Source organism: Anabrus simplex, chromosome 2 (genome assembly GCF_040414725.1).
Source record: "Anabrus simplex isolate iqAnaSimp1 chromosome 2, ASM4041472v1, whole genome shotgun sequence".
NCBI classification, from domain to species: Eukaryota; Metazoa; Arthropoda; class Insecta; order Orthoptera; family Tettigoniidae; genus Anabrus; species Anabrus simplex.
Genome location: NC_090266.1, coordinates 818,325,691 through 818,397,779, shown reverse-complemented (window position 1 = coordinate 818,397,779; position 72,089 = coordinate 818,325,691).

Sequence of the window (72,089 nt, the reverse complement as noted above, 5' to 3'; positions counted from 1 at the left end):
ATAGAGTATATATTCAAGTGACAGTGGAGATAGTGATTCACTGTGCATAAGCACACGATGATGGCTACTTTCAAATCAGTCAGCCCGCCTATAAATCAAAGAAGGCAGGCGCACAACTTATTTGAAGAACTGAAACACTACCCAGACAGATTCTATTCATACATGAGAATGTCCCTTGAAACATTTCAATACATATACAACAATTTGGAATCAAACATTGATACTGCGAAGTACAATAACTGCCACACGAAAACACACGCGAGCTCTGTGAACACCTGGATCAAGGACACAGTAGAACGGAGAGGATATATGACGTGATCTCTATCCGGACAAGCCAATCAGGAGCAAGCTACATCGATGCCTCCCGTTCTACAGCGATGGGAACACAAATTTTTTTGTCATCGCGCTAGACCTCCTGGTAAATCGCGATGGTGAATGGTAGCGAGCATCTTTGACATGAACTGTTCCATTTAAAACTGTGTGTTTGTGTTACCAGGAGGTGACATCGAGAGATCGACCGCGATGTAAACCGCGACCGCGAGCTGCGATGCATCTTCGGTATGTTCGTACCCGGGTTGGACAACCAACAAGTTAAGACCATCTACCTGTGAATGGGTTATGTCCAAAAGTTAATGCAAATGTTGTGGCATTAAGAGTAGATCCCAGTTAGTCCTTGGATGTTTCTCCATGCAGATATGGATGCCCGGAGAATGAAACGTTTGCTCACATTCAAGGGCAATGTGACCGTAGTTTATTACCCAGAAATGCTCGACACCATCAAGTAAGGACACTAATACCGGTAACAGCAGCATTGAAAGACAAATCATGGGAAGTTGAGGAGGAAGTATCCTGTGTTGCAACAAATGGCTCCACTAGATGAATAGACATCTTGGCTTACTAAGAGGTCACCTGAAATGGATTCATTATAGACCCAACAGATTTGAAACTGGAAGAAATCAGCCATAAGAAGTAAATGCTGATAAGAACAATATATACAAGCCAACAATTGGGTATTTCAAGGAAAAATATCATCTGAAACGTCTTGAAATAATGGGACTTCTAATAGGGTCTCGTGGTGTTAATTCTAAATTACTTTAATCATATCGGAAAAAAATTTGGATTATCTCAATCTTCACGAGACAAAACCATCACAGTGGTGCTGAAGAAATCGTGCCAAATTTTAGTCCATCACATACCTCAACAAAAAAAGAAAATTGTACATCATTCATCGTAAAAAATATTTTGAGAGTGTACTGAGTCTGATGGGACTATCTCCAATAGAAGACTGTTTTCAAAAAAAATAATTAAATAATTGGTATTATGTGTTCAAGATTTGATAGTATTTGGCCATGCCTGAAGCTACTCCTTGTTTATGTTTGGTGCTCTGTCATCCAGCTCTGTCATCAGGTACAGGAACTTGCTAAATATATGTCCATCAGTCTGTCCTGCAAGATACAGTAGTTCCTTTCACTTCAACGTGGCTAGCCCTTGAATGATCAACTCATATTCCATTCTGAATATACTCCATATCCCATGAATACTTCTTGGATATATCTTTAGTGATTAGAAACTCAGCCTTCAAGGTATTTCCTAGATTTTGTCATAGAATCTAGGATACCTCCACATGCATATCCTTACTACATGCATCTTCTCTGTTTTCACCTTCCGCCATAAGACCTATCTGTGTCGGTGCGACGTAAAGCAACTGTTTTCACCTTCTTTAGGTTCCTTCCCCACCTTCCTCTTAGTTTTGCTGTTCTCTCTTATGTCTTCTATTCTCTATTTAATATCCTAACAAGAGTGTAAAGTTCAGGTTCATTTTTGATGTGACCTCTCTCCTTCCCATCTATATATTCCTCTCGGATCTTTCTTGTTTCTGTACAAACTTTTCGTAGGGGTGCCAGTTCCAAATCTTTGTTGTATAGAAATGCATATTTTTTTGGTGGCACTGTTCTTATAGCAGGTGGTTCGCCAGACCCCGTGATTTAGTTTTATGCATCCCGTCGCTTTTACTACAATTCTAAAATCCATCGGTCCTTCTTCCTAAATTGGGGTTATATAATGATACTAGCAAGGTACCCGTGCTTCACTACGGTTTTAAACTGACAGTTATTATTCAACGTTTTACATTTTGGACAGTCCATGAGCCTGTAAAATATGCCCTCAGTTCGTACGTCAAACGGTTCTGGGGGAATGATTATTTATTTTCTGATCTAACACTCATTTGAACCCCAAAGGGAAGAATTTGAATGATTTAAACCAATCACTGATATTTTGATTTTGTATGTCGAACAGTAATGGAGGAATGAATACATTCTTAAGGGATGAATGTTTTTAAATACCGTATTTATAAACATCTAGGATATAGAAGGCCACACTTCATTTTTAAAAAAAGTTCATGCCTGAAATGGTTTTGGAAGAACGGATATTATGTTTTTGAGAGTCAACCAACATCTAAACCCCTTAGGCGAAAAATGTTTTGAAGTATACAATATTTTACACCTAGGATATAGACAGGTACACATTACTGTACTTGCTAAACTCAAGACGAAACTTTTCTTACTGTTTCTATCCTAGGTACAATCCTATCTTAGTAGTCATAAGCAACCTGTTAGGGACCTATGCCTACCCGGTATAGGTATAACCAGTTGATCACATAATAAACACTCACAACAGCTATAAAATAAACACTATATTACGAAAACACAATTTCACACATTACAGTGTCCGCCATACTTGTTTCTTTTTTTTTTTTTCCAAAGATCACCATAACAACAGCCAAACACTCATAGTGTAAACATGACATACTCCCACCTTTTGATACCAATCAAAACACAATGTTTACAGACAGAGGCGAGAAGGTATTTTAACTCTTCTTCCACTCCTGGTGAAGTTGCGGCTGCCGAGACTTAATGTCTCAGGAACCGTATCACTGGGTAAGGCCATCTCCTCACTCCCACCTTCAACCTCCAATGGATAAAGGTGCCTCGTAGGACGGATGAGTTCTCCTGTGGATGTCTTCACCCGAACTACCCTGATCACTTTGTCTTTACCTGGAAATATAGCTGTCACTCTCCCCAGGGGCCAGTCGATTCTTCTCTTGTCATCACTACCAATGATGACCACATCTCCTACCTTCCAATGCCGATCAGGCTCCTTGCCCGATGGACCGCACAGAAGGCTATCCAGATATTCCAGTCGGAATCTTCTCCTCAGTTCATTCCTCAGCTGTTGAAGGTACTGAAATCTTCTTGAGAGACTGACCTGATCTAGTTTGTCTAAATCTGGAGTACCAACCATGGGAATGTCCTGAAGAAACATTGACGGAGTTAGAGGTACCAATTCATCACGACTTTCTGAAATGTAGGTGAGGGGTCTGGAGTTAATTACGGATTCACAATCAGCAATAACAGTCAACAGTTCCTCATATGTCAAGATAGCCTTGCCTAAAACACGCCTTAATAGTTTCTTGACCATTTGCACAATGCGCTCCCAGAATCCACCCCACCATGGAGCTGAAGGAGGACTAAACTTCCACTCTATTCTAGTAACCGATGTTTCCGCACCTATTTTTTTCCAATCAATGTTGCCGAACAATTTGTTAGCCCCAGCAAAGTTTGTCCCATTGTCACTATAAATCACACGAGGCCTGCCTCGTCGGGCTATGAAGCGCCTAAGGGCTAGTAAAAACCCTGCAGTCGACAAAGTCATTACTAGTTCAAAATGGACTGCTCGAACAACTGCACATGTAAATATCACAATCCAAGCCTTGTCTTTGGATTTTAGAAATAGTGGTCCAGCAAGATCGACTCCTACCACTTCAAATACACCTGCATCTCTCACACGATCTTCTGGAAGGGCTGGCGTTTCAGGAACTGATTTTTTCATTTCGAATCTTCTACATTGTATACATTTCCTGATGACTTTGCGAATTGTTCTTCTTCCCTTTGGTATCCAGTAGTGCTCCCGCAGTATGGCGAGTAGAATCTGAACACCAGCATGAGAAGCTCTCAAATGGTGTTCTCTGATTATCACCTCAGTCAGAGGGTGATTTGATGGCAATAAAACAGGTGTACGGAAATCGTATTCATCCTTCCTGTTGGTGATTCTTGTCTTAACCCTGATGAGGCCCAGCTGGTCTTTGAAAAGGCACAATGTTTGTTGGTTGTCCCTTTCAGTAAAGTTCTCTTCTTGAACAATTTTCAACAGTCGTCTCTCCGCCATTGAAATTTCCAAATAATCCAATTCAGAAGCAACATTCTGCTGTACGCCCTTTCTCGCATTGTTGATGAACCGCAGCATCCAGGCCACCATTCTGACGATTCTTGAATACTGAGAAAAGAATCTTAAATACCACTGCTTTCCTTGGGGGACAAGCATAGTAGTCGTAACAAGGCCTTTTTTTCTTTCTGCATTGACCTCTTCTTCATTAATTTCTACAACGCGCGGTGGCCAACTGTTCTCTTCCAACTTTAACCAAGCGGGTCCCTCCCACCAACGAGAAGAAATCAGCTGCGAAGTAGAGCAACCTCTCGAAGGTAGGTCTGCTGGGTTGTCTGTGCCTGGTAGATGAAACCAACACTTAGGATTAGATAATAATCTAATTTCTTTCACTCTGTTAGTGACGAACACTCCCCAAGCTTCCTCTCTTCTTATCCAACATAGCACAGAAGAAGAGTCACTCCAATAGTACTCTGGGATGTCCGTCAGATTCAGACTTTCTTTCACAGAAAAAGCGAGACGTGAGCCTATAGTGCAGGCTAATAACTCCAGTCTCGGTATCGTTATTTTCTTTAAGGGGGCTACCCTTGATTTTGCTGCGACCAGTCGCACTTCAAACTCTTTTCCATTGAAAGATCTTAAAAAAATAACGGCTGCATAAGCCACTTGACTGGCATCACAAAATACATGCATACTCCATGACGATTTGTCCTCACAACTAGAAAATCTTCTAGGCACTTTAATTTCAGCAACAGAGGACAACTCCTTCAACCACTTATTGAATTTGATTTGGGTGTCTTCACTTAACGGACTATCCCAACTTACTTTCTCTCTCCAACTTTCCTGTAGTAAAACCTTAGGTACAATGGAAACCGGACACGTAAAACCAATTGGGTCAAAAATACTTTGAGTCATTGACAAAACTGTCCTCCTTGTGAGAACATCAGAGTCATTCAACTTCACCATTTTACATGACAAAACTTCAGCTACGGGGTCCCACAACAAACCCAAAACAGGTGTCACTTTAGGTACTTCATCCTCCAGAGTCAACCTGGTGTACTCCCACCCTCTTAGGTTAAATTTTCCTTGCAACAGTAGCTCCCTCGACTCATCCACAAATTGTTTAAGTTCTTCTTCTGTGTTCACGGAAGTGACGCAGTTGTCCACATACAGAGATATTCTCAGTTTATCTGCGGTTTCACGGAAGCACGAATTGTTCTTTAAATGAAGATCCAATACCGCTCCAAGTAGAAACGGACTGCAGTTAACTCCAAAAACAACCCGTTTGTGGCGGTATATTTTAAGAGTTCGCTCAGAAAAATTCTCCCACCACATGAATTTCAAAAAGTTTCGATCCCTTTCAGCGACTGCGATTTGAAGAAAGGCCTTCTTTATGTCTGAGATCACGCCAATCCTGTTTAAATGGAACCGGTTCAAAATAAATGGAATTACTTCTAATAGATTAGGTCCTTTCTCCAGACAGTCGTTGAGTGAAAGTCCTCCTTTCGATTTACATGAAGCATCAAACACCGGCCTCACTGCTGTAGTCGATCCTTCCTTAAAAACTCCTCGGTGCGGTAAAAAGTACCCAGCATCCTGAGAGCTTTCTTGGCCAACTTCTTCAATTATCCCTTCATCTTGCCAGTCATGGAGCACCTGCTGGTACTTCTCAAAATTTTCTTCCTTGATTAAGCGGTGTGTTGCAGAAACCAGTCTTTTTTATGCAACATCCTTGTTGTCTGACAATAGCTGCTGATCTTCTTTCCATGGAAGCGCGACTTCATATCGTCCTTCCTCATCTATCTTAACATTTTCTTGGAAATGTTTCAATGTTGCCATTTCAATCTCCTTCTTCGACAACGTCTCGGTCGGATCACAAATTCCTATGCTTTCCAAGTTCCATAGTTCACCCAAAGAAGCCGTTCTCACAAACAGAGAGTTCACCATAGACACTGTGTTAGAGTTCTCAGTTGTCTTCCAGAGCTGTTCCATCACTGTCCAACCAAATGTGGTCCTAACAGCAACCAAACCAGACCTCAACTTGATTGTTTCCCCGGTCAATAAACTTCCCACGATGTCTGCACCAATGAGTAACTCAATCTCCGATGGCTCTGGACCATAATCAGAGAGCCAAATTTTCTTTTCTCTGATCTCATCCATCCAAGGACCCCCTTTTAAACGTGGGATTGTACCACAAATTACCTTTTGTCCCAGCACCTTAATGTTTTGAGAAATTGAATGACGTAGGTTGACAATAGCTATCTCATACAGGTTATGATCATTTGCACCGATTGAAGCACCCCCAAAAAGCTTGTGTTCAATTTTTTCAGTCTTTGATGGAATATACCCCATTTCCACGGCAGTTTTCTCCAATAGATAGGATCTCTGCGAGCCTGTATCCAGCAATGCCCGTACAGTTCATTCTTTCCCTTGATGATTTAACCTAACGGCAAGAGTTTGTAACAGTACTTCCGAAACATCACTGGTTTGGGTGTTAAGGGTTACAGTTGGGTCACCTGACAACTTTGAACCCCATTCTTGGTTCTTCTCATCACCCTTATAACCCCCATTATTTACATCTAATTTGGGACACATAATAGCCTCATGTTTATCACTGCACACGAGACATTTTAGTTTCGTAATGCAATTAGCAGCCCTATGTCCCACCTTCAGACATGAAAAACAAGCTTTATTCTCTGACAACCTTTTATGTTTATCCCTTAAGTTCCATTCTTGAGCCAGATGACACCCTTTGCTGTCATGTGATTTATTACAGAAGACACACTCCAGACTGTTTCCTTTTCCAGCGAAAAGTACACTAGCAGTAGCTAAACCTTGCTCCTCCCGCTCCCGTTCTTTAATCTTAGCACTCCTCGATTTATTAGATAGTCCAAAACCAGCTTGAGCGAATGTAATTCTCTCTTCACTCTCTACTTCACCCTTCAGAAAACCAAGTAACGCGGTCAGTTTATCAGCATGTCCATTATCCTGATCCGTTTTAGTCGTTGATGAACTCCTCATCCAGACACGTAATACTTCCTCAGGCAAGCAAGATTCTACTAACGGAAAGAGCATCGAGCCGTACTTATCTCGAGTAACGCCTATTGATTCTAAAGCTCTCAGCTGTGCTTCTAACTTGTCGTATAAGCTAGCAAGCATAGGCTTCTCCCTTGTCTGAGAAACATTTTTTACTACAAGACTTATGAGCTCCCTGACATAGAATTCTGTCAATAAATCTTCTCTTCCAAACCTACCCTTAAGGGATTCTACAGCCTTAGAGTAATTTTCAGCAGTGGGGGGGAAACTGGTAACTAAATCTCTAGCTCGGCTATCAACCTTCGTGGACTGGATTAGGTATTGAAATTTATCTTCATCCTCAATTTCAGAGTCCTCATGGATGCGCCGAAATTGTCCCCAAAATTCCAACCAATTCCTAACCTCCCCATCGAATTTCACGAGTTCTATCTTTGGTAATTTCAATTGCCTTTTGTTTTTACTCTCAGCTGATACAGTTGATCTACCTGACACTACTTCCAACACATTGGCATTATTAGCTTGTAACCACAGGGCATATTTTTGTCTTGCATCATCTAATTTGTCTCTAAAACTGTCTATAGATTCGTACTCACGGTCATACTCGTCGTCTCCTTCTCTTTCTAGCAACAAATCTAACACTTTTTCGTCCAACGGTGCCAGTTCCTTTCCTAACCTTTCCAATTTATTTATCAAGGATTGCAACGTGTCTTCATGAATGCCGTCTTGTATTTCTTGACTTAAATTTTGCAAGAGCAAATTGTACGTTTTCGTAAAAGTCGCTCTAACCGGCCTCCGAGCTTTCGTTAACTTCTCCATTTCAACACAATCTACAAGTTGTGTAAATTAATACGTATCCTGGCAGGGTCGCCACAATTTGTTAGGGACCTATGCCTACCCGGTATAGGTATAACCAGTTGATCACATAATAAACACTCACAACAGCTATAAAATAAACACTATTTTACGAAAACACAATTTCACACATTACAGTGTCCGCCATACTTGTTTCTTTTTTTTTTTTTTTTCCAAAGATCACCATAACAACAGCCAAACACTCATAGTGTAAACATGACACAACCTCTATCAGTTGGGAACTATAAATCTTCGTGGCAAACTACTGAGATGGGTGTGGCACAGGGTGGAGTTTTGTCCCTGTTTCTGTTCTCATTATACATGACCTACTTATCTGAAATGTTGACCAATTGAAAATATCACGTACATGCAGATGGTATTCAATTATACACTCACACAAAGCCTAATGTCTTAAACAATGCAATCGCGAAGTTAAACAAAGACCTAGCAAACGTTAAGGACTGGACCAGCAGACATGGCTTGAAAGAGAACACATCCAAATCACAGGCGAACATAATTAGTACTTACGAATCACACATTGTAATATAAATAAAATACTCTCCTCACGCTTGAGGGTTAATTGAATTTTTAATATAATTGCATATAATAAACATAAACTAAATGGAATTATGAACTGAGATATCCAGAATTTGGGGGCACTAAAATGTATTCCTCGAATTTTGATAGAGCATGATAATTCTCTTTCCCAGGGTGTGTACATACAGCTGCGTACTGGTACACATGCTTTGGGCCTTACCTAACTCTCTAAATGTTATTAAACAAGTAAGAAGTGCATCTAACTATATGCTGACTTGTATCAGTGCAGGAGCACTTGAACAATACACAAAATATACACACACTCCACACTCAAAACATTAAAACTGCTGAAAGACTCCCTATGAACATTTGGAAATGACAGTGAGGACTGATTTGGCAGAGAGGAGATCTTTTCTACCGGGAAAAAACACTTTGCAGTGCCAAAATAGATTTCAGTTATTGCAACAAGTTCCAGAAGAAGACACACTAAGTTTTCCAAATAATTTTAAATCCAGTGGAGGTAACCTACAGAAGAAGAAAACCAACTGAAAGTCAAGATCACCAAAAATTCATCTCTACACAGACAGTCAATGGCGGAGTATGGCAGAAGGCATCAAGGATGAGCTGCAGAATCCAGAAACTGAGGTTTTAGGACTAATAAAACCAGGTGCCAAAACTGAAGACGTCCTTTCAAGTTGTGATCCTGTGTTAGAGAAGGACATTTATGTGGTGATTGTGAGTGGTACAAATGACATTGCTGCAAATGAAGGTGAGGAACTAATTTATTATGACCCTCAGAGGTAAGGTTTCCAAACTACCTGACTCAAAAGTACGGTAATTGTAGTTAATGTGCCACCCAGGTATGACCTTACAGAGGACTCATGTGTGAACAAAGCTGTACATGATGTAAATATAAAAATCAAGAGATTATGTAAGAGTTTTAGAAATGTCTATGTAGTAGATACTTTAGGTCTTGGCAGGCAAATGTTCACTAGGCATGGGTTACATCTGAATGGTAATGGAAAAGCAACTCTCTGTAGACAAATTGCTACAATTATCAACAGAGATTTGCAAACTAATCTGTACTTCAGAAAACCCACACCACCAAACTGGCACATACAGGGAAACTTGCCAGAAAACCCAGATCCTTAAATCAAAATCTTAGTACGAGGATCTGGGCTCCAGGGAAGTTCTCAAATCATGAGTCAAACATTACCCAATTGCAACAGTCAAGTTTCAGGGAGGAAGGGGGCCTGAGATTGCTCTTGATAAACTGTCAGAGTGTAGTAAATAAACAATCAAAATTCGGTACATTGATGGAATCTTATGAGACTGATGTGGTGATAGGAGTGAAATCGTGGTTGAGAGAAGGGGTAGGTAATACAGAAGTATTTCCAGAAGGGTATACAGTCTATCGTAGAGACCGAGGAGATAAAATGGGAGGGGGGTTGTTTATTCTGGTGAAGGAAACTTATTATTCACATGAATGGTTTACTGATGAAAGGGGTGAAATATTAGGGATAAAATTAGTTTGTGATAATATGAAGGAGGTGGGAATTATAGGAACATATAGGCCTGGAAGAGAGGAAAGAGACATGGAAATATTTGAGAAAATAATAGATTATAGTCATAAAAACAATAATAATGATATGGTAATAATTGGGGGAGATCTAAACTTGCCTGAAGTTGAATGGAATGGAACTACAAGTGAAGCCCATGAACAGAAACTGGCAAATAAGTTAATTTGGGAGGGAGGATTTACACAAGTAGTACAAGAACCGACTCATCTCAATAACTTGCTAGATGTATTCTTGATTAAACCATGGGAAATTACTGATAAAACTGAGCTAATTGAAGGAATAGGTGACCATATGGCTGTAATAATGGATGTAGGACTCGTACCAAAAATGCTTAATAAGAGGGTCACACAAGACAAGAATTATACAGAAAAACTAAAGTTGATGAATTTGGGACTTTCCTTAAATCACAATTCAGTTGTTGGATAAGTGAAGGGAATAATGTGGATACACATTGGGCTAAATTTAAAGGAATCATTTGGGAAGGAGAGAAGAGATTTGTACCTGTTAAGAAGGGTAAAATGACCTCAGATCCTGTTTATTATACAAGGGAAATAAGAAACTTAAAAAGAAAATGTAGAATAGTAAACAGGAAAATCAAAGAGGGTAGCTAGAAAACAGCTAATGAGGGAACTGAATAGAGTGAAAAAGGAAGCAAAAGAGAATTATATGAATGGCATACTTCAAGGGGGTAATGACCACAAAGGGAAATGGAAAAAGCTGTATTCATATATTAGGAATCAAAAAGGAAAAGGAATTCAAATTCCTACAATGGTGGGAGAAGGGGGTGAACACTGTTTAACAGATACTGAGAAAGCAAATCTATTTAGTAGGGAATTCAGAGATTCAGTAGAAGATTGTCAGGAGTTGGAAACTATAACAGAAGATAGAGAGAGAGAGACATAGGGAAACAAGAAGCTTCTCATTCACAAATAAAGATATTTTCAGAGAAATCCAACTGCTTCAGCAAGGAAAAGCAGCAGGAAGTGATCAAATTACTGGGGAGGTATTAAAGACAATGGGGTGGTACATAGTGCCTTATTTAAAATTTCTCCTTGACTAAGTCATAAATAATAGTGTAATACCAAAGGAATGGAAGGAATCTATAATAATACCAATAAATAAAGGAAAGGGTGATAAAAGGAAACCAGAGAACTAAAGACCAATCAGCCTGACCAGTATAGTTTGTAAAATACTGGAGAGTTTAACGGCAAAGTACATCAGAGGAAATGTGATGATAAAAATTGGTTCATAAGGAGCCAGTATGGATTTAGAAAGAAATTTTCTTGTGAGGCACAACTGGTGGGATTTCAGCAGGACATATCAGATCTGTTGGATTCAGGAGGCCAGTTAGATTGCATAGCCATAGATCTTTCCAAAGCCTTTGATAGAGTGGAACATGGAATATTATTAAAGAAATTGGAGGGAATAGGATTGGACGTAAGGGTTATACGTCGGATAAGAACATTTCTATATTCAAGGGTTCAGAAAGTCAAAGTAGGAAATAATATATCACACGAAGAAAAAGTTTGGAAGGGAATTGCACAGGGTAGTAAAATCGGTCCATGACTTTTCTTAATATACGCAAATGATTTAGGGAACAATATAACATCGAAAATAAGATTGGATGCAGATGACATAATTGTTCATAGGGAAATAAATAACATTGAGGATTGTTCAGAATTAAAAAGGGACCTTGAGAGTATCCAAGAATGGGTTGAAGAAAATAATATGAGGGTTAATGGAGGCAAATCAACTGTTACAACATTTACAAACAGAACCTTTAAAACTGAATTTGAATATACTTTGGATGAGCTGGTAGTTATCCCAAAAGATGGCAAGTGCAAATACTTAGGTGTGAGATTTGAAAGTAATTTGCACTGGAAGGGTCATGCTGATGACATTGTTGGGAAAGTATACAGATTGTTACATGTCATAATGAGGCTACTTACAAGATGCAACAAAGAATTAAAAGAAAAGAGTTACTTAAGTATGGTTCGTCCATTATTGGAATATGCAAACAGTGTTTGGGGTCCTCACCAAGAATACCTAATAAAAGAACTAGATGGTGTGCAGAGGAAAGCAGCAAGATCTGTAACAGGGGATTTCAGGAGAAAGAGTAGTGTATCAGAAATGTTAAAGGAACTTGGGTGGGAAACTTTAAGTAAGAGAAGGGAGAAAACTAGACTGATAGGATTATATAGAGCCTATACAGGAGAAGAAGCATGCAGAGAAATCTGTGAGAGGCTTCAGTTGGAAAATAATTACATTGGCAGAACTGACCACAAGTACAAAATTAGAAGGAATTTTAGCAGAAGCGATTGGGGTAAATTTTCATTCATTGGGAAGGGCGTGAAGGAGTGGAACAGTTTACCAGGGGTAGTGTTTGATCCTTTTCCAAAATCTGTACAGATATTCTAGAAGAGAATAAACAGCAACAGAGAAAATAAATGAAATATTAGAGGGTATTCGACCAGTGCAGGATATTGTAAATAAAAAATGTGTGTGATTAAATTAATTCCATCCCCTGGTCTATGGAGATTGGACAGTCCACGTAGGGGACTGCCTGTAGGGGTGAAGTACAGTGGAGACTTCGAAGGCCCCGGGACCGCTACGGTAGCTGTGAAGGCCCTTCAGGAACTCTGAAAATTGGTGGCAAAAGGGGTTCTGGTTAAGACGCAGCAGGTCATTATGCTACTTAGGTTCCAAAATGGGTAAGTAAATAAATACAATGTTAATTTTAATCTTATACCAGTTGTATAGCATTATTAGAAGTACAGTAATTTCACATACTGTACATGAATTGACTAAGTCTGTAAGTATAGGAGATATTATAAGTAGAATGTTGTAAACAATATAAATTTATTAAGGATGATGTGTGTGTTTAATAGAAAAAAATTATTAGTGTAAATTGTATTATGGGAAAATTTTCTTCTCTTGTTAATTTAAAATTTAGTACTTGACAATAATGTATTTAAGTTTACCATTTGCCACCAAGGTAGACACCTCATTTGCAAATAAAGAGATTTTGATTTGATTTGACTGCACTACCAGTTGTCGTGAGCTTCATGACCAATAGTTACAATATATATATATTTCCCTTTGTTATTTTTGAATATCAACACTAATTGCTGGCTTTCACCATCAACACTTAGATACTGTACTTCTTCATGCACTGATATTAACACTGGTTTAAGGGACACTTTCGCTTACCCAAACACACTGTTGGTCTATGCCTTGAAACCAGGCCATAGATTACTGAAAGTTACCATGAGATACAGAAGACAAAGTACATGTACTAGATCAATATACTACACAAGAGTCGTAAAAGTATTTGTAAATTTTTCAAAAGTAAATTGTCCGCTGGACTGCGTCCTTCATCCTCCTCTCTGTATTGATATATCCAAGCTAATGTTTGGCATGTCTGTCAAATCATGAGCGAGAGATTTCCCATGCTATGATACCCACGTGACTGTTTACTGACCACACCCGAAGTTATAACTTTTGTGTCATGTCCACAACTTGGATTCTCCATATGATTCACTAAAACTTTCCCTCTATATATTTCCAAACCTGGAAGTAAGTCTGTGTTTCCCAACTGCCTGTACAAAATAAATTACTAGTATCTATCATGGAGACTTTCCAGTCTCAACTATTACTACATTAATACACTGTGATAAATACAGTGTAAGGGTGTGATATTAGTACCATCTCAATGCTTAAGCTACAAAACAGGTCTATACCCAGTGTTATGTTCAAAGAAATACCAATAATATTAAGTGATCATGTAAAGAACCTTGGAGTAGTATTCGGTAAGTACTTAAGTTGGTCGGAACATGTCACAAACATTTGTCGGTGTGTTCTTTTCATTAAGTTCTCTAAAAAGTATGATGGACTTCCTTCCAGAAAACATAAGAAAATTATTAGTTCAGAGTCTAATATTTCCAGAATTTGACTGCGTAGATGTAGTTTACCGTATAATGGTATAAGCATAACACTTTCATGCAGACTACAGCGAGCCTAGATTGCTTGTGCTTGATTCGTATAAAATATTCCAGTCCAAATTCATATCAGCCCTTTCCTCTCTCAGCTGTTATGGCTGAGATTGAATGAACGATGTAAATACCACACTATTTCCCTCCTCCAAAGTATCCTCCAAACAAGCAAACCAGACTATCACAGAATAGACTTTAAATATCTTTCCCCTTCAGGTAGAGCTCCCTCAAGGTCATGCATATGATACCTCTTGTCCATTCCTTTCATCACATATCTCATTTATACCTGCCACCGTACATCCTTGGAACTCAATCCCAGTTGAAATTAGAGGCATAGTCAATCCAGGGATATTTAAAAGGAAATATTTAATGTACTACTCAAATCTATAGAAAGTAGATCTCGGTAGTGTAACAAAACTAATATTTAGTTCTTAATTACTAATCCTCCCCAGTGAACCATGTGAACTTGCCATAGTGGGGAGGCTTGTGTGTCCCAATGAAGCAGGTAGCCGAGCCGTAGGTGCAACCATATCGGATGGATATGTGTCGAGAGACCAGACTAATGAATGGTTCATCGAAAGTTGGGTAGCAGCCTTTTGGAAGTTGCAAGAGTGGCAGTCTAGATGATTGACTGATAATGGTCTTGAAATAATACTTAACATGGCTTAGCTATGTTGATACTGCTACACGGCTGAAAGCAATTGGAAACTGTGGCTGTAACTAACTCCCGAGAACCTGCAGCTCTCTCTGTATGAATGATGTACTTATGATGGCTTCTCCCGGGTAAAATATTCCGGAGGTAAAATAGTCCCCCATTCGGATCTCCAGGTGGGGACTACATAGGAGGGCGCAGTCATCAGGAAGTTAAATACTAACATTCTGTGAGTCGGACCGTGAATTTTTGGAATCATTGTTGTAGGTTAGAAAATCTGAAAAGGAATATGGACAGACTAAAATTAGATTTTAGCTTGTATAAGTAAAGTACGTTGTCAGGAAGAGCAGGAGTTTTGCTCAGGCAACTACAGAATTATCAACACAAAATCAAACATGGGAAATGCAGAAGTTGGTTTAAAATTAAATAAGAAAATAGGGCAGTGGCTAAGCTACTATGACCAGCATAGTGAGCAAATTATTGTTGTCAGGATAGACACCAAGCCAATGCCCACCACAATAGTGCAGGTCTATACTCCTACTACTTCAGCAGATGATGAAGAAATCAAAAGAACTTACAAAGAGATAGAAGATTAATACAATATGTAAAAGGTGATGAGAATCTAATAATGATAGGAGACTGGAATGCAGTGGTAGGCCAAGAAAGAGAAAGTAACATAGTAGGAGAATTTGGATTGGGACAAAGGAATGAAAGAAGAAGCCAGCTGATTGAATTCTGCACTGATCATAATTTAGTCCCTACTAACACTTGGTTCAAACACCACAAATGACGGCTGTATACATGGACGAGACCTGGAGACACTGGAAGGTATCAAATAGACTTCATTATGATTAGGCAGATATTCGGAAACAAGGTGTTGGATTGCAAGACTTTCCCAGGAGCAGATGTGGACTCTGACCACAACCTGTTGGTCATGTAATACCATCTGAACTTGAAAAAATTGAAGAAAGGAAGGAATGCAAGGAGATGGGATCTAGACAAGTCAAAACAACAAGAGTGTGAGGGATTGTTGCAGGGAATATGTAACAGAAGGAATGAAATGGCTGAAGGAAACACAGTAGGGGAAGTATTAACAGTCACGAAGAATGAGATCAGTAAGGCTGCTGAAGAAATGGTAGGAAAGGAAAGATCAACTAAGAAACAGTGGATAACTCAAGAGATACTAGACATGAATGACAAAGGACTAAAGTATAAGAAAGCAAAAAATTAGGAGGGCAGAAAAGAATACAGGCGAATAAAGACTGAAGTAGATAGAAAGTGCAGGACAGCTAAGGAAGAATGGCTTAGAGAGAAGTGCAAGGATGTTGGATGTTGTATGGTCCTAGGAAAGGTAGATGCTGCATACAGGAAAATCAACCTTTGGAGAAAGGAAAACTAGGTGTATGAACAAAAAGCTCAGATGGAAAACCACTTCTAGGGATAGAAGACAAGTCAGAAAGATGGCAGGAATATATCCAACAATTGTATGAAGGTAAAGAAGTAGATGATAGGGTTCTGGAACAAGAAGATGCTGTTGATACTGATGAAATATGAGACCCAATTTTGAGGCCAGAATTAAACAGAGTTTTGAGAGGCGTAAGTAGGAACAAGGCACCGGGAATTTATGACATACCCTCAGAATTACTGACTGCCTTAGGGGAAACCAGCATGGAGATGTTATTCCGTTTAGTATGTAAGATGTATGGTACAGGAGAATTGCCATCCGATGTTGTTTTACCTATTCCCATGAAAGCCAGTGCTGACAAGTATGAAAACTACCGCGCCATTACTTGAGTATCTCATAGCTACAAAATGTTAACACGTATTATTTACAGAAGAATGGAAAGATAAGTTGAAACTGAGTTGGAAGAAGATCAATTTGGCTTCAGAAGAAACGTTGGAACACGTGAAGCAATCCTGACTTTAGTCTGATCTTAGAGGATCAAATTAAGAAAGACAAGCCCATGTACATGGCTTTTGTACATCTAGAGAAGGCATTCAATAATGTTGATAGGACCAAGCTGTTTGAGGTTCTGAAGGTGATCGGGATCAGATACCGAGAAAGGAGAATTATCTACAATCTATACAAAAATCAGTCTGCAGTTATAAGAATCGAGGGCATTGAAAAAGAGGCAGCAATCTAGAAAGGAGTGAGGCAAGGTTGCATTTTGTCCCCTCTCCTTTTCCATGTTTACATAGAACAGGCGATAAAGGAAATCAAAGAGGAATTTGGAAAGGGAATCAAAGTCAAAGGAGAAGAAATCAAAACACTTAGATTTGCCGATGATATTATTTTATCTGACTCTGCAAAAGATCTGGAGAAATTGCTGAATGGTATGGACAGAGTCATGGAGAAGAAATACAAGATTAAAATATGTAAGTCCAAAACAAAAGTAATGGAGTGCAGTCGAACAAAGTCAAGAGATGCAGGAAATATTAAATTAGGAAATTAAGTCTTAAAGGAAGTAGATGAATATTGTTACTTGGGTAGGTAGTAAAATAACTAATGATGGTAGAAGTAAGAAGGACATAAAATGCAGACTAGCACAAGCAAGGAAGGCCTTTCTTAGGAAGAGAAAGTTGTTCACCTCGAACATTGATATAGGAAGTAGAAAGATGTTTTTGAAGACTTTTGGCTGGAGCGTGGCATTGTATGGAGGTAGGGTTGCCATACGCCACGGATTTCACTGACAGTCTGCAATTTTAGGGTAAATGAAAACGTCCAGGCTGAAAAGGCAAATGTCCGCGATATTTGCTGGATTTGAAGTCAACTTCCGGTAATATAAAAAATTGCTGTCAAAGAAGCATCAATATGTTATCTCTTTGCCTTCACATTATATAAAATCCAAAGAGAACAGAACAGCTTTCGAGATATTGAAACAGTGGGCAGTCAATCATCTCTGATGTTATACAGTACATCCTCTTTGATTTGCGAGATTGCGAGTTGTCGATACAGTGGGCGGTCAGTCATCTCTGTCAATGAAGAGTATTATCCTCTTTGATTAGCTTTTTGAATGTTCACATGGTTTGTTGTGCTTGCAATTTAGTTGTGTTATATTATATTAAATAGTTGTTATTATTTGCCTGGTGGTTTAATAATGTCAGCTAGATGAAAGGTTAAGTTCAGGGAGGAATATACTGAACAGTTTCCAAGTATAAAGCGAGGAAGAATTGAATATGAAGCTTTCTGCAAACTTTGCGGGTGAGTAACATTACGTTTATACACAGACCCATTGAAATAGTTTTTAAATTGTTAATTGTGCAGGTGCTACATTGTTGTTTTCCTAGAAAAATTATTCTATTATACGTTTTTTTCTCTTCACAGTTCCTACATTCGATCAGTAATGGAGGTAGACGTGATATTCATGATCACATGCAATCGACAAAGCATAAGACAGCAGTGGGTTCATCATCTTCCAAACAGCTCACCAGCTTTTTCAAAACACAGGCAGATGGTAATAAAGTAGTCGCAGCAGAAGCTACATTTGCATTTCACTGTGTCAAGCACTATCATTCATACAACTCCAGTTCATGCACTTCAAAAAATATATCTCAGGTTTTTAGTGACTCAAAAGTTGCAGTAAACATTTCCAGCGCCAAAACTAAAACAGAAGCCATCGTTAATAATGTGATATCACCGTTCGTTGATGACAGAACAAGGAACAGTCTATCGAAGGCCAATTATGTTGGTATTAGCACTGATGCTAGAACCCCCAAGTATTTGAAAATATTTCCTGTTCTTGTGCAGTATTTTGATTATGATGAAGGTGTCCAAAGTAGACTGTTAAATTTAAATGAATGTGACAGTGAGAATTCTAGCACAATAACAGAATGTATATACAGTGCCATTTTAGAACATGGACTTAGTAATAAAGTATCTGCTTTCGGTGGGAATAACACAAATACTAAATTTGGGGGTGTTGCAAGAAAAGGAGAAAACAATGTGTACAAGAAACTTCAGAATAAACTAAATAGGGAAATTTTAGGAGTAGGTTGTCCAGCTCATATTTTGCATAATGCAATTCAGACTGGTGCAGATGTCCTCTCTCATGATATTGAGAGCATTATCATAAAGGTTTTTAATTATTTCTCCATATACCGGTATACTGTTTGTGTAGCATCGCTAAAAGAATTTTCAGAATTTGTTGATGTGACACATAAAGACCTACTTAGATATGTAAGAACCAGGTGGCTCACCATGTTTTCTGCTGTAGAGAGGTTCATCCACATGTTTAAGGCACTTAGCCTCTTCAGTCCCGAGCCTGTTAATGCATTCGATGTGTTATATTTTGCTCAAATAATTTTTAAAAATTCACCATAGAAAATTAATGTGTTTCACTAAGTTGTTTTATTTGCGTAGCATATATGATACATCAGGACTCAGAGTTGACTTTCCTACCATTATTACCTTTTTCCTTAAATTATTTTGTTTTATTGTAAGTAGACGAAACCACATGTAGAGCATATGCTACATACGGACTGAGGAGGTTAAGTCTTACTTTCTTTCACTTGATACGTGTCCTTCCCTTCTCAAGAAATTATTTTCTGATTCTGTTGGTGAAATGTATCTGCTCTTGTTGAATGCACAAATGAATCCTTTCCAGAGGGCAGTTAGCAATATTGAGAGGGAAGACATATCAGTGAATGAGGTAAGATTGGAGGTAGAAAATATACTGCAAATTTTGGGAGAGAGAAAACAGTGAATTCTCATTACGTCTAAAGTCAAAGAATTAATATCTGACCTTACACAATATCGGCAGTCTACATTTCTAGGGGAAGTCTCTCTTTTCTATCAAACTATTATTGATTAATTGATAAAATGGAGTAAGCCCTTGTCTGATATTAAACATTTTAACTGGATTTTGCTAAAGACTGTACCTTCATGGGAAAATGTTGAGAAGACATTCAAGTGGATGCATGAAAACACAAGCTGTAAATTGAATGAGTCACTTCTCTTTGACCAAGTACTGAAATTAAAGTGTGTTTTGGGGGAGGTCAAAGATGAAAGTTTTGAGAATTTGATGTCGCATAAGAAATGGGTGTTCTTCAATCATAATTGTATTTCTAGTGAGCAGTATTCAGAGTTGCTGAAAATTGTGGAATTTTATTTCTCCATTCCCGGTCATAACGCCAATGTAGAGAGAGTCTTTTCCCTTATGAATTCTCAATGGACAGAAGAAAGGAATAGGTTAAGAGTAAAATCAGTTAATGCAATGTTGCAAATACAGTACAACATGAAAAATGTAAGTTGCAGTGAATTTCATAAACTGATTGAGAACCAGATGAAGTTCCTTTCATCTGTTCAAAGTTCTGAAAAATACGATTGGTATAAGCTTAAATGATGACAATGGAACTTCATGTACTGAATAATTTGATGCATATTCTAATTTTTGGTAATAAATGCTTTCTTAATGAAGCAGTCCTTCCTCAACTCTGGATCATTAATTAAATGCACATTTCCCTAGCTTAGGGGCATGAGGACACCTTATTCCTCATATTTCCATTTCCTTCGATCGATAACGCTGACCGTAAGTTTTGTCCAGGGGGGTAAAGTAAGTTAATTTTATTAATATTAGTGATATTATGTGTACTATTGCTCTATAAATTGTACAACAGTGTTGCATAATATGGTTTGGCATAATAGCAGGCCTCGTAGCCTGAGCCCTGCCATGTAAGAAAGGCAATAAATTAAACTAAGGCTAGTCCCAGTTATATTTCACTTTAAATAAGAAGAAAGATGAATAACAAATGTAGAATTGAAGAACGTTCAAGGACGGTATGGAACTTTACTTTGATACTATTGCTGTAAAATTTAATGGTAGAGTAAGTTGTTACTGGAATTGTATAGTTCAGTCTCCCTTTCTTGCTACTGAACCTTACTTTTCATCAATTATTTCAACACCAATGAAGATATTGCAAAAAAATTGAGGAGGATTATCTTTGTGAGAAAGACAGGTGTTTGGCGTCTAATTGTTGAACATGGAGTAGTTGCCACCGAGCTTGATTGTTGACTGTTTATTAATTGTTCTGTAACTTGGCTAAGGTGTTTACAAAATACTGAAGAGTTGATTATTTTTGAGTGTGTTACTGCAGTGTAGTGTACATGAGAGTTCACCCAGGATAGTTGGTAAATGAATCTTTATACTCTGAAGAGAAAATAGTCTGCAGTGATTAGAAAACAGTCGATAACGGTACCGGTATCGTAATTAGGATACGTCTGAAAGTAGTTTAAAAATTACTGTAGTGTACTGTACAGTAGTATACGAGTAATATCCTATTAGAATTGAGTGTGCTTATTTTATTATTGTAAAATATTTGTGTAGTACTGGTGTAGTAGAGGTATCCGTAGAAACTCTTAATAAAATATTGTTGAAATTAGGATAGGCTTAATTGCAGTTTGGAATTGTGTAGTTCTTGTGTATTACTTTCGATATTCAGTAATTAACAGCAGCTTTTATCCTGTTAGGGGTTGTAGGATAAAAAAATAGAGCACGACTAAGTAGTATTGTAGTGTAGTCATATATTAATTACCTTATTGTTGTGTACTATCCCAGACAATATATCCCTCCGTTCATTTATTTATTTTTTTTATTTTATTTATTATTATTTTTTTTTTGCAAATAAGTTATTTTATTTTTTAATTTAAAATTTTCCCCCCGTAAAGAATGGCTAAGGAGCGTGAGTGTACTTATTGTGGGTGTGGTGAGGCATTGAGGGGTATGAGGGAGGAGTTGGAAAGTTTGAGGGAGATAATTAGGATTCTCACAGAAGACAGGAAGGAAGATAGGACTCCCTCAAACAATGTACAGGTTACAGTAGGTGTACAAGAGGGAGGGGAAGGAAAGGGAGGAGTTGTAGAAGACAGGTGGTCTAATGTTCTAAGGGGAAGGAGATTGCAGGCCAAGGGCTCTATTCAGGATCAGAATTCAGGACAGGTGTCTGTGCGAAATCGGTACGAGTCACTCCAGGTAGAACAACAGAGGGAAGATGAGGGACAGGGAACTGTTGCTGAGATGCGTGGAAGTAGGAGGAAGGGAAAAGGTAGGAAAGGGAAATGTAGAGTAGAGGATAGGAAAAGACAGGTGGAACAGGGTCATGGGAAGGAGAAAAGGGAGGAGGAAGTAGCTTCTGCACCTATCAGGAAAGATAGGGCTGACCAGGAGGGGAGGGGATCAAATGAGGTGGGTAGGGTTGAGGCTCTGGTCATGGGGGATTCCATCGTTAGACACGTGGGGAAAGTGTGTGGAGGAAAGGGAACCAGGGTAGAATGTTATCCAGGAATTAGATTGAGGCAGATGTTGAGGAAAGTAGAAGAGAGGGAGGAGGGAAAGGAGAAGGTGGTAGTGTTTCACGTTGGTACCAACAACGTAAGGCAAGCTGATATAAGTACCAACATAGTTGGAGATGTGTGGGATCTGGTAAATGCAGCACGGGTGAAGTTTAAGAAAGCGGAGATTGTTATTAGTGGAATACTGTGTAGGAGGGATACTGACTGGAGGGTGATTGGGGATTTAAATGAGACTATGGAGTGGGTATGTGGGAAACTGGGAGTGAAATTTCTAGATCCTAATGGGTGGGTAGGAGATAGGGATCTGCGCTCGGATGGCCTTCATTTAAACCGCAGTGGTACGTATAAGTTAGGAAATTTGTTTGGAAGGATAATAGGGAGGTACATTCAGGGAAACGGGATGGCCTAGGGAGCGGTGATAAGGGAACAGGGAACTGGAAATCAAGTAGGGATGACATAAAATTGTTAGTGTTGAACTGTAGAAGTATTGTAAAGAAAGGAATAGAATTAAGTAATTTAATAGATATATATTTACCAGATATAGTAATAGGAGTTGAATCATGGCTGAGAAATGATATAATGGATGCAGAAATTTTCTCACGGCACTGGAGTGTGTATTGTAGAGATAGGATAGGAAAGGTGGGAGGGGGAGTTTCCATTCTGGTGAAAGAAGAATTTGTAAGCTACGAAAAAGTTAAAGATGAGACACATGAAATTCTAGGTGTAAGGCTCATTTCTAAAGATAATAGGCAACTTGATATATTTGGAGTGTACAGGTCGGGAAAGGGTAGCACTGATGCGGATTCGGAATTATTTGATAGGATAGTCAGCTATGTGGGAAATGACATGGAAAGAAATGTGATTGTAGCGGGAGATCTGAATTTGCCAGATGTCAATTGGGAAGGAAATGCGAACGACAGGAAGCATGACCAACAAATGGCAAATAAGTTAATATGGGAAGGACAGCTGATTCAGAAAGTGATGGAACCAACCAGAGGGAAAAATATTTTGGATGTGGTGCTGATAAAACCAGATGAGCTCTATAGGGAAACTGAAGTAATAGATGGTATTAGTGATCATGAAGCTGTTTTTGTGGTAGTTAAAAATAAATGTGATAGAAAGGAAGGTCTTAAAAGTAGGACTGTTAGGCAGTACCATATGGCTGATAAAGCAGGTATGAGGCAGTTTCTAAAAAGTAACTATGATCGGTGGAAAACGGTAAATAAAAATGTAAACAGACTCTGGGATGGGTTTAAAGAAATGGTTGAGGAATGCGAAAACAGGTTTGTACCTTTAAGGGTGGTAAGGAATGGTAAAGACCCACCTTATTATAATAGAGAAATAAAGAGACTAAGAAGGAGGTGCAGACTGGAAAGAAATAGAGTTAGAAATGGCTGTGGAAGTAAGGAGAAATTGAAGGAACTTACTAGAAAATTGAATCTAGCAAAGAAGGCAGCTAAGGATAACATGATGGCAAGCATAATTGGCAGTCATACGAATTTTAGTGAAAAATGGACGGGTATGTATAGGTATTTTAAGGCAGAAACAGGTTCCAAGAAGGACATTCCAGGAATAATTAATGAACAAGGGGAGTGTGTATGTGAGGATCTTCAAAAGGCAGAAGTATTCAGTCAGCATTATGTAAAGATTGTTGGTTACAAGGATAATGTCGATATAGAGGAAGAGACTAAGGCCAAAGAAGTAATAAAATTTACATATGATAACAATGACATTTACAATAAGATACAAAAGTTGAAAACTAGAAAAGCGGCCGGAATTGATCAGATTTCTGGGGATATACTAAAGACAATGGGTTGGGATATAGCACCATATCTGAAGTACTTATTTGATTATTGTTTGGTCAGAGGAGCTATACCAGATGAATGGAGAGTTGCTATAGTAGCTCCTGTGTAAAAAGGAAAGGGTGATAGACATAAAGCTGAAAATTACAGGCCAGTAAGTTTGACATGCATTGTATGTAAGCTTTGGGAAGGCATTCTTTCTGATTATATTAGACATGTTTGTGAAATTAATAACTGGTTCGATAGAAGGCAATTCGGTTTTAGGAAAGGTTATTCCACTGAAGCTCAACTTGTAGGATTCCAGCAAGATATAGCAGATATCTTGGATTCTGGAGGTCAAATGGACTGTATCGCGATTGACATGTCTAAAGCATTTGATAGGGTGGATCATGGGAGACTACTGGCAAAAATGAGTGCAATTGGACTAGACAAAAGAGTGACTGAATGGGTTGCTATATTTCTAGAAAATAGATCTCAGAGAGTTAGAGTAGGTGAAGCTTTGTCTGACCCTGTATTAGTTGAGAGGGGAGTTCCTCAGGGCAGTGTTATCGGACCTTTATGTTTTCTTATATATATAAATGATATGAGTAAAGGAGTGGAATCGGAGGTAAGGCTTTTTGCGGATGATGTTATTCTCTATAGAGTGATAAATAAGTTACAAGATTGTCAGCAACTGCAACGTGACCTCGAAAATATTGTGAGATGGACAGCAGGCAATGGTATGTTGATAAACGGGGCTAAAAGTCAGGTTGTGAGTTTCACAAGTAGGAAAAGTCCTCTCAGTTTTAATTACTGCGTTGATGGGGTGAAAGTTCCTTTTGGGGATCATTGTAAGTATCTAGGTGTTAATATAAGGAAAGATCTTCACTGGGGTAATCACATAAATGGGATTGTAAATAAAGGGTACCGATCTCTGCACATGGTTATGAGGGTGGTTAGGGGTTGTAGTAAGGATGTAAAGGAGAGTGCATATAAGTCTCTGGTAAGACCCCAACTAGAGTATGGTTCCAGTGTATGGGACCCTCACCAGGATTACCTGATTCAAGAACTGGAAAAAATCCAAAGAAAAGCAGCTCGATTTGTTCTGGGTGATTTCCGACAAAAGAGTAGCGTTACAAAAATGTTGCAATGTTTGGGTTGGGAAGAATTGAGAGAAAGAAGAAGAGCTGCTCGACTAAGTGGTATGTTCCGAGCTGTCAGCGGAGAGATGGCGTGGAATGACATTAGTAGACGAATAGGTTTGAATGGCGTCTATAAAAGTAGGAAAGATCACAATATGAAGATAAAGTTGGAATTCAAGAGGACAAACTGGGGCAAATATTCATTTATAGGAAGGGGAGTTAGGTATTGGAATAACTTACCAAGGGAGATGTTCAATAAATTTCCAATTTCTTTGAAATCATTTCGGAAAAGGCTAGGAAAGCAACAGATAGGGAATCTGCCACCTGGGCGACTGCCCTAAATGCAGATCAGTATTGATTGATTGGATTAAGTCATGTCAACTGCTATATCTGGGGAAGTTTGAAGGCAGGCATTTGGGTGTTGTGGAAGAAACTGGAAAAAAATGGGACTTTATTGGATGACCATGTAGGAGGTCTTATCAGTGTCTTAAGGACTACAGGCAGCGACAGCCGACGTACTGACATTGACTTCCAGAAAATGGCATGCCAGGTTCAATCATGTTTGGACGCAAATTATGGCCACTTACAGCAGGTTATATAGTCACATTTGTTACAAAATGAGGAGAGTCCTATTCAGATTTCTTTGCAATATCTTCATTGTTATTTGAATTATAGTACAAATACTGGGTTCAGTAGCAAGAGGGACATTGTGTTATAGATGCTACTACATTGAGAAATGTAATGCCAATGTAGGATTCATTCCTATTGAGATCATCAATGTAGTCTAATTTATCTTAACTGGTATATTTGTATGGTTTATGTGAATATCCACACGACACCTCGTAATCTGCAGACCTTCGGGCTGAGCAGCAGTCGCTTGGTAGGCCAAGGCCCTTCAAGGGCTGTAGTGCCATGGGGTTTGGTTTGGTTTTTATGTGAATATCATGTAAGGTAAAAGTATAAGTATGGAATTAAGTTATATTTCTGGAAAGTTAGAAATGGTTTGCCTAATTGCTTGCTATTGCATAGTGGGTCATGAATTTGATAGTATTAGTGGTGTGCATGTGTGTTCGAATTGTTCCATTAATTCATTTCACTTTTTCCAGGTTCTGATGGCTGCAAGAATCTGTGCTGCTGTATGCTTAGGCCTGTCTATCTTTGCATTCCAAACTAAATGGGATTTCACTATGATGTCAATGTGGAACAACAGTGAAATTTATAACTTGGTTTTCTGATTGTTGTACTGATTGTTCTGCATAAATTTGGACTTGTGGCAATGTTCTTCCCTGGCAAGACAATTCCAATATTTTATGCTTGTCTGGGTACTCTATTCTTTTGTGTATACCTAATATATGACACGCAGATGAAGATAGGAGTTGGAAATTACTCTATTTTACCAGAGGAGTACGTCTTTGCTACACTGAACCTCTACTTGGATATCATAAACATTTTTCTATACTTTTTGATCATCATTGGATCAAATTGAGACTAAAGATGCTTATTCACTTACAAATTACTTGGAATTTGTATGGTTAACATCAGACTTATACAAAGTGTTACGTGTTTAATATTTCTTCTCCCAAAATTTTGTAGTATTAAGATGGTCTATGAAGTAATTGCAGTGTATTCTGAAGAATTTCATAAATGCAGACATCAACAAACCAGGTGCCTGACATCATGTTTAAGTGGTAGAAACTCAAGGCATATTATTGGAGGGCAAGTTTAGTGATAAGAAGGAGAGAAATTGGAAGTACTCACTGGTAGGAATTGTCTGTTTAGCTGTGAATTGATTCCACTGGATTGGTATGAACTAGTCTGAGCATGCACCTAATTGCTACTTTGGAGTGCATAGGTTCTTATCTCACTGATCACATCTGATTTGAAACAAAACTGTGAAATTGGTGACTATCCTTACCCTTAACCAGTATGGGGCAAGAGATTGGGAGGGTTTTACTGAGGAGTGGAAAATGCAGCAAGAGGTTTTGTATCACCATCTTCTCATCGCTGCAATTAAATTGTGCTACTAGATTTCTGGTAGTAGCTTTGTGGTTTACTAATTACAAATTCATTGTGGGTGTAAAGGCTATTATTGTCACCTAATCTCTTAGATATTTCAGAGTGAACCTACTAATGAGCCCGACTCCCTTTACCATCACCATGCAGCATCATGTTTTCTGAATATGTTGACAAGAATTCCAGTATTCTAGGGTCTGTTTCCTGTATAAACATTCTGTACCCTCATTAATAACCAAGGCTCTGCTTAGCCATCTTAATTGGCAGGTATATTATGTTTTTGAAAAATTAATGTACATTGAGAGAAGTAGAATTACTGGTCAAGGAAAGAAATGCTGATCTTTCCTATTTATTGAAAGTATGAATATGATATTCCCAATTCACGACTGTTTAGTAGCATCTTTAGAATGTTTCAGTTTTGCATATTTAAGTAATGCATTTAAATTTGTATAGTATGCTATCAGATGTTCAGTAATTTTTTTAAAATATCCTTCAGTTTGAACGTATATTGAATAGTTTTATAAAAATGAAATCTAGAAGTAGTAATAATAATATACTGTACTTTGTGACCATCTGCGTTTCATAGTTTACTTTGCTCTAAGTTTTTCAGCACCCTTCCAATTTCCAAACATCACCCAGACTTTCTACTTGCTGTCCAATACACCCTTTTATGTAGGTGGGTAAAAGGAAAATACATATCTGTTGTATGTACCATTGTCTTATAGATGCCTTTTTGAACAGAAAATAACTTGTCAAATTTTGTCAGGGAAGTAGCTTAAAATACGGTATGCTTTCACCACAAGAGCCCCATCTGCACAGAATTAAGATATCAGTATCTGGAATCTTTGACTGGAATTATAAAATTTTATCCAATATAGACCTGAAATGGTGAGTTTCATCCATTGAGTGAATTATTTTTTGTGGGATACGTCTATAAATTTTCTCTGTTCAAACTGAAATGAGAACTAACTCATGAACTAAATTCTGATTTTTGCTGTTATTTCAGCAACTATACAGTAATTGTGGATACAAAGAAAGGTTCTGAAAATTGCAAATGAGCTAGTGGATAAAATTCTGTGTAAATTCTGTATGTGGAGAAGTATGTTTTAAAAATTTATTTGGTTTCTGGCAGGCATATTTCTCTTTCTGGATAACTGAAAATTCATGCTCGATCTGATAAGTATTGTACCCATTTAGTACATTTTGCCTCTCAGAATATTTTTCCTTCTGTAAGCTGCTTCACCGAATTTTTAAGTTCAGAATTTTCTACTATCTTTAGATTTAAGCCTTCCCAGTATGTAGATTTCTACCAAAGTCAATGTTTTTAAAAATGATTTAATATAATTTTGGCAATGAAAATTACAAAATCAGATTTATCCTAATAATAAGGTTTGGATTGCAATAAATATGGGCCCTGTTGTGGAAAGGGACTTCTATTTCAGAATTGTTTATAGGACAGTCTATATAGAGAGGTTTTGAACTTTGGGAATATGGTATGAATTTTCTAAAAAAAATTGTGGATCTGAGAATGAAACATTCTACACTTGACTGCTACTTGTAGCAGTGGAAGAAAGGAAATTGAGCAAATACTGCTGCTGATTAATGTAATAGTGCATTGGCACTGCCCTGCCACCATGTAGCCTGCGCAGTGGCCTACACGGTATGCACTGGCCAGCATATTGGTAGGTGTGCTAGGTACCAACTGATGAGCCCAATCTTGCACACGAGGGCGAAACGCTGGCAACCAGAAATGAGTTAGGTGGAAAATTTTATAATGCCCAATAATGGATCATTTATATTGGTATTATAAATTTACTCATTGGGGACAAATATTTCAGATTCCCTATGGGATTCAACATCTATATCATCTGATAGCCACGCAGGCATTAATTCTTGGGAAAGAGACAAAGGGTCTCATAGTGCATTGGCACTGACAGTGGCTCCAGGTAGCCTGCGCAGTGCCCTCCACGGGGGACAGACTTCACTTCTCTTGGGGAGCGGACGCATACTTCCCGTCGCAGCCACTTCAGATCTTTTGCTCGGCCGGGTGGCCTTCATCTATATTCGCTACCCAGCCGACCTCAATTCAAACATATAGGCTGGCACCTAGTTGGAGGTCAGCCTTCCCAACACCACCATGCACACCTGTCTTCTCAGCGGTGTTGATCCCGCTCTCACCGATACTGACATCTATCACGAACTCCGCTCAACTGGCGCCCCCATCTACGATGCCTGCAGGCTGTTGGATGGCACTACTGGATTACGGTCATCAACGGTTCTTCTTTATCTCCCCAGAGTGGACGATGTGACCCGCCTCCTCGACACCGGCGTTACTATCTATCAACGCTTTTACCACGTGGAGCCTACTCCTCCGAACATCATCGCCCAACTCAACACAGATCCTGCTAACCTGCTCGCCGAAGTTGATTCTCCACCCAGGACACCGCAAGAAGAGTCACTGCCCCCTTTTCCCACTTCCACGACCACCACTACCACCACCACCACCATTACGACTTCAGTCTCTACCACTTCCAATACTCCCCCCGCTACTGTAGTAACCTGTCATCCTTCGTCAATAATGATATCATCCCTTCCTCTTACTTCACTTCCCGCACAATCTATCCCCCAGCAACCCCCTACGAACGTCTTGGATTCCCACGCACCACCGCCACTATCTCCATGCCCTGACGCCGCAGCAACAGCCAATTCTCTGTCATCGCCAACGCAGCTACCACCATCATCCACAGCTATGCCTAGCTGTGTACTTCGCGGCATCGACCCTACAATCTCATCACGGGAAATACTCCGGGAACTTCAAGCAGCTGGTGTCCCCGCCCGCCGTGCGTCCAGGATCCAGAACGACTCCGGTCCTACATACATGGTCAGACTACACCTTCCAACTGCCAACGATGTACACCATCTTATTCACAACGGAGCAACTATCTACCGTCATCGGTATAAAGTGGAACCCTCTCGTTCATCGCCCCTACAACTTCGTCATTCCCTTCCAAACACGTCTCGTCGCCCCCGGCCAGTCCCTCCATCCTTCGAACCTCGTCAACCAGTCTGTCCGCCCCTTCCCCCGCCAAGTTTCTTCGCTACACCCCTTCCGACGTACGAACTCCTTCGTCTCCTCACTACCTCCCTTTGTAATCTCACCGCTACCCTCAATCTTCTAACCTTTCATCTCCCCCCAAGCACACCGCTCTAACCTCCACACCTCGCACATAGCCCATCTGTCCTTGAAAATCTGTCACTAAAGCAATCGATAACCGACACGTCCTTTCTTCTCATCTCCATTACTTACTCATACCGCATTTTCCCCATCTCCCCCTTTTTCTCACTTCCTCTCAACCCCGTCATCTCTCCTGGCCAGAGAGAGGGCGACACCCTCTAGGTGGCCCGCCCCACCCCTTCAGGGTGGGGAATGAAAGCATTGAAACAACAACACCCTCCACGGTATGCACTGGCCAGGGTCCTGATCGGTGTGCTACGTACCAACTGCTGAATCCAACCTAGCACACGAGGGCAAAACGCTGGCAACCAGGAAAGTTAGGTGGAAAATTTATCATGTCCAATACTGGGCCATTTATATTGGTATAATAAATTTACTCATTTGGGACAAATATTTCAGATTCCCCATGGGAATCAACATCCATAACATCTGATAGCCACGCAGGCATCAATCCTTGGGAAAGAGACGCAAGGTCTCAGTGCATTGGCACTGCCGTTGGCTCCAGGTAGCCTGCGCCGTGGTCTACACTGTATGCACTGGCCAGCGTCTTCGTAGGTGTGCTAGGTACCAACTAATGAGCCCAACCTAAAACATGAGGGTGAAATTCTGGCACCCAGGAATCATTTAGCTGCAAAACTGATAATGTCCAATAAGGGACCATTTATATTGGTATTGTAAATTTACTCATTCAGGACAAATATTTCAGATTCCCTATGGGAATCACAATCTATATCATCTGATAGCCAAGCAGGCATAAATTTTTGGAAAAGAGACAAAAGGTCTCATAGTGCATTGGCACTGCCGGTGGCTCCAGGTAGCCTGCGCCGTGGTCTCCACTGTATGCACTGGCCAGCATCCTCGTAGGTGTGCTAGGTACCAACTGATGAGCACCACCTAGCTCATGAGTGTACAACGCTGCCAACCAGGAATAAGTTAGCTGGAAAATTTATAATGTCCAATAATTGACCATGTATATTTGTATTATAAATTTATTCATTCGGGGCAAATATTTCAGATTCCCTATGGGAATCTACATCTCTTTCATGTGATAGACAAGCAGGCATCAATTTTTGGGAAAGAGACAATGTCTCTGATAGTGCATTGGCACTGCTGGTGGATCCAGGTAGCCTGGGCAGTGGCCTCCATGGTATGCACTGGCCAGCATCTTGGTAGGTGTGTTAGGTATCAACTGATGAGCACAACCTACCACACGAGGGCGAAACGCTGGCAACCAGGAATGAGTTACCTGGAAAATTTATAATGTCCGATAATGGACCATTTATATTGGTATTATAAATTAACTCATTTGGGACAAATATTTCAGATTCCGTATGGGAATCAACATCTATATCATCTGATAGCCAAGCAGGCATCACTTTCTGGGAAAGAGACATAATGTCTCATAGTGCATTGACACTGCCGGTGGCTCAACGTAGCCTGCGCAGTGGCCTCCACGGTATGCACTGGCCAGCGTCTTGGTAGGTGTGCTACGTACCAACTGATGAGCCCAACCTGGCACACCAGGGCGAAATGCTGGCAACCAGGAAGGAGTTAGTTGGAAAATTTATAATGTCCAATAATGGCTCATATATAATGGTGTTATAAAGTTACTCATTCGGGACAAATGTTTCAGATTCCCTACGGGAATCACCATTTATATCATCTGGTAGCCAAGCAGGCATCAATTTTTGGGGAAGATACAAAATCTCTCGTAGTGCACTTGCACTGCCGGTGGCTCCATGTTGCCTGCGCAGTGGCCTCCACGGTATGCACTGGCCAGTGTCTTGGTAGATTTCTAGGTACCAAATGATGAGCTCAACCTAGCACACGAGTGCAAAACGCTTTTACCAGGAATGAGTTAGCTGGAAAATTTATAATGTCCAATAATGGACCATTTATACTGGTATTATAAATTTACTCATTCGGTACCAATATTTCAGATTCCCTATGGGAATCAACATCTATATCATATGATAGCCAAGCAGGCAACATTATTTTAGGAAAGAGACAACGTCTCCGATAGTGCATTGGCCCAGCGTTGACACCAGGTAGGCTGCGCAGTCGTCTCCACAGTATGCATTGGCCAGCGTCTTGGTAGGTGTGTTAGGTACAAACTGATTAGCCCAACCTAGCACACGAGTTCGAAATGCTGGCAACCAGGAATGAGTTAGCGGGAAAATTTATAATGTCCGATAATGGCCCATTTGTAATGGTGTTATAAAGTTACTCATTCGGGAAATATATTTCAGATTCCCTATGGGAATCACCATCTATATCATCTGATAGCCAAGCAGGCATCGATTTTTGGGAAAGAGACAAAATGTCTCATAGTGCATTGGCACTGCCGGTGACTCCAATAACCTGCACAGTGGCCTCCACGGTATGCACTGGCCAGTGGCTTGGTAGGTGTGTTAGGTACCAACAGATGAGCCCAACCTAGTACACAAGGGCAAAACCTTGGCAACCAGGAATGAGTTAGGTGGAAAATTTATAATGTTCAGTAACAGACCATTTATATTGGTATTATAAATTTACTCATTCGGGACAAATATTTCAGATTCCCTATGGGAATCAACATCTATATCAACTGATAGACAAGGACGCATCAATTTTTGGGAAAGATACAAAGTCTCTCATTGTGCATTGCATCTGCCAGTGGCTCTATATAGCCTGTGCAGTGGCCTCCACGGTATACACTGGCCAGCATCATGGTAGGTATGCTAGGTACCAACTGATGAGTCCAACCTAGCTCATGAGTGTGAAATGCTGGTAACCAGGAATGAGTTAGCTGGAAAATTTATAATGTCCAGTAACAGACCATTTATATTGGTATTATAAATTTACTCATTCGGGACAAATATTTCAGATTACCTATTTGAATGAACATCTATATCTTCTGATAGCCAAGCAGGCATCAATTTTTGGGAAAGAGACAACATCTCTGATAGTGCATTGGCACTGCTGGTGACTCCAGGTATCCTGCGCAGTGGCCTCCACCGTATGCACTGGCCAGGGCCTTTGTAGGTGTTTTAGGTATCAACTGATGAGCCCAACATAGCACACGAGGGCAGAACGGTGGCAACCAGGAATGTGTTAGCTGGAAAATTTATAATGTCCAATAACAGACATTTTATATTGGTATTATAAATTTACTCATTTGGGACAAATATTTCAGATTCCCTATGGGAATCAACATCTATATCATCTAACAGCCAAGCAGGCATCAATTTTTGGGAAAGAGTCTAAGTCTCTCGTAGTGCATTGGAGCTGCCGGTGGATCCAGGTAGCACGCGTAGTGGCCTCCACTGTATGCACTGGCCAGCATCTTGATAGGTGTGCTAGGTACCAACTGATGAGCCCAACCTAGCACATGAGGGTGAAACGCTGGCAACCAGGAATGAATTAGCTGGAAAATTTACAATGTCCAATAACGGACCATTTATTTTGGTTTTATAAATTTGCTCGTTGAGGACAAATATTTCAGATTCCCTATTTGAATCAGCATCTATAACATCTGATAGCCAAGGACGCATCAGTCTTTGGGAAAGACACAAAGTCTCTGATAATGCTTTGCGACTGCTGGTGGCTCCAGGTAGCCTGTACTGTGGCCTCCACGGTATGCACTGGCCACGTCTTGGTAGGTGTGCTAGGTACCAACTGATGAGCCCAACCTAGCACACGAGTGCGAAACGCTGGTAACCAGTAATGAGTTAGCTGGAATATTTATAATGTCCAGTAACGGTCCATTTATATTTGTAATTTTAATTTACTCAATCGGGACAACTATTTCAGATTCTCTATCGGAATCAACATCTATATCATCTGATAGCCAGGCAGGCATCACTTTTTGGGAAAGAGACAAAATGTCTCATAATGCATTGGCACTGCCTGTGGCTCCAGGTAGCCTGCACAATTGCCTCCACGGTATGCACTACCTGCATCTTGGTAGGTGTGCTAGGCACCAACTGATGAGCCCAACCTAGCACACGAGGGCAAAATGCTGGCAACCAGGAATTAGTTAGCTGGAAAATTTATAATGTCCAATAACGGACCATTTATATTGGTGTTATAAATTTGCTCATTCGGGACAAATATTTCAGATTCCCTATGGGACTCAACATCTATGTCATCTGATAGCCAAGCTGGCATCAATTTTTGGGAAAGAGACAAATTCTCTCATAATGCATTGGCTCTGCCAGTGGCTCCATGTATCCTGCGCATTGGCGTCCACCGTATGCACTGGCCAGCGTCTTGGTAGGTGTGTTGGGTACCAACTTATGAGCCCAACCTAGCACACGAGGGCGACCAGGAATGTGTTAGCTGGAAAATTTATAATGTCCAATAACGGACCGTTTATATTGGTGATATAAATTTACTCATTCGGGACAAATATTTCAGATTCGCTATTGAAATTAACATCTATATCATTGTCTGACCTATTCCAACAAGGTGCTCACTAACAAGGTACGCCTGTGGATCGTTGACTGAATATCTGGTGTAGTTTTTGCTGAGCTTATATAGTAGAGACGCAGTACCTCTGAGTAATGACTCACTTATTGCATCTGCTTATTTAAACCTTTAATAAATGACCCAGTGTTGTTATTATCACCATAAAAATTAGTGAATTTTCTAGGCATTATTAAGACACCAGTTTCCATTGTCTATTCTTTTGTATCATAATAATTAATGGAGATATTGAATGAAATGCAAAATTAGCTGGGCCTGGGTGATTTGTAACTTGCTGTGGCCGGAAGTAGTGCAGCATACGTCATTAGCTCCACAATGGGAGTTTTGCAGATAATGAATTCTCAAGAGGTAGAATTACCATACTTTGTTCTATTTAATGCACAGTGGTACAGTGTTTTATCGACTATTGGAAAGCCCTTGACAAAGTAAAATTGCGTCATCTGTGGCAAGTGTTCAGGGTGTGCCAAATTACCTCATATTGCTAATAGTTGAATTGTATAAACAAACTACTGGATCAGTGAGAGTGCTTCAGACTCTATTAAAGGAGTTTCACCCAGAACATGGAGTTAGACACCGAGGTTGCTCTTGTATACTCTTCAACATACCAGGTGTATGTGTAAGTCTTTTCCGGTTTCACTAAGGGATGGTGCCAGCGAACATTACGCGGTGCTCTTAATTTGACAAGTATGTCAGTTTGTTCATCTGACATTAACCTACCAACACACACAAGTTGAGCCCACCAAACACTAGCATCTGTGTTGTATCCTTCAGATATCCTGTCAACGTTTGCATCTGAAAAAGAACATTTGCTTTTTTTTTTTTTTTATCAAAAGAAAAAGGCTGTGGAAAGTCATTCTTTGCTGGTAGAAATATATGGTGAACATGCTCCATTGATTAGAACATGTGAGACATGGTTTAGACAATTTAAACGTGGTGATTTCATTGTGAAAGGCAGTGCGCGCTCTGGTAGACTACGAAAGTGCAAAGATGAGCAATTGCAGGCGTTACTGGGTAATGACCCAACTCAAACTCAACAGCAGTTGGCACAAGCATTAAATGTATCACAAGAATCAATCAGTAGACATTTACAAGCAATGCAGAAGATCAATAAACTAGGTAAATGGGTCCCAAACTATTTGAATGTGTGTCAAATGGAAAATTAAAAGTCCTGAAAGAAAGAAAGCCCTGAAAGAAAATCATTTCTGTACCAAATTGTGATGGGTGATGAGGAATAGATTTATTTTGAAAATTCGAAGTGGAGAATATTGTGGTTGTCACCTGGCAAAGCTCGTCCTTCAACACCAAGTTCAAATCGCTTCAGCAAGAAAACCATGCTTTGTGTCTGGTGGGACCAGAAAGGTATTGTGTATTATCAACTCTTTAAGCCCAGCAAAATCATTAATGTACAATGCTATCGCCAACAAATAATTAATTTAAATCACGCATTTATCGAAAGATGACCAGAATGAGCCAGAAGACATAGCAAAGTGATTTTGTTATACGACAATGCACCGTCACACACAGCAAAGCCAGTGAAAGACACCTTGAAATCATTTGGACGGGACATCCTTCCACACTTGCCATACTTCCCCGACCTAGCGCTATCCTGCTATCACCTCTTTGCATCAGTGGGGCACGTGGTCGCAGAGCAGCACTTCAGCAATTTTGAGGAAGTTGGAAAATGGCTCGACGAATGGTTTGCCGCAAAAGACAAGCAGTTTTTCTGTCATGGTATTTATAACTTACATGAAAGATGGGTAAAGTGTGTACAAGCTGATGGCCAAGATTTTGAATAAGGAAAAAATTAATTTCCCTTGAAAATTACCCATTTTCTTTACAATAAAAGCTGGCAAAAACTTATGCATACACCTGGTATATGGGAAGTATATTATGAGGAAAGCCCTGAGAGATGGAAAGGAGGCAGTGTTGCTGACACCAATGTGAATAAAGCTGCTAAACAAACACAAGAAAACACCAAATTTAACATAAAACCCACTGATTTTTTCTCACTCACTAAATGTACCCCTCAATATCATTAATATTAATACACTTGTATTTAGGTACCATAAGGCCCTGCAGAGCTGTTACATTAGCAGAAAATCATTATTGAACACTTGCCAAAACTAGAAAATTAATACTTCTGCATCTCCATCTTTGTTTTCTCAAGTGGCTGTAGATACTGAAGCTCCTGCAGAGGTTGCTTTGTAGGTTTGTACTGTCCCAATTTGTTTTAACACTTGTTGAGGCAGTTCAAAATCATGGCAGCATTTGCTAAGCTGTCTCAGTCCAGCTCTGACTGTCATGATTGACCGCAATAGCTGAGTCTCCATCCTATTCCTAATTTTGGTTTTTACTACATTCATTTGCCTGAACAACCATTCCACCTCTGCATTTGTCCAGGGCAAAGATAACATTTCTAATGCAAACTCTGCTAGTTCCTTAAATGGATTTATGTTTGATCAATCAATCACTACTGATCTGCATTTAGGGCAGTCGCCCAGGTGGCAGATTCCGTATCTGTTGATTTCCTAGCCTTTTCTTAAATGATTGCAAAGAAATTGGAAACTTATTGAATATTTCCCTTGGTAAGTTATTCCAATACTCCCCTTCCTATAAACGAATATTTCCCCAATTTGTCCTCTTGAATTCCAACTTTATCTTTATATTGTGATCTTTCCTACTTTAAAATACACCACTCAAACTTATTTGTCTACTGATGACCTCCCACGCCATATCTCCACTGACAGCTCAGAACATACCACTTACAGTTCATAAAACAAAAACAATACAGGTGTTTTATAATCCATGTATTCAGTACTTTTATTTTCACTTATAGTGGTTACATAAACAGACTATCAGTTAAATGGGACATGTTTTGCCCTCAATTTAGAGCATCTTCAGCCTGAAAACAATCTTCAAGAGTACATTTAATATTAAATATGGAAGCTAAAAGTTTAGCCAGTTATTAAAATTCGGGATATAAAAATGTGAAAAATGATACATTATATAAACATGTTCATGGAAACACAGTCAATGATTAAACTATGATCTTTTTGGAGACTAAAACTTCTTCCATTAAAATTCCAATTAAAATAGTTCATTTTAAAATGTTAATGGAATATCAGAGTGATAATAACATAATGCCAACGACAGGATATCGTGAACAGAAGCACAAACATGAAAGTCATAAAAACGTGTTCAAGGCCGCTAAAGAAATTCATGAGAATAAGGTGAAACAGAAGCAACAGTTGAAATATTGTAGAAGTTGCTTTTAGCACTGGTAGGCAATACTATTGGCTGAAACCTTGTCAGGAAATGTCAGAGGATACTGAAAAATGTTCTATGTTAGTTGAAAGTTGTTATTTGTTAACTACTGTTGTGTTGATAGCTGTCCTTCTGTTGGCTCTGAGTCTCGTATTATAACATGTAACATACCACTTAGTTGAGCAGCTTGTCTCCTTTCTCCCAAGTCTTCCCAGCCCAAACTTCGCAACATTTTTATAATGCTACTCTTTCGTCGGAAATCACCCAGAACAAATCGAGCTGCTTTTCTTTGGATTTTTTCCAGTTCTTGAATCAAGTAAGCCTGGTAAGGGTCCCATACACTGGAACCATACTCTAGTTGGGGCCTTACCAGAGACTTATATGCCCTCTCCTTTATATCCTTACTACAACCCCTAAATACCCTCATAACCACATGCAGAGATCTGTACCCTTTATTTACAATCATATTTATATGATTACCCCAATGAAGATCTTTCCTTGTATTAATACCTAGGTATTTACAATGATCCCCAAAGGGAAATTTCACCCCATCAACGCAGTAATTAAAACTGAGAGGACTTTTCCTATTTGTGAAAATCACAACCTGACTTTTAACCCCGTTTATCAACATACCATTGCCTACTGTCCATCTCACAACATTTTCGAGGTCACGTTTCAGTTGCTCACAATCTTGTAACTTATTTATTACTCTGTACAGAATAACATCATCTGCAAATAGCCTTATTTCTGATTCCACTTCTTTACACATATCATTGATACATGTAAGAAAACATAAAGGTCCAATAATACTGCCTTGAGGAATTCCCCTCTTAATTAGTACAGGGACAGATAAAGCTTCGCCTACTCTAACTCTCTGAGTTCTATTTTCTAGAAATAGAGCCACCCATTTAGTCATTCTTTTTTCTAGTCCAATTGCACTCATTTTAGCCAGTAGTCTCCCATGATCTACTCTATCAAATGCCTGAGATAGGTCAATTGCGATACAGTCCAATTGACCTCGTGAATCCAGGATATCTGCTATATCTTGCTGGAATCCTACAAGTTGAGCTTCAGTGGAATAACCTTCCCTAAACCCAAACTGCATTCTATCAAACCAGTTATTAATTTTGCAAACATGTCTTACATAATCAGAAAGAATGCTTTCCCAAAGCTTGCATGCAATGCATGTCAATCTGACTGGCCTGTAATTTTCAGATTTATGTCCATCACCCTTTCCTTTATATACAGGGGCTACTCTAGCAACTCGCCATTCATTTGGTATAGCTCCTTCATGCAAACAATAATCAAATAAGTACCTGTACTTCAGATATGGTACTATATCCCAACCCATTGTCTTTAATATATCGCCCGAAACCTTATCAATTCCAGCTGCTTTTCTGGTTTTCAAATTATTTATCTTAGTGTAAATTTCATTGTTGTCATAGGTAAATTTGAATACTTCTTTAGTATTAGTCACCTCCTCTATCTGGACATTATCCTTGTAACCAACAATCTTTGCATACTGCTGACTGAATACCTCTGCCTTTTGAAGATCCTTGCTTAAACACACCCCTTGTTCATTAAAGATTCCTGGAATATCCTTTTTGGAATATGTTTCTGACTTTAAGTACCTATACATACTCTTCCTTTTTTCATTAAAATTTGTATGGCCGCCAGTTATGCTTGCCATCTCTATAGCTAATGATTTGACAATGAAAACTTCTAAAACTACTGACATTCTGCCATTTAATTAAGTTTACTGCACCCCACTGTGCCTTTATTTTTCCCTTTACTTCTGGTGGGATGTTAAACATTTCCATGAATGGAATCAAGTATTCCTTAATTTGTCAAACATCGTGACCAGGGCTTAGTCGAGCAACAGTTTTTAATATTCCCATATTTTCAGGAAGTCTTCTCTGCAGTTCCTTGATCAAGGAAACAACAAAACATTCACAGTGTCTTTGAATTTACTCTTCATTTTCTGCAGTGAGACTATGTTCCATCTTCATATTTCCTATTTTACTTTCACATAAGTGGCCCAGGTATGGTTTAGGGTGAAAATGGTTTTCAAAGTCACTGCTGGTATAATCAAATTGGAATGTAGGCAGTACAGCACTTTTTCCCAATGATTCAACCAACAATTGTAAGTCAGTTAAGAGTTTAGCTGGGTCTGCTGTGTTTAATTCAAAGGCTTTATATACTCTTGTAAGAGTCCCTTTAAGGAATAGCAGGTAAACTAAATAGTCTTCATCCTTAAGCATAGCATGCAGAGTTTCTGAAGTATGGCAGTTCTCACTGATCCTACAATTACAAAATGTGTTTTCAGCTCCAGCCATTGTGTACCTACGCTATCAATATTGCTGAGTAAACAGATAGCCATCTGGTATTACAGGACTGACCTATTTTCAAAGGCTCATGGCCATAATTGATAGCCTGGTAAATGTGTTTGTATGCAACTGTTTAAGGGAAGATTTTGAGAGCAATTATAAATCTCACTTATAAGAAACTCTATATTTCTGGACCATGTACTGCCAATTGTGAGGAATGGCACACACATCTCATAAGAATTAAATCTGGTACATCTTCTTTAAGCAGGTTATGAACACCATTGTTTACTCCTGTCATCGCTTTGGCATTGTCGTTTCCTATCCCCTTCAGTTTGCATGGGTCTAAAGAATACTGTTTCATGCAAGTTTTAATTGCTACTGTAATGGCTAAGGCATTACATTTACTAAGCTCCATTATGCCTTAAAATATTGTAATTATGTGATTTTTAGTGGCACTGTAATAAATAATTACTATACCCAGATACTTAGTGACACAAATGTCTGTAGATTTATCTACCAAAATGCTGTAAGGACTATCACCAACGTCCTTTCGAAGATTATTAGCAAAATATGGTCTGGAAACATTCTTGATAATACTGCTACACTTAGTCTAGTGTAACTGTAAATTTTCAGCTGTTCTGATTCTCTGGTTGCCTTAAATTTAATTTTAAATAGAGTTTCTAAGTGATCACAAGATATGGTACATGTATGACAGCACACAAATAATGGTAATGACCCTCAAGCAGAGGTGTTTTCACTACATTTTCTAAAGTTAAAAAACTAATAATCATCTAATTTTTGCTGGATTACAATTGCATTGGCACTCCGACTTAATCAGTCCACATGCCGAGCCACAACTGAACAAGGACAGTACTTACAGAACACCTTCGTGGGGTACCCTGGGATTTCATTAATCCATTGACAAAGAATCTTCTCTTTCAACCACTCGGATCTAAACTTATGTACATATTTCAGTTTAACTTTCCCCATTTCACACGCTTCTCTTTAAACTACTTGGATCTAATCGTCTGTACATATTTCAGTTTAACTTTCCCCATTTCACATGCTAATACATATATGCTATAAAAACACTGTTATTAAGGCATGGACAGTGTTTACTATCACCAAATATACACATAATTTCAACCACCCTCAACTTGGAACTGCATAACTACACTGAAGAAAATGGAAATTGCAACACCCAGAAGGTATGGTGCTACATTGCTGCAATTGAACATGCAGGACGAGTGTTCAGTTGTGATTCGATGATTACACTTTCAGGTCCCTCTGACCGCAAGTTTGAACAACAATTAATACAGGATGTGCCCACCACGAGCTGCAATACATTGATGAATTCGTCGAGGCATGGAGTCAATAAGGTCCTGGATCGCTTCCTGAGGAATTGTGGCCCATGCTTGCTGCACTGCATGGGTCAGTTGTTCCAGAGTTGTGGGTGGCTGAGGACAGTTGGCCAGTTGTCGAGCCATCATGTCCCACACATGCTCAATAGGACTGAGGTCTGGGGATCTGGCGGGCCATTCTAAGGTTGTGATGTCGTGGAGAGCTTCTCTGGAGATGCGTGCAGTGTGAACCCGGGCACTGTCCTGCTGAAACATCCCATTAGCGATGTTTGCCATCATAGGGACAACCACTGGATTGAGTACCCTATCAACGGAATGTCGAGCAGTCATTGTGCCCTCAACAAGCACTAATTGTGATTTCACATTAAAGCCAATAGCTCCCCAGACCATAATGCTTGGTGTTGGCCCTGTGTGCCTCTCGACAATAAGATCTGGGTAGCCGCTCTCCCCGGTACGTCGGCGCACACAATTCCGGCGATCACTGCGGGCAAGACAGAAGCGCTATTTATCACTAAAGACGACCCTATGCCATTCGTCGACCCACGTCGATCTTTCTCGACACCAGGCCAGCCTTACCTGTCACTGTTGTGGGGTCAATGGAACACCTTCTGCAGGGACACGGGCTCGTAAGCCAGCTGCACGCAGGCGATTACCAACTGTTTGTTTTGTAATCTGGGGTGCCACAGCTGCTCGAATTTGCGCTGCTGTTGCATGGGGTTCCATCCGGGCCATCTGAATGATGCGGTGATCCTCTCTCACAGTTGTCTGTCGCGCTGGGCCTGTGCCAGGTCTACGAGTGTGGGTACCTTCATCTGACCACTGCTGCCATACACGTTGTACCATAGATGCCTGTCGGCCAACACGTGCAGTGACAGTCCTTAGCGATAATCCAGCCTCACACAGCCCAATTATCCGAGCTCTCTCAAAGGGCAACAGTTGTTGATAGCATGCTCTTCTCTGTCGTTGAGGCATGTTTGACAGGGAACACTTCACTGCACAGACTGCAAGTCAACTACGCTACACCAGAATCCGTATACTGGAGTTGATTCCTCCACGACCAATCACATGGGGAGACCTGTAGCAACAATCCAATGGGTCTGAAAATTTGATCGTTTACATACCTACATGGCATCGTTCCATATCTTGAAAATCAACACAAACGACCAATGTCTTCATGGTGTTGCAATTTCCATTTTCTTATGTGTACTATTACTTCTTCTTAAGACGTCGTCTCCAAACGGAGGTAGACAATCCACATGGCCAGCTCCAATCTTGATGTTGCAGCCATATCATGTGGATTTATTGGAATATCTCTCAGGATCTTTAATGCAGTGGTTTCCCATTGCCTTCTGCATCCTAATGCCGTTGACCAAACTGGTTCCTCCGTCTTTGGGAACAATTTCTTGTCCCCAGGACAATAGAGTGCCCTTACCCATACCCGCTCATCCACTCTCAAAGAGACTGTTGGCACTTGGTATAGGGGATCTCCTTATACCGGGAGATAATCAGTCCCTTAATTCGTTAGCCGCCTGCATATAAAATATTGTTTTTATATGCAGTCGTTGCCCCCTCTCTACCGCGGGGAGGTTAATGTCAGGATTTCACCTTCATTAAACAAGGACCAAATTGTATTTCCTTCTTTCTCTGGTTCTTTAGAGAGGGTACTATTACTATGATACACTAACGTGATCCTTCTTCCTTATATTCAAGGAAATCCTGTACAAATGAGCTCCGCCAACAGTTCAGGTCTTTTGCGGCTCGCTGGTATCACGACTGTCAACATCAAGAACTTGAATTTGAATGATTACATTATTGTATCTTCTATCATTCTGCATAAAACTTTAATTGGAAAAACCACCTAACTGCACACTGACATGAGCATCAAAATGACTAGATTTCCTACTGCACCACGTGTATGAAAATTTATTTACTGATGAAGAGTAAAAGAGACTAGATTTAATGGGAAAAACACCATATTGTTGTACTTTGCTGACGATACAGCTCTGTTAGCAAACAGTCAGGAAGAATTATTTGAATACATTCAGTGAATTGAAAAGCAGAACATGGTTTAGAACTGAACATCTCAAAATAAGAAAATGATAGTGGACTGGCAGAATGACAATCATCCGGAAATAAAGCAGACTGACTAGTTCAGAGTTGTCAATGAATACATCTAGCTTGGATTTCTGATAACAAATTCTGGGTCATGAGGAGACTAGATAAAATGGAGATGCAATCTGCTAAGGTGCCAATGAAAAGAAAATTAACAAAACTGTGGAAGGACCAACAGATTTCCAAGAACCAAAAATTAAGACTGGTAAACTCTCTAGTATTTCCCCATACTAATGTATGAATGTGAGTTATGGATTTTAATGAAGAAGGGAGACAAATAAGATCGATGCAACTGAAATGTTTTGCTGGAGAAGGATGTAAAGAATTCCATAGGCCAATCACAGCATGAATAACTCCATCCTAAATGAGCATAAAATTAAAAGGAGGATCTCAGGCTAGGTTTGGCTCTGTCAGCTGAAATACTTTGGCCATGTAATGAGAAGAGGACCAGACAGCATGGAGAAGTTGATCATTCAGGAAAAAGCCTAGGGACAGAGGCCACAAGACAGAGTCTCAGCAATGTAGATTAGCCAGATTACTAGTGCATGTGGAAGAAAAATGCATGATCTTATAAAGCAAATCAATGACAGGGAATCACAGAGTAAAATGATCTATGATATCACAATGACCACCACACCTCCTACAGGAGGTCACTATTGAAGAGAGCAATCCATTGCCTTCATAAGAATTATAGCCAACTTTATTATCAATCAATCAATACTGATCTGCATTTAGGGCAGTCGTCCAGGTGGCAGATTCCCTATCTGTTGCTTTCCTAGCCTTTTCCTAAATGATTTCAAAGAAATTGGAAATTTATTGAACATCTCCCTTGGTAAGTTATTCCAATCCTTAACTCCCCTTCCTATAAATGAATATTTGCCCCAGTTTGTCCTCTTGAATTCCAACTTTATCTTCATATTGTGATCTTTCCTACTTTTATAAATGCCATTCAAACTTATTCGTCTACTAATGTCATTCCATGCCATCTCTCCGCTGACAGCTCGGAACATACCACTTAGTCGAGCAGCTCTTCTTCTTTCTCTCAATTCTTCCCAACCCAAACATTGCAACATTTTTGTAACGCTACTCTTTTGTCGGAAATCACCCAGAACAAATCGAGCTGCTTTTCTTTGGATTTTTTCCAGTTCTTGAATCAGGTAATCCTGGTGAGTATCCCATACACTGGAACCATACTCTAGTTGGGGTCTTACCAGAGACTTATATGCCCTCTCCTTTACATCCTTACTACAACCCTTAAACACCCTCATAACCATGTGCAGAGATCTGTACCCTTTATTTACAATCACATTTATGTGATTACCCCAATGAAGATCTTTCCTTATATTAACACCTAGATACTTACAGTGATCCTCAAAAGGAACTTTCACCCCATCAACGCAGTAATTAAAACTGAGAGGACTTTTCCTACTTGTGAAACTCACTACCTGACTTTTAACCCCGTTTATCAACATACCATTGCCTGCTGTCCATCTCACAACATTTTCGAGGTCACGTTTCAGTTGCTCACAATCTTGTAACTTATTTATCACTCTATAGAGAATAACATCATCCACAAAAAGCCTTACCTCCGATTCCACTCCTTTACTCATATCATTTATATATATAAGAAAACATAAAGGTCCGATAATACTGCCTTGAGGAATTCCCCTCTTAATTATTACAGGGTCAGATAAAGCTTCACCTACCCTTATTCTCTGAGATCTATTTTCTAGAAATATAGCAACCCATTCAGTCACTCTTTTGTCTAGTCCAATTGCACTCATTTTTGCCAGTAGTCCCCCATGATCCACCCTATCAAATGCTTTAGACAGGTCTATCGCAATACAGTCCATTTGACCTCCAGAATCCAAAATATCTGCTATATCTTGCTGGAATCCTACAAGTTGAGCTTCAGTGGAATAACCTTTCCTAAAACCGAATTGCCTTCTATCGAACCAGTTATTAATTTCACAAATATGTCTAATATAATCAGAAAAAATGCCTTCCCAAAGCTTACATACAATGCATGTCAAACTTACTGGCCTGTAATTTTCAGCTTTAAGTCTATCACCCTTTCCTTTATACACAGGGGCTACTATAGCAACTCTCCATTCATCTGGTATCGCTCCTCTGACCAAACAATAATCAAATAAGTACTTCAGATATGGTACTATATCCCAACCCATTGTCTTTAGTATATCCCCAGAAATCTGATCAATTCCGGCCGCTTTTCTAGTTTTCAACTTTTGTATCTTATTGTAAATGTCATTGTTATCATATGTAAATTTTATTACTTCTTTAGCCTTAGTCTCCTCCTCTATCTCGACATTATCCTTGTAACCAACAATCTTTACATACTGCTGACTGAATACTTCTGCCGTTTGAAGATCCTCACATACACACTCCCCTTGTTCATTAATTATTCCTGGAATGTCCTTCTTGGAACCTGTTTCTGCCTTAAAATACCTATACATACCCTTCCATTTTTCACTAAAATTCGTATGACTGTCAATTATGCATGCCATCATGTTATCCTTAGCTGCCTTCTTTGCTAGATTCAATTTTCTAGTAAGTTCCTTCAATTTCTCCTTACTTCCACAGCCATTTCTAACTCTATTTTCTTTCCAGTCTGCACCTCCTTCTTAGTCTCTTTATTTCTCTATTATAATAAGGTGGGTCTTTACCATTCCTTACCACCCTTAATGGTACAAACCTGTTTTCGCATTCCTCAACCATTTCTTTAAACCCATCCCAGAGTCTGTTTACATTTTTATTTACCGTTTTCCACCGATCATAATTACTTTTTAGAAACTGCCTCATGCCTGCTTTATCAGCCATATGGTACTGCCTAACAGTCCTACTTTTAAGACCTTCCTTTCTATCACATTTATTTTTAACTACCACAAAAACAGCTTCATGATCACTAATACCATCTATTACTTCAGTTTCCCTATAGAGCTCATCTGGTTTTATCAGCACCATATCCAGGATATTTTTCCCTCTGGTTGGTTCCATCACTTTCTGAATCAGCTGTCCTTCCCATATTAACTGATTTGCCATTTGTTGGTCATGCTTCCTGTCGTTCACATTTCCTTCCCAATTGACATCTGGCAAATTCAGATCTCCCGCTACAATCACATTTCTTTCCATGTCGTTTCCCACATAGCTGACTATCCTATCAAATAATTCTGAATCCGCGTCAGTGCTACCCTTTCCCGATCTGTACACTCCAAATATATCAAGTTGCCTATTATCTTTAGAAATGAGCCTTACACCTAGAATTTCATGTGTCTCATCTTTAACTTTTTCGTAGCTGACAAATTCTTCTTTCACCAGAATGAACACTCCCCCTCCCACCTTTCCTATCCTATCTCTACAATACACACTCCAGTGCCGTGAGAAAATTTCTGCATCCATTATATCATTTCTCAGCCATGATTCAACTCCTATTACAATATCTGGTAAATATATATCTATTAAATTACTTAATTCTATTCCTTTCCTTACAATACTTCTACAGTTCAACACTAACAATTTTATGTCATCCCTACTTGATTTCCAGTTCCCTGTTCCCTTATCACCGCTCCCTAGGCCATCCCGTTTCCCTGAATGTACCTCCCTATTACCCTTCCAAACAAATTTCCTAACTTATACGTACCACTGCGGTTTAAATGAAGGCCATCCGAGCGCAGATCCCTATCTCCTACCCACCCATTAGGATCTAGAAATTTCACTCCCAGTTTCCCACATACCCACTCCATAGTCTCATTTAAATCCCAATCACCCTCCAGTCACTATCCCTCCTACACAGTATTCCACTAATAACAATCTCCGCTTTCTTAAACTTCACCCGTGCTGCATTTGCCAGATCCCACATATCTCCAACTATTAAATCCAACTATTAAATCAGACATGACCTTTCATATCACCTTGGGATCACACACTGAGATATGGTCTTGTAGCTCCTTCCAAAATCATCATTGCAGCCAATTTATGGTGTATAGGCCAAGAAGACTCAAAGCTGGTGGCATGTTATCTTAATTCTGGCAGACATCAAACGGTCTGAGTAACGATGGACCTCTATGACTTTGTCTGACAAGTCAGCAAAGGCACCATTGTGGTTGACCGATGCATGGTATAAGAGCTTACATCCCTCTCTGATATTACTAGATTTCTGGCCTTTGTAATGAGTTTCTTGCACACAGGCAAGGTCCACATTCTGTCTTTTGGGCATCTCGGTGAGCTTTCAGCGGGATGTACGTAATTCCAATGAACAATGTTGCAATGCACAACCATTCATCATTGTGTTGGGCTTACTTCTTTTCTGATTCCACCCATGTCTCAGTAGCCTTATCAATTTGTCATGGCGGTCAGGTGAGCTGACACTTGTCGTTTCCTAATGCCCGAGCATTAATTGGCAAAACTGATGTTGACCCTATTCGTACTTTGCAACACGAATTTATCAATCAGCCTGTCAACTGAGCTTGACATTAGCACAGTTAAAAGCCACAGCCAGAGTAAATTTAGGCCCCTCAAATGGAGTACAGACACTACTGATAACTACTGATAATAGTGCCCTGGTAACAGGGTTGCCTCTTACACCATCATTGCTATACTGAAGTCCACTTTCTCTGCTGTTGATGCCTTTTGGATCTTCATTCCAAACCCTGACCTTGGGCCTCCATATTTGTAGCTCCTGGAGGGAGGGTATCTGAGCATCGTAAATCCCCCAGGAGTTGGGGAGCTGAACAGATGATTTTGAAAATTATTCTACCAGAAATGACTATCTCAGCACAGTATACTCTGCACAATACCAAATGAACTACTACATGATTAACATATTCAGTAACTGGCAATTATTGAGAGATTTTTTCACCTAATGCATTTTCCGCTGATTTGATGCTCTAAAGTGCAAGCTTCTTTTTGGCTTGTGTATACTTTTTCAAATTCCCATCTTTCTGTATATTTCAAAATGGATACTTTCCTGTTTGTCAATCTTCAGTAATTTTATGAAGAAGAAAATATAGTACCTTGGTCCTTTTTGTTTAAACCTTTAACCTCATGGTGCAACAGCCCCAAAAGGCCATGGCCTACCAAGCGGCTGCTGCTAAGTCCAAAGGCCTGCAGATTACGAGGTGTCATGTGGTCAGCACGATGGATCCTCTCGGCTGTTATTCGTGGCTTTCTAGACCATTTTGTTTTGTTTGAAAGGAAACTAAATATGAAGTATTCTGTTCTCCATTTGTGCAGTAAATGTATACTCAAAACACTTCAAAAGAATGATTGTAAGTACTAATGCTCTTTTAGAGTTGAATGTTAAAAGGAAGTATTATGTCATACGTTTGAACATTTTAATGATGCACTCATCATAAGTCAAAACTTCTTATCAGATGGTATTGGAGCATGATAGGCACCTGAAGTGAATTTACAATTTATTTTGTGAGCAAATGCAAGAAAGAGAAGCGTGGGGCCATTCCAGAGACCAGTTGATACATGAAAGTGACCAAGGCATTGCTAGTTGTCAAGAAGAATTGGCACATAATTTCTTACCCAATATAATCTCAATTTGAATTGGATTGGATTCCCTGCAGACCGTCATGGCACTGGAAGGTCGTTAGGTAATATCACTTCATATTTTTTTAATGAGCTAAAAGAAACATGCCTCATGTTGCTGTAATAAATTGTTTTCTTGTCATTTATGTTTCTCTTAGTTTTGTATTCCTTTCAGCAGCATCTGATTCTGAGATCATATTACTTTTGGCTCTAAGCTAAAATACTCTGTTATATATTCTGGAATTATGAAAATTTTGCGCTACATGAAATTTTCTGCATTGTATAATATAATTTTCTTTTGTATTTACTGCTTGGGAGCAGTTTTTCAGAATTTCAAAATTTCATGCTGTCATAAAATTGATTTTTTTCACAACTAGCTTGAACATCATGCTTTAAAGATTTATGGAATTTTTAGCTCATTTGTCTCATTAATTTTTCAGTTGACTAGTGATCTGTATAACTGTTGTTTTTGTTTGAAATAGACTTCTAGCTTTTTAGGTTGGGTTGAGTCCTGGTAGTACATACCAGAGATGTTAAGGACTGAAAAAAAGAATGGCCAGCTGGATACCAGTGGGATCCAAACTCACAACCATATGATTTTGCATTGGGTACACAACTGATAGAGCCTAATGGTATAGGTCATGCTTGTTCTGTTGGAAAGGATCTGAATCATAGGTCTGGTACTACTCCCAGCACAAATGTAGTACACACTTTTCTCTGCTGTGCACCAGCAGAATATTTAGATTTTTATGACCACGTCATACTTGAAATAAACTTCCAGCTTATTAGGTTTTGTTGAGTACATAATAGTGCATTCCAAATAAATGTTAAACCAGGAAGGACTTGCGGTACCATACAGTGCCAGCGGATATTACCTACTATAGATTTTATTTTAATTATATAAAAGGGGGCCATAATTATGGCAACACTGCACATCAAATAATAGACAGACCTTTCAAGAATAATTCAGCACTGTTAATGTGTCTCTGCTATCTGCCACATTTAATCAACTGTGCTTTGAATCTGTGTGATCTTCATATGAAGTGACGAGGACTGCTCGTCTGAGGTAAGTAGCATTATTGACTGAACAAGAAAGTGTACACAAACTTTTTAGCACATGAAATGACTGTAGATAAAAGGAATACCAGACATACCAATGAATACTGTAGCTTCTCATTTGCTTGATCTGGGAGGAGAAGAAGTATGCTGATACTGTACAGTACCACACATCCTTTACAGTACGGTAGCATTTCATGTTGTTTTGTTACTTCTTTCATTTTTATACTACGGACTGAATTATTACAAAAGTAAAATCATTACTGCAAAAAATAGATGTCCAATTAAATGAAAGCAAATTGGTTTCTATAAATGTTGAGTAGGGAAAGCTGATAGGAAAGGACCTGGCTCTTTATACTGACTGTTTCATGAGAGGCACTGAGCAAGGGGAATATATTCAATATATAGGTGTTTCATTCAACAAAGAGATCAAATTTGTTTGTGAATCATTCCTATCAAATCTTAAAAATGACATTGGAAACTTAATGTCAATAACTATCCTGTGTCCAGATCAGGAGCTAACCATTGTTAGTCAGTATATTTGTTCAAAATGTATATATCCCTTGCAAATGGTACCAATTCAACAACTTCCAGCAAAAGACTTAGAAGACCTACATAAAGTATTCTGTAGCTCCATCAAGGAAATGTTGCTTTTACAATCATATGTACCTAATAGCATAGACTATTATATACCTGTAGCAAGTTCAGAGGTATGGGCCTGCTATGAGCATCTTGGGAGGTTTAGCTTCAAAATGTTGATTTTACTATTAGTTTATTAATCTGTAATAATCCTCTAGGTGAAGAACGTAAAGGATCATGTAATCATCTGGATCTCACCTGTCCAATGCATTTTCATAGATCAGCTGCTAGAAAGCTCAGGGAGAAACTTTCTCAGAGGGAGTATGACCTTTGAAAAGCATTGCTTATTAAGGGCAAAGGGATCGAATTATACAGTGAGGTCACTGAAGACAATAATTGGACATCCAACAAGTCAGGACTGTCTACCTCTGAACAGGTTATCTGTCTGAAAAAGAATGGAAATGTGGCAGTAAGTGTAGTTCCCGGTCGGTCCTTGGATGGTTCCCGATTCAGATACGGATGCATGGAGAATGAAACCCTTGCTCAAGTTCACTCAAAAACGCTCATCACCATCAAGTAAGGGTGTTAATAACAGCAACACTGAGATACAAACTGTAGGAAGTTAGGGAGGAAGTACCCCGTGTTGCAACAAATTATACCAGTAGACAAACAGACATCTTGACAGATTCAAAGGTCACAAGAAATGGATTAATTATAGGCCCAATAGATTTGAAACTGGAAAAAATCAGCCATAAGAAGTAATTGCTGAAAAGAACAACATATATGACCCAACAATTGGGTGTTTCAAGGAAAAATATCATCTGAAACATCTGGAAGTAGTAGGCCTCAGGGTCTTGCGGTGTTATTTCAAAATTATTTGAATTCTTTCAGAAGGAATTCAGATTATCTCAGACATCAAGGGACAAAATTGTCACAGTGGTGCTGAAGAAATCGTGCCAAATTTTAGTCAATCACATACCTCAATAAAAAAAGAAAATTGTACATCATTCATTGTAAAAAATATTTTGAGAGTGCACTGAGTCCGATGGAACTATCTCCATTGAAAGACAGTATAAAAATTAATTAATTGAATGATTGGTATTTGTGTTCAAGATATGATAATATTTGGCCATGCCAGGAACTGCTCTTTGCTTATGTTTGGTGCTCTGTCATTCAGCTCTGTTGTCGGATACTGGAATCCACTAAAGTGGTACAGTATCCTCAAAAATGAATTCAACTCCTTTTTCACTTCTTTTCACCCCCATTAAGTGGCTTTCCCGAAAACAAAAATTTCATCCTTGTTTATTTTTAAAGGAGATTCCAAATACCAATTTTCACCTCCGCAACATGTTATTTTTATGAGATATACTCATTTTAAGAATTCAACTACTTTTTCAATTATTTTCAACCCCTTAAGTGGATTTTCCGAAAACAAAATATTGGTGTTTCTTTATTTTCAAAGGAGATTCAAAGAACAATTTTCACATCTGTAAAGTCTTCACTTTCTGAGTTACATGTATCCTCATAAAAATAATTGAACTCTTTCAATTCTTGTCACCCCCTTCCCCCCATTAATTGGACTTTCCAAAAATAAAAATACGTGTTCCTATATTTTTAAAGGAGATTCCAGATACCAATTTTAATGTCTGTAACATCTTCAGTTTTCAAAGATATAAGTATCCTCATAAAAGGAATTCAACTCCTTCTTCATTTCTTTCCAACCCCAACCACCTTAAGTGGATTTTCTGGGAAACAAAAAATACATGCTTCTTTATTTTTAAAGGAGATTTCAAATACCAATGTTTACATCTGTAACAAGTTAAGATTTTGAGATATACCTTAAGTAGTTATTTGGGTGCTTCTGTCTAGTCAATCTATAAAGATATATAAATGTCATTGTATGTATGTGGGTGGGTGGGTTTGTACCACATCTCCTCCCAAACCATTGGAGCGATTTCAACCAAATTTGATAAACTTATGTCTTAGTATCAGGAGACAAACTGCGTGGGGGTAAGGCACCCCAAACACCCTTAGGGGCAGGGGGAGAGGGGGGTCATGTATAAAAATAAACAAAAATAGTGTCGAATCCGTACTTTTCGGGGTCGCTGAGATAAATAGTGACACTCCAATTTCTTTTTAAGTCCAAGTTCATCCCCCTTTGGGATGGGGCGAGAGGGATGTGATATATACAAATAATCGAAAATAGTGTCGAATACATAGTTTTTGGGGTCGCCAAAGTGAATAGCGACACTCCGGATTTTTAGTATCAGGAGACAAACCACTTGGAGGTAAGACACCCCAGGAACCCTTAGGGGCAGGGGGTGAGGGGGGTCATATGTAAAAATAAACAAAAATAGTGTTGAATCCATACTTTTCGGGGTCGTTGAGATGAATAGTGACACTCCAAATTTTTTAAAGTCCATGTTCAGTCCCCTTTAGGGTGGGGGGCGAGGGGGGAGTGATATATAAAATTAATCGAAAATAGTGTCAAATCCACATTTTTCGGGGTTGCTTAGATGAATAGTGACATCCCGGGAATTTTTAAAGTCCATGTTCAGCCCCCTTTGGGGTGGTGGCAATGGGAGAGTGATATATAAAAATAATCAAAAAGAGTGTCAAGTACTCTTCGGGGTTGCTGAGATGAATAGTGACACTCCAGATTTTTACTATCAGGATACAAACCGCTTGGGGGTAGGGCACCCCAGGAACACTTAGGGGCAGGGGGCGAGAGGGGTGAGATATAAAAATCGTCGAAAGTAGTGTCGAATCCATACTTTCGGGGTCGTTTAGATGAATAGCAACACCCCGGGATTTTTAAAGTCCAAGTTCAGCCCCCTTTGGGGTGTGGAACAAGGGGGGAGGAGATATAAGAATAATCGTAATTAGTGTTGAATATATAGTTTTCGGGGTCGCCGAGGTGAATAGTGACATTCCGGATTTTTAGTATCAGGAGACAGAAACAACGTAGGGGTAGGACACCCCAGAAACCCATAGGGGCGGGGGACGAGGGGGGTGAGATATAAAAATCATCGAAATTAGTGTCGAATCCATACTTTTCGGTATCGCTGAGATGAATAGTGAGACTCCGGATATTTTATAAGTCCAAGTTCAGCCACCTTTAGTGTGCGGGGTGAGGGGAGAGTGATATATAAAAATAATCGAAAATAGCGTCGAATCTATAGTTTTCGCGGTCGCTGAGATGAATAGTGAGACTTCGGATTTTTTATAAGTCCAAGTTCAGCCCCCTTTAGGGTGGGGACGAGGAGGGAGTGATATACAAAAATAATCGAAAATAGTGTCGAATCCACAGTTTTCGGGGTGGCTGAGATGAATAGGGGCTCCGGAATTTTAGTATCATGAGACAAACCACGTAAGGGTAAGACACCCCAGGCACCCTTAGAGGCGCGGGGAGAGGGGGCAAAGGGGCTGAGATATAAAAATCATCGAAAGCATTGTCGAATCCATACTTTTCGGGGCCACTGAGATTAACAGAGACACTCCGGAATCTTTTAAACCAAGTTCAGTCCCCTTCGGGGTAGGGGCGATATATATAAATTTATCGAAAATATTGTCGAATCCATAGTTTTCGGGGTCCCTGAGATGAGTAGTGACACTCCGGATATATTTTTAAAGTCCACGTTTAACCCCCTTTGGGGTGGGGGTCGAGGGATGAGCATATATAAAAATAATCGAAAATAGTGTCGAATCCACAGTTTTCGGAGTCGTTGAGATGAATAGTGGCACTCTGGACTTTTAAAGTCCAAGTTCATCCCCTTTTGTGGTGGGGGTTAGGGGGAGTTAGATATAAAAATAATCGAATATAGTGTCGAATCCATAGTTTTCGGGGTGGCTGAGATGAATAGTAACATTCCGTATTTTTAAAAGTCCAAGTTCAGTCCCCTTTTATGGTGAGGGTTGAGGGGGTGAGATATAAAAATTAATCTAAAATATTATCGATTCCATACTTTTCGGGGTCACTGAGGTGAATAGTAACGCTCCGGATTTTTAAAGTCCAAGTTCAGCCCCCTTCGTGGTGGGGGCGAGGGGAGAGTGATATATAAAAGTAATCGAAAAAAGTGTCGAATTGGTCGTTTTGGGGGACACTGAGATAGTTAGTTTCACTCCGAATATTTTATAAGCACAAGTTCACCCTATTTGGGGTGGGGGCGCGTGGAGTGTGATAAATATAAATAATCGAAACAGTGCCAAATCCTTAATTTTCGGATCGCAGAGATTAATAATGACACTCCTGAATTTTTGTAAGTCCAATTTCATCCGCCTTTGGCATAGAGGGATACGGGGTAAAACATACATTTTCAACAATGACCGATATAATGGACGTAGCCCATGTATGTTCCAGCGTAGCTTTCAACCAAAATTGATACAAGTTGACTTACTATGTGGAGAAAGTACTGTTTAGGATAAGACACCCCTGGAACCTCTAGAGGAGGGTTGATTTATATACGTAACTAAAATCCAACAATAATAGTTTTCGGGACTACTTTAGCGATTCACCCCAAACCTGGTACACTTATGACTTACTATCAGGAGATAAACTGCGTGGGGCTATGACAAATTAGCCCCCCTAGGTGTAGGTGTTGGAGAGGGTGAGATACAAAAATAATCGAAAATAGTGTCACATCCATGGTTTTAGGGGTCACTGAAATGAATAGTGACACTCCGGTTGTCGTGTAAGTCCAATTTAATCCCCAATTGCCAGGCGGGTGAGAAGTAGTCAAGAACAGAAAATATCCAAATGACCGAGATTAAGGTTGTTGGTTTGTACGTTCCAGTATAACTGTCAGCGGACCTTGGTACAAATATTACCTACTACCCGAAAAAATAATGTGGGGGAAAGACACCCCTAGAAGCCTTAGATAAGGGGACGAAATATAATTATGAATAACAATGACCGATATTAGTGTTGAATCCATACGATTCGGGACTACGGGAGCGATTTCGAACAAATTTGGTCACTTATGACTTATCATCAGAAGACAAACTGCGTGGAGCTATGACAACCCTAGCACACCTACGAGGGGGTGAGATGTAGAAATAATCGAAAATAGTGTCGATTCCATTCTTTTCGGAGTCGCTGAGATGAATAGTAACGCTCCATTTTTTTAGAAGTCCAATTTCTGCCTCCTTTCGCATAGCGGCGAGAAAAAGTGAAAAACAAAATTTCGAAAATGACCGAGATAATGGACGTATGTGTGTATATTGGACCTACTGTCTGGAAAAATATACCTTAGGGGTAAGAGACTCCTAGACTCTAAAGTAGGGGCGAAATGTAAAAATTAACCGAAATAAACCGATATTTGTGTCTAATCCATAGTTTTCGGGGTCGCTGAGATGAACAGTGACACTCTGGATGCCGTTTAAGATAAAGTTCAGTCCTAATCGGCAGGCGGATGAGAACTGGCAAAGAATAGAAAATGTCCAAAGGGACAAAGTTTAAGGACGTATGTGTGTATGCTCTAGCATACCTCTCAATCAAAGTTGGTATACACATGACTTACTATATAGAAAACATTACTGTGGTGGTCAGATACACCTAGCCCCCGCTGGTGTTGGGGAATGAGAAGGGCTGACGTGCAAAAATAAGGAAAATAACCAATATTAATGTGGAAATCCATTGTTTATGCATTGCTGATACGAACTGTGACGCTATGAATATCGTTTAAGTCCACGTTCAGCCTCTATTGAGGCAGGAGCTGAGAAGGGCTTAAAAGTAAAGAGTATAAAATGACGGAGATTAGCGTTTACTCGATAATTAAATGACCTAAAACTTGAAATCAGATACATCTAAATAACTCTAAAACTACATAATAAGTCATATAATCAATATCTCAAAAATAATTCTATAAGCATTCACTTTACACTTAACTAACTGGTAATACAAATATTAAAGGTAAACATTCAAAAACTATCCGGGCAATGCCGGATACTACAGCTAGTACTGTAATAAAACAAATAGTGTGATTAAGTCAATACGGACCCATCATTGGCCAATATGGTCAAGATTATAAATTTCTGAGATATACTAATTTAAAAACATCATCCCACTTTTCACATCTTTTCACCCCACTCAAGTGGATTTTTCTAAAACTAAAAAATACGTCTTTATTTTTGAAGGAGATTCAAGGTCCCAATTTATACGTCTGTAACATCTTCAGTTTTTTTAGATATACCTACAGTGAGTATACTCATAAAAAGGATTCGACCACTTTTCACTTATCTTTGCTCCCCTTAACCCTCTACTGCATACTGTTGCCATTAGGCAACAAATAACTTTTCACCTGTATACATGGATAAATATTGTAGGCAGTGGTAGTTTTACGTCACGCCTTCAACTGTACAATCAATTAAACATATATTCCAGTGATGCCTTGTTTTTTTTTTTTTTTTTTTTTTTACATAACTTAAGACAAAACAGCCCTACAACCAAAGGTACTCCTTCCACCCCGTCAACATCCTCGCGTACCAACCACCGTTTATTTTACGTGGGCCCTCCCCATCACATTACCACAGGCTTCAGGAGTACCTCTGGCTCAACCTCAAAGACATTACCGACCTACGGTCGTGCAAGTATACTTGCGCCTTGCAATACGTACCCATGGCCAGTAGGCAGTAATGTTCGGTCTTTGAATGTTAAAAGCTTAGCGTAAAATCGTGAAAAAACGTATATATATTCCAATATGGCAATCCACGTCACATACGAGTGTTAATCTATTTTAAAAATTTATCCCTTTTTCACCCCTTTAGTGACAGAACATCCAAAAATCTTTCATTAGTGGGTACCTACACTGTAATATAAATGTATCCCCTATTTTTTTATGTTCAGTAGTTTTGGCTCGGCGATGATGAATCAATCAGTCAGGACATGTTATTTTATATATAGATGATAATAATAATAATAATAATAATAATCAAACTCATGGCATGTAAAGTGCCTTAACCTGCCAAGACGACTGTTACCCAAGCAGATGGCCTGCAGATATTGAGTTATGTGACAACATCCTTAATCTTATTGTTCGGCTTTTTCGACCTGATCCATTGACTGTAATTTTAGGCAGTTCGTCAGTTGATCTCTCGAGACTAAGTGAACCTCTTTCCGATCGTCAGTCCTGAATTAAAATTCCAAGAAAAGCCGAAACTGGGAACTGGAAAACATGGACTGATGCGAGGAGGGGACAGCATAGGATTCGAATACGGGAATACTGGGTGAAAGTTAAAGCCCAAGCACAAGGGAAAGGAAAAGGACAGCTGAAATAACGAGGTCCGTAGATGGTCAAAACGATAGCAGAAGAAGTGAAGATCATTAGTATGAATAACTTCTAAATATAAACATTCTCCCTCTGAACTCTAGATTAGGAAACATTCTGATGTCGGAGACATCTAGACTTAAATGGAAAAACTACTATGATTTCATCAAGTCCACGGTTTTTTTCTAGAGATGGATGCTCAGTCGGAGAATGTTTTTGTTTGAGTCATCAGTCCATAGACTGGTTTGATGCAGCTCTCCATGCCACACTATCCTGTGCTAACCTTTTCATTTCTACGTAACTACTGCATCCTACATCTGCTCTAATCTGCTTGTCATATTCATACCTTGGTCTACTCCTACCGTTCTTACCACCTACACTTCCTTCAAAATCCAACTGAACAAGTCCTGGGTGTCTTAAGATGTGTCCTATCATTCTATCTCTTCTTCTCGTCAAATTTAGCCAAATCGATCTCCTCTCGCCAATTCGAATCAGTATCTCTTCATTTGTGATTCGATCTATCCGTTTCACCTTCAGCATTCTTCTCTAGCTAGTTATCGTCCATGTTTCACTTCCATACAATGCCACGCTCCACACGAAAGTCTTCCAAAACCTCTTTCTAATTCCTATATCAATGTTTGAAGTGAGCAAATTTATTTTTTTGAGAAACCTCTTCCTTGCTTGTGCTAATCTGCATTTTATGTCCTCCTTACTTCTGCCATCGTTAGTTATTTTACTACCCAAGTAACAATATTCATCTACTTCCTTTAAGACTTCATTTTTTAATTTAATATTTCCTGCATCACCTGCCTTCGTTCGACTGCAATCCATTACTTTTGTTTTGGACTTATTTATTTTCAACTTATACTCCTTACCCAAGACTTCGTCCGTACAGTTCAGCAGCTTCTCGAGATCTTCTGCAGTCTCAAATAAAATTACGATATCATCGGCATATCTCAAACTTTGATTACCTCTCCTTGGATTGTGATTCCTTTTCCAAATTCCCCTTTGAATTCCTTTACTGCCTGTTCTATGAAAAGATTGAAAAGGAGGGGGACAAACTGCACCCTTGCCTCACTCCTTTCTGGATTGCTGCTTCTTTTTCAAAGCCCTCGATTCCCATCACTGCAGACTGATTTTTATACAGATTGTAGATAATTCTTCTTTCTCGGTATCTGATCCAAATCACCTTCAGAATCTTAAATAGCTTGGTCCAATCAACATTATCAAATGCCTTTTATAGATCAACGAATGTCATGTACGTGGGCTTGTCCTTCTTGATTCGATCCTCTGAGATCAGCGTAAAGTCAGGATTGCTTCACGTGTTCCTACATTTCTTCTGAAGCCAAATTGATCTTCTCCCAACTCAGCTTCAACTTGTTTTTTCATTCTTCTGTAAATAATACGTGTTAAAATTTTGCAGGCATGAGATACTAAACTAATGGTGCGATAGTTTTCACACCTATTAGCACCGGCTTTCTTGGTAATAGGTGTAACAACATTCTGCCGAAAATCGGATGGGACTTCTCCAGTCTCATACATCTTACAATATAAATGGAATAGCCTTGCCATGTTGGTTTCTCCTAAGGCAGTCAGTAATTCAGAGGGAATGTCATTAATTCCAAGGGCCTTGTTCCTATTTAGGTCGCTCACAGCTGTGTCAAACTCTGACCTCAAAATAGGGTCTCCCATTTCATCAGCATCAACAGCCTCTTCTTTTCCCATAATCAAATTATCTACATCTTCACCTTGATACAACTGTTGGATATGTTCCTGCCATCTTTCTGCTTTGTCTTCTTTCCCTAGAAGTGGCTTTTCATCTGCGCTCTTAATATGTATACGCCTAGATTTCCTTTCTCCAAAGGTTTCCTTGATTTTCCTGTATGCAGCATCTACCTTTCCTAGGACCCTACAACCTTCCACACCCTTGCACTTCTCCTTCAGCCAGTCTTCCTTAGCTACATTGCACTTTCTAGCCACTTCATTCTTTAATCGCATGTATTCTTTTCTGCCCTCTTCATTTCAAGCATTCTTGTATTTTCGACGTTCATCAATCAGTTCTAGTATCTCCTGAGTTATCCACTGATTCTTAGTTGATCTTTTCTTCCTTCCTAACATTTCTTCAGCAGCCAGCCCTCCTGACTTCATTTTTCATGACTATCCACTCTTCCTCTATTGTGTTTCCTTCAGCCTTTTCATTTAGTCCATTTGCAACATGTTCCTTGAAACAATCCCTCGCGCTCTTTTCTTTCAACTTGTCTAGATCCCATCTTTTTGCATTCTTTCCTTTCATCAATTTCTTCAGCTTCTGATGGCATTTCATGACCAGCAAGTTATGGTCAGAGTCCACGTCTGCTCCTGGGAAAGTTTTGCAATCCAACACCTGGTTTCGGAATCTCTGCCTAATCATAATGAAGTCTGTTTGATATCTTCCAGTGTCTCCAGGTCTCGTCCACGTATACAGCCGTCGTTTGTGGTGTTTGAACCAAGTATTGGCAAGGACTAAATTATGATCAGTGCATAATTCAACCAGCCGACTTCCTCTTTCGTTCCTTTGTCCCAATCCGAATTCTTCTACTGTATTACCTTCACTTCCCTGGCCTACCATCGCATTCCAGTCTCCCACCACAATTAGATTCTCGTCATGTTTTACATATTGTGTTAAATCTTCTATCTCTTCATATGTTCTTTCGATTTCCTCATCATCCGCTGAGCTAGTAGGCATATAGACCTGCACTATTGTGGTGGGCATTGGTTTGGTGTCTATCTTGACGACAATAATTCTTTCCCTATGCTGGTCGTAGTAGCTTACCCGCTGCCCTATTTTCTAATTCATTATTAAACCAACTCCTGCATTTCCTCTGTTTGATTTTGTGTTGATAATTCGGTAGTCGCCTGACCAAAAATCCTGTTCTTCCTGCCAACGTACTTCACTTATACCAACTACATCTAACTTCAGTCTATCCATCTCCCTTTTCAGATTCTCTAATGTACCACAACGATTCAAACTTGTAACTTTCTACGCTCCGACTCGCAGAATGTCAATATCCATCTTCCTGATGATCGCCCCCACTCGTGTAGTCCTCACCCGGAGATCCGAATTGGGGACTATTTTACCTCCGGAATATTTTACCCGGGAGGAGCCATCATCAGTACATCATTCATACAGAGAGAGCTGCATGTCCTCGGGAGTTAGTTACGGCTGTAGTTTCCCGTTGCTTTCAGCCGTGTAGCAGTATCAACACAGCTAAGCCATGTTGAGTATTATTACAAGGCCATATCTGTCAATCATCTAGATTGCCGCCCTTGCAACTTCCGAAAGGCTGCTACCCCCTTTCGATGAACCAGTCCTTAATCTGGTCTCTCAACAGATACCCATCCGATATGTTTGCACCTGCGGCTCGGGTATCTGCTTCATTGGGGCATGCAAGCATCCCCACCGCGGCAAGGTCACATGGTTCGCAAGTGAGGAGTCGGAGAATACACGATTTGAAATTCGCCGGGAGGCTTTACACATGGCACAGTTACATTTTAGTAATCGTTATATTCTAGTAATCGATGTACATCGTATTGAGAGCTTGCTGAAGGAGGTGAGTTACTTCTTAACCTCTCCAGTGCTTCCAAAGATTTGAAACTTCTACAACAGCCATCGCTACTGAGGATGTTCTTACAACTCAGAGGCTGTCTGGCCGAGGCGGTAAAAGCGTGCTTGGTTCTTCCGTAAGGACGTGGCTTCGATTCCCCGTCAGGAAGTCGAAATAAGAGTTCCACTTCCGAGGTGCGCATGGCCCTGAGTTTTACTCAGCCTACACCAAAAATTAATAGCTACCAGGTTAATTCCTGGGCGGTCGGGCGTAGAGCTAGCCACTCAACCCCTCCAAGTGCCGAGGTTATGGATAGTCATGCCGAGCCGAGTAGTTCAGATGGTAGAGCGCTGGCGTTCTGAGTTCTAATTGGCGGGTTCGATCCCTGTTCGGTCCGGTGGTATTTGAAGGTGCTCCAGTTTTAATACGCCAGCCTCGTGTCGGTAGATTTACTGGCACGTAAAAGAACTTCCGCGGGACAAAATTCCGGCACCTCGGCATCTCCGAAAACAATGAAAATGCAGTTAGTGGAACGTAAACCCAATGTTGTTGTTTGGATCATCAGCCCGTAGACTACTGTAGTTTGATGCAGGTCTCATGCCTCCCTATCCTGTGCTAAACTTTTCATTTTTACGTAACTACTACACCCTACATCTACTCTAATCTGTTCGTCATATTTACACCTTGGTCTACCCCTGCCTTTTTTACCGCCTGCATTCCCCTCAAAAATTAACTGAGCAAGTCCTGGGTGTTTTAAAATGTGTTCTATCATTCTATCTCATCTTCCAGTCAAATTTTGCCAAATAGTTCTCCTCTAACCAATTCGATTTATTATTTCTTAACTCTTGATTCGATCTACCTATCTCACCTTCAGCATTCTTCTGTAACACCACATTTCATAAGCTTCTATTCTATTTCTTTCTGAGCCAGTTATCGTCCATGTTCGACTTCCATACAATACCACGTTCCAGACGAAAGTCTCTTCAATCTACTTCATTCTTTAGTAGCCTGTATTCTTTTCTGCCCTCCTCGTTTTTTGAATTCTCATATTTTCTCCGTTCGTCAATCATGTCTAATATCTCCCGAGTTATCCATCGATCTTTTCTTTATTTTAATCTCATTCCTAACCTTTCTTCAGCAGCCCTACTGATCTCATTCTTTACGACTGTCCACTCTTCATCTATTGTGTTTCCTTCAGCCTTTTCATTTAGTCCTTGTGCAACATGTTCTTTGAAACAATCTTTCACACTCTTTTCTTTCAACTTATCTAAAATCCATCTTCTTACATTCCTTTCTTCAATTTCTTTAACTACAGATGACATTTCATGACCACGAAGTTGTGGTCAGAGTCAACGTCTGCTCCTGGGAATGGCTTTGCAGTCCAACACTTGGTTTCTGAATCTCTGCCTTATCATAACAATGGGGTCTATTATTGATACTTTCTTGTGTCTCCAGGTCACGTTCACGTAAATAGCCGTCGTTTATGGTGTTTGAACCAGGTAAATTATCATCAGTGCAGAATTCAACTAGCCGACTTCCTCTTTCCTTTTCTCCAGTCCATATTCTACGTCATTACTCTCTCTTCCTTGGTCTATCACTGCGTTCCAGTCTCCCATCACAATTAGATTATCGTCTTTTTTCTCATACTGTATTAAATCTTCTATATCTTCACATATTCTTTCGATTTCTTCATCATCTACTGAACTAGTATGCATACAGACCTGCAATGTTGTGGTGGGCATTGGCTTGGTGTCTATGTTGACAATAATTCGTTCACTATTGCTGGTCGTAGTAGCTTACCCGCTGCCCTATTTTCTCATTTAATTTTAAACCAAATTCTGCCTTTCCCATGTCTGATTTTATGTTGATATTTCTGTAGTTGCCTGAGCGAAAATCCTGCTCTTCCTGACAACGTACTTCACTTATACCAACTAAAATCTAATTTTAGTCTATCCATATTCCTCTTCAGATTTTCTAACCTACAACAACAATTCAAACGATTTACGGTCCGACTCGCAGAATGTTAGTATTCATCTTCCTGATGATTGCCCCCTCCCGTATAGTCCCCACCCGGAGATCCGAATGAGGACCTATTTTACGTCCAGAATATTTTATCCGGGAGGAAGTCATCTTGAGTACAGTATTCATTCAGAGAGACCTGCTTGTCTCGGCCGTAGTTTCCCGTTCTTTCAGCCCTGTAGCAGTATCAACACAGCTAAATCGTTTTAAATAGTATTACAAAGCTACATCATTAAATCATCCACACTGCCATTCTTGCTACTTCCGAGAGGCTGCTATACCCCCCCCCCCAAAATTGCCTTCCCATGAATTATTCGTTAGTCTGGGTCTCTTTGACCGGGCGAGTTGGCCGTGCGGTTAGGGGGGGGACGCAGCTGTGAGCTTGCATCCGGGAGATAGTGGGTTCGAACCCGACTCTCGGCAGCCCTGAAGATGGTTTTCCGTGGTTTCCCATTTTCACACCAGGCAAATGTTGGGGCTTTGCCTTAATTAAGGCCTCGACCGCTACCTTACCACTCCCAGGCCTTTCCTGTCCCATCGTCGCCATAAGACCTATCTAGTAAGCAAACTCGTGTCCTCATCCCGAGATAGTGCGGTTCTTCTTAGGAGGAGGTGAGCTGCATGCACCATTTCAACCACATACCAGCCCTCCTGCCATTATCAAATTTCTAGCAGTACTGGGCATCGAACCCGGCCCCCCGGGGACGGCAGCTAATAAAATTAACCGTTACGCTACGGAGGCGGAGATAAGACCTATCTGTGCCAGTGCAACGTAAAGCAAGTTGTAAAGAAAGTCTGGTCTCTTGAAATATACCCATCCGAAATGGTTGCACCTGCAGTTCGGTTATCTGCTTCACTGCGACGCGCAAGCCTCTCCACCGCGGCTTATTATATGATTACCTTTCTTCCCATAAGGATTGTGAAAATACACTTCAAATTTTCTCAAAAATTAACAAAACTAGCTCTTCCTGTGACAATTGTCACGGCACAGCGAAATTTATGAAAAATACCTGAAAACGGCTATGACAGGAGCCTTAGTAACTAACCTAGCGGCAGTGATGGGAAGAGTACAAGAAAATGTAATTGGGCTAGATTACCGTTATTTGAGAAATATTTTACTCAATTACGATTAAAAATTACTTTTTAAAAAAGCCGTCAGTAAAATTACAGTTACAATTACTTTACAGAAATCACTAAGGAAATCACTGATTTTTGTTTGCGAGGACATTTTTTGTGTTTTTTTATTATAGAGGCATTAAATGGCTGTCATCACTAGGTTGAACATGTCCTCGGACACTTCCGGCACTAAAAGCCATACGCCACTTCCATTTGACATGATAACTTGGAATTTTCGAAATGATCTTTTTCCGACCGTTTCTATTTTATTTAATGACTTTGCATTTGAAATGATTTTCCATTTACTTTGCAAATAAGTTAATTGGTTCTTAAAATTCTCATCGCTAATTCTCGACGTTGTAAGGGGGAGAATACATCCTTGCATTTACTGAAAAGACGCCGTACAGGGGCACTTGACGAAATACCCGTGTTTAATTTTAGGAACATCGTTGGAATGTATTTGGAAGTACGGGCGAGGTAAGAAAGTGCTTCATCCATAACGGGTGAAGCTGCTGGTTCTGCTGTAGTAGAACTGAAAAGTTATCTTCATCATAATTTATATTTTCACATTTCTGCTTCCGTGCGATGTAAGTTAGGCCTATGTCAACTACTGGAATGTATTGATTACAATTTTATTTCAAGAAGTAAATCAGAAGTAAAAATTAATTTTTGTTAACAGCAACGATTACAAGTAAAAATACTAATAATGTAATCGTTACAAGTTATTCGATTTCTTTCACTCAATTACTTCCCAACTCTGCCTAGGAGTTATTTCAATTGGGAAAGAGAAAAGCTACCTCTTCATGTCAGAACCGAATGCCATCATTGACGAGTTCGCCTCACTGAAAACATTTATTTATTTATTTATTTATTTATTTATTTATTTATTTATTTATTTATTTATTGTGAACATAACAGGTCATTAGTCCCAATTACAAAGTTCACGACAATTGTTACTTACATGTTAGAAATACATATTAAGAACAAAAACCACTACCTAGTTAGAGTAATCCTAAAACTTAATTACTCTGACACACAAGTCACATTGCTAAAAAAATAAATAATTATGGTTAATATAACTAATAATACATTACATTACTAATACATTCTAATTAAAATCAGTATAATATTTAAAACAATTATTTTAACAGGATTTCCACTTGGAATGTAATGCATTTAAAAAACAAGGTTTACAACATTTTTACTAGTTTATACTAGTTTATACTATTTTTCCCTTTTTTAAAATCTTCATAATCCATTAAATTATGTTCAGAAGTACAGTGTTACATGTCGGAATGAATGTAGCTTCAGCCATGCCGACTTAATTTCAATACATGGTATGTGAGTAATGAATGCATTCCATAATTATTTTGCATGTTTATAATACAGCATAATTATATTATTTTTGTAATTTTCCAAAGAACAGGGGCTATGCATTGTTTGGAAACGGTTTAAATCACTCTAGTAAATATTCTGGTAATGTGAAAACCGGGCGAGTTGGCCGTGCGGTTATGGGCGCGCAGCTGTGAGCTCGCATCCGGGAGATAGTGGGTTCAAATCCCACTGTCAGAAGCCATGAAGATGGTTTTCCGTGGTTTCCAATTTTCACACCAGACAAATGCTGGGGCTGTACCTTAATTAAGGCCACGGCCACTCCCTTCCCATTCCTAGGCCTTTCCTATCCCATCGTCGCCATAAGACCCATCTGTGTCGGTGCGACGTAAAGCAAATAGCTAGGTAATGTGAAAGAATTAATGGCATTTAAAATAATATGCTGTTTTTGAATTTGACGAAAATGAGCAAGCAAATAAGTTTGGGCCCACCCAAAATATTTGGCTTAGAATCGCCACTGACGCCACTAGATAAGACAACGACAAGGTTACGCAGCTATCGCGACCCCGAATGAAACTATTAATTTGGTCATGTACCAGTGGGTGACTTGTTTACTTAGTGACAATGTTGTCATGTTCCTCTATAAGAGCGCCTTAAACCGTACTACATCCACAGCAATCTACAAGGCTGAAGATAATCCGGTTGAACTTCCGTGGCGCCTTTACGTACAAATAAGAGTGTTTTACTAACGGCCGAGAGATGGCAGGAGAATACACTTCCTTAGGGCTTCAAAATCGATAACATAGCGTTTTTGCGGCCTCATCAGTACACTCGCCAACACGGACTCGCTAAACGCGCAAGTTGTGAAAATATTGGCGGGATTAGACGTGCAACATCCATTTCTCTAATCAGTGAAGTTTGTAGATTGGAATATTATTTTATTTTTATTTTTACAATCGCACCGACACAGATAGGCTTTATGACCACGATGGGATAGGAAAGGGCTAGGAGCGGGAAGAAAACGGCAGTGGCCTCAATTAACGTACAGCCCCGGCATTTGCTTGGTGTGAAAATGAGAAACCACGGAAAACAAGTGGGGTTCGAACCCACTATCTTCCGAATGCAAGCTGATAGCTACTTGATCCAAACCGCACGGTCAAGTGCTCGGTATACTATTTTTTGAAATGGCATATAAAAGTAATACTTTGTGGCAGGGCAAAAGAACTAGATGATATTCAAGCTACGCAATCTACGTCTTCGGTTCAGAGCGCACCGAGTTAGATTCCCGTCCGGGCTGAGGGTTTTAGCAGCGTATAGTTCGTTCCTCTGGTTCGGGGACAGCGTGTTTTTGTTCTGTCCATATACACACTACTAACCACCACCGAAACACGTTCTTGGTAGAAGATAGGTCTGTCCCACATTATATGCTTGGGTAAAAAAAAAGTAGTCATCTCCGTACAGTCCACGAACGTCCTTGGAGGGGTGGAAGGTAAAGGCTTCCACTATCTGTAAGCTCGGCAATTAATAGGGTTGAGTAGTTAGCTCTAAGCCCGGCCGCCATTGCCCCCAGGAATTAACCTAGTATTCATTTTTGGTGTAGGCTGAGTGAACCTCAGGGCCATGTGCTATATGCTTGAGTAACAAGTATAAAATGAATTTTGCCTGAATTTCATCGTTAGTGTTTTTAGATTTACTGGCGGACATAAGAAAGATATTAATCTATACATATAAAATAACATGTCCTGACTGACTGACTGACTGACTGACTGACTCATCATCGCCGAGTCAAAACTACTGGACATAAAGAAGTGAAATTTTGAGGATACATTTATATTAGGGTGTAGGTGCTCACTAAGGAAGGATTTTCGGGTATTCCGTCGCTATGAGGGTGAAAAGGGGGGGTGAAAGTTTTAACTGAGGATATCTATATCTCAAAATTTTAAAAGTTTACAGGCGTAAAACTCGGTATATGGAATCTCCTTTAAAAAAAGGAACACGTGTTTTGTTTTTGCAAAATCCCATTAAGTGGGGTGAAAAAAGGGGGAAAATTGGTTGAATACCTTTTATGAGGATACTTATATCTCAAAAACTGAAGATGTTACAGACATGAAAATTGGTATTTGGAATCTCCTTTAAAAATAAAGAAACACGTATTTTTTGTTTTTGAAAAATCCAATGAATAGGGGTGATACGGAGTGACAAACGGGGTGAAATTTAAAAAATTCATATATCTAGGCCTACAATATATCTTAGACACTTAACGTGCTACACACTTGAAAACTGGTACTTGGAATCTCCTGTAAAAGTAAAGAAACATAGATAATTTGTTTTCGGAAAATCCAATTAAGGGAAACCTGAAAAAGGGGTGAATTTTTAAAATGGATGTATGTACAGAACATCTCAAAAACTTAACATGTTACAGATGTGAAAATAGGAATTTTTAATCTTTTAAAAATAAAGTAACATGCATTTTTTGTTTTAGGAAGAAATCACATAAGGGGGGAAGTAAAAAGGAATGAAAAGGGGTTGAATTTTTTTATTAGGATAGTGATATCTCAAAACTGAAGATGTTACAGATGTGAAAATGGGTATTTTTAATCTTTTAAAAATAAAGCAACATGTATTTTTTGTTTTCGGAAGAAATCACATTGCGGGGGAGGGGGGGGGGTAAAAAGGACTGAAAAGGGGGTTGAGTTATTTATTAGGATAGTGATATCTCAAAACTGAATATGTTACAGACGTGAAAATTGGTATTTGGAGTCTTCCTTAAAAATAAAGAAATACGTATTTAATTTTCTAGGTAAATCCACTTAAAGAGGGCGAAGGAATTGAAAAATGAGTTGAATTGTTTGTATGAGAATGCTTATATCTCATAAACTAAAGATGTTGCAGAAGTGAAAACTGGTATTTGGAATCTCCTTAAAAATAAAGAAACACGGATTCTTTTGTTTTCGGAAAATCCACTCAAGGGGGCGAAAGAATAGAAAAATTAATTTAATGATTTGTATGAGGGTACTCATATCTCAAAAAATGAAAATGTTACAGACATGGAAATTGGTATTTGGAATCTCCTTTAAAAATAAAGAAACGTGTATTTTTTCGACTTGAGACAAGACTGTTTCTCACATGTACAGTTCTGTGTCGCATGGTTGTATTAGCCCCAAAAGGCAATAACTGAAACGTGATTTACAAAGAGTTTCTGGGGTAAATGAAACTCTATTTTTCGGTGAGTTTTTATACTTTAGGGATTTTCAGATAATGTCTTAGTACAGTGCCGAGGAACGATTACTGGCAATCTCTAAGCTACCAGGAAGGAGGAGAGAAATACCATTCACCTATTGACTTTCCAATCAAATGTCGAAGTGAGTTGGAATAAAAAGAGAAAGAAATTCCAGGACATTCTCTCCCTTCTAAAGTTCATCCCGTTTGTGCAGCGTGACTTTTATCAGAGTCTCCGATTGAGAATTATTCTGAAGAGAACAACAGTGATGTTAATATCTTATAAATGATTACTAAAAGGACTGGAACAATGTGCATTTAATACTTGAACACCAAACATATAGCGCCGTCTTTATTAAATCGAATCAGGTTATATGGTAAAATATCAACTGTAAGTTACCTAAATGAAAACATTGATTTCTATACTTTTTAGTATTTGAAAACTTACTTTCATGAAATAAATAATGTGCTTTGTGAAACGTTTACGCAACTCCCGTCATTTCCTGAGGCAATTTCATTTTCAGTTGTACTACTTTTGCAGAAATACATTTTGCCTAAATAATTGTAGAGGAATATTCTGGCGTGTTAGGAACATAATCGTGAAAGTATAAGGCCATAGAAGGTGTAGAATTTTTCCTACACTTAAAAACGTTGATTTCACTTTACTCGAAACTTTAAAAATCTGGGATAGACCTTCCTTCAAGTAAGCCCTTCAATAACCTAAACACGTTTATGAAGCAACAAGCAGAAAAATATCGTCATCTGAAAATGAATACTGTAAATTAAAAGTTTTAGAATAGAATAGAATAGAATACTCTCATCCCCTAGTTCCGGATCGCCAGTAACTATGGAGAGAGTAATCATTTATTGCAATCCAACTTATTTGATACATGCACAATTATTTTTACAGTTAATTTATCTATTATTACCTTAAATATTACAATTACACCTACTCCCTAATTACAGCCGATCTCTAAACCGTAGTTTCTATGATTTGTATTTTTTGACCCAGACATTCATTCATTCACCATGCATTCAGTTATGCAGTGTACTAATATAACCTAACCTGGCAAATCTTCCATTTAGTCATTCATTCGCCGGGCTGAGTGGCTCAGACGGTTGAGGCAGGTTCGATCCTGGCTCAGCCCGGTGGTATTTGAAGGTGCTCAAATACGTAAGCCTCGTGTCGGTAGGTTTAAAGGCACGTAAAAGAAGTCCTGCGGGACAAAATTCTGGCACCTCAGCATCCCTAAAAACCGTCAAAAAGTAGTCAGTGGAACTACACAGTTCAAAAAATTTAGGGGAACATGTTTTGTAACGTCTGGTATGTGGACGTTAATTTGGTAGATGGGGTTCCAATGGTCCTACAGCATACCTTGAGACCTTAGCTACTCAGGGTATGTCAAATCGGAGTTATAATCCATCTGTAGGCGTAGCCATGCATTAAACTGTCAGGTGACCCCTCAAAACAAAGTGAATAGCGGAGCGTCTGTGTGTCGTGGTGAGGTACACAGACTACTGCGGTCATTTGAGCACGTTGTACGTATACGAGCACATCCCATGGGACATCTTAACGAAGTTCAAGTCGCAAGGGCCGTCACTTTGATCCAGGAAGGATGGACGTTTCGTCGTGTTGCTGTGGATCTCAATGTCTCTCCGTCAATTATTCAACATTTGTAGAATCACTACAGTGAGACAGGCCAGTTCACAAGGAGGGTTGGACAAGGTCGTGGACGCATGACAACCCCACAGGATTAACGATATCTGACCATCTGTGTGTTGCGGCGTCGTTCAGCAACTGCCAGAGAACTGCAACAAGACCTCAGGAGGGTCACTGGAGTCACGGTGTCTGACCATACAGTAAGGAACAGGTTAAGAGAAGTGTCCTTACGACCAAGACGTCCTGTTGGAGGGCCCCGTTTAACGCAGCAACAGCGCGCAGCACACCTTCAGTTTGCCTGGACCCACGTCAACTGGCAACTTCGCCGATGGAAACCTGTGTTGTTCACAGAGGAGTTCAAATTTCCCCTGACACAGCGCAATGGACGTCAACGAATATGGAGACGGCGTGGTGAGCAGTACATGCCAAATGTTGTCCAGGAAGGCGACCGATTCGGACAACGTTCTATGATGGCGTGGGTTGGCATCAGTACTGATGTTCGTACGGATCTTGTCGTCGCCTGTGGTAATCTTAACCCTGCGGGGTACATCGAGCATGCTACTGCATGTGTTGGTTGCTGCATACGGTGTTGGTCCTGAATTCGTACTCATGCACGACAATGCCAGGGCTCATGTAGCGCGCATCACCAGAGCTGTCTTGCGAGAACTGGACATTCAAGAGATGGAATGGCCAGCAGTGAGTCCCGACCTTCATCCCATCGAGCATGAGTGCGATAAACTTGACAGAAGTGTTTGTGGGCGTCCTGTTCCACCACAGACTCTCCAGGACCTCGGACAGGCTCTCATTGTAGAATGGGACCTGATACCACAACGTAACCTACGTCGA